General features: G+C 38.1%; 4 protein-coding genes across 6 annotated transcripts; all 4 read right to left on the minus strand.

Moving 5' to 3' along the window:
- Positions 1-6,288: 6,288 nt before the first annotated feature.
- LOC141601287 (putative disease resistance protein RGA4) lies at positions 6,289-12,549 on the minus strand. Its single transcript, XM_074421558.1, has 2 exons — positions 9,656-12,549; positions 6,289-9,243 (listed from the first exon to the last, which is right to left on the minus strand). Exons 1-2 carry the CDS (start codon positions 10,296-10,298, stop codon positions 6,725-6,727), a joined length of 3,162 nt encoding a protein of 1,053 aa, XP_074277659.1. The 5' UTR covers positions 10,299-12,549; the 3' UTR covers positions 6,289-6,724.
- A 707-nt stretch (positions 12,550-13,256) lies between these two features.
- On the minus strand, positions 13,257-17,259 carry LOC141601291 (large ribosomal subunit protein bL17c-like). The gene is made up of 4 exons (XM_074421562.1): positions 17,140-17,259; positions 16,209-16,473; positions 13,964-14,370; positions 13,257-13,452 (listed from the first exon to the last, which is right to left on the minus strand). Exons 2-3 carry the CDS (start codon positions 16,435-16,437, stop codon positions 13,964-13,966), a joined length of 636 nt encoding a protein of 211 aa, XP_074277663.1. The 5' UTR covers positions 16,438-16,473; positions 17,140-17,259; the 3' UTR covers positions 13,257-13,452.
- A 6,454-nt stretch (positions 17,260-23,713) lies between these two features.
- Positions 23,714-42,699, minus strand: LOC141601295 (putative disease resistance protein RGA4). Of its 3 annotated transcripts, none has more exons than XM_074421565.1 (5): positions 42,459-42,699; positions 41,704-41,783; positions 40,210-40,511; positions 37,152-37,812; positions 23,714-26,594 (listed from the first exon to the last, which is right to left on the minus strand). In XM_074421565.1, exons 4-5 carry the CDS (start codon positions 37,786-37,788, stop codon positions 24,121-24,123), a joined length of 3,111 nt encoding a protein of 1,036 aa, XP_074277666.1. In that variant the 5' UTR covers positions 37,789-37,812; positions 40,210-40,511; positions 41,704-41,783; positions 42,459-42,699; the 3' UTR covers positions 23,714-24,120. The 3 variants fall into 3 exon arrangements, 2 of the variants coding, with proteins under 2 accessions (XP_074277666.1, XP_074277668.1); XM_074421567.1 differs by having other exon boundaries at positions 37,152-37,644; positions 42,459-42,698; XR_012524351.1 differs by lacking the exons at positions 23,714-26,594; positions 37,152-37,812 and adding an exon at positions 38,442-39,234 and having other exon boundaries at positions 42,459-42,671.
- A 4,476-nt stretch (positions 42,700-47,175) lies between these two features.
- On the minus strand, positions 47,176-48,333 carry LOC141641925 (uncharacterized). The gene is made up of 2 exons (XM_074450569.1): positions 47,441-48,333; positions 47,176-47,380 (listed from the first exon to the last, which is right to left on the minus strand). Exons 1-2 carry the CDS (start codon positions 48,331-48,333, stop codon positions 47,176-47,178), a joined length of 1,098 nt encoding a protein of 365 aa, XP_074306670.1.
- Between the last annotated feature and the right edge of the window lie 23,756 nt (positions 48,334-72,089).

Below are 72,089 nucleotides of genomic sequence, written 5' to 3' on the forward strand. Positions count from 1 at the left end.
CCCTCCACAACGATCTTTCATTACATAAATTCTTAACCAACATAATCTAACCATCTTTCTCCATAATTCCTTATACATCTCAAGTCGCTACTATGCACATCCTTCCTTCCAATCTTTTCATTCTCACGTTCCTTAGACTCATACTATTCCTTGCCCATATTCCCTTGCTTTTACATTACTCAAACACAATCATATCACTCATCCCGTCTCACAAAACGTGCGCCATGCCTCAATAAACTATACCAATCTTCCTTTTCTTTTTCCACCATCTATCACAATCACATATAACTCATGACCTCCCCACCGAACTCATACTCATCATAGGTGCCACTCTTTACATCATAAGATTGGGTAACTTACGCATCAGGATCAACACATACGTAAAACAATGCATAAAGAAGTAATATAACACCTTTGAATTAAACATAATATGCAATGAATGTCAAAAGATAAGCATATGACCCAAAACACGCATATGACCTGCACAGACCCCACTCGATCGAATACCAGAACCTACTCGATCGAGTACCCAACCTACTCGATCGAGTGCCTCGACTCCAGAACCTAATCAGACCTCTACTCATACACATACTCGACCGGGCTGACACGCCACTCGATCGAGCGGCCATTACTCGATCGAGTGCCCCTATGTACTCGATCGAGTACCCAAAACATGATTCTGCCCAGAAAAACACTAAACTACCTATTCGATCGAGTCACACCCACTCGATCGAGCACCTCACCTACTCGATCGAGTGCCCCCCACTCGATCGAGTCATGCAGACTTGTATATACTATCCGCATGTTCATCTTACTCTCCCCCAACATGATATACATTACTATACTTTCAATAAAATGACAACAACTACGCATGCATATATACGCAGCTCGTTATAAAATCAACAAAACAATTTATTCATACCACTAATGTGCCACATTATAAACAACCAACATGCTTTTCATCCAATTCGATATACAAAACACATATCTTTGAATCCCTATTCTACATGTTACTACATACCAAAAGCCAAACATTAACATCTATCATGCTCATATAACATTCAACTTATCAATCATGTACTACCTGCATGTTTTAATTTTATAACTTTTCGTAACACAAAACATACTCATACATTACAAATCCTATTTCCATGTTACTAATGCAACAATATTACAAACCCACTTCGTCACCTAAACATATTCATAATCACAAAATTCATATTCTCATGCAATTGACACTCCATCTTTTCCAATCGATTCTTCCCATTCCACCCACATTCTTCATCTAACAAGTGCATATGATACAACGGTAGACAAGTATATAAACTTATTATTTAAGTTTACGCAAACAAAATTATGTAAAATCATGTCACATCCTCTAATCACATGTTACTAGTATAGACACATTATAAATCATCCATCCTGCAACATCATTATTCATCACATACGAACTACTTCCTTTTTCCACCACATCATTCGTCATTCTCATATACTTTTCCAACGACTCCAATCAACATTGTAAACCAACTATCATTCAACATGTTTTCAACCAACAACATACAAAATCACACCAATTCATGCCACATATCACCATATAGGTACACGATTCAGAAAACAAACACATAGCGATCCCGACTCATATCCTATGGTGACCGGTTCAAAATTGTAGGGTAAGTTCGCGACTTTAGGACGTCTCCCAAGTCTTTGCATTAACTCCTACAACTTCTACCCTGAGTTCATTTTTATTGACTCCCTATATTCATTAGATTCATTAGTTACAGGTTTCAGGATCGTCGCTCTGATACCACTTTGTGACACCCCCATACTCCAAGTGCCTTACCAGGACCACTCAGGTATAGGAACGTCACCATCTCGGTTACCCAAGGCAATGATAATCATAAAACAATAAAGAAACATACTTTAAAAGTAACTATAATTTAAGTGATTACATGTCTCAAACAAAACTGTTAAATGAAATACAAAGTACTCAAACGGTCTACTGATAAAACTATCAAAGCTACTAGACATCATCGACACACAAATGGAAGACTTCTAACCGCAACGTGATGACTCATCCCGGCTATCCCAGTGCGCATCAATCATACCTGCTCAATAATCGCTACCCCCCGAATGGATCGCCACGCTTTTAAAACATTTAAACGGGGTCGATTTAATTACACAAAAACAATGCCACAATGAAACAAGTACACAAACAAACAAAAAACAACCAACACAACCATCTCCATCTCCAATCTCCACACAACTGACTACACACTAAAGTGTGTAGCCCTGCCAGAGTACCCATCGCAACAGGTTACTCCTCGCCGCTAGTGGGGGACCGCATCCGTTCCCACCTAAGCCCCCCTCATCTCCATCGAGCGATAACCCATGTTCATTAATGTGCACATCCCTTCTGTGGCGGGTTCCACAGAAGGCGAATCAAGGGCGTGAAGCCACTCCCGCAAGTGACTGCACTCAGCCAGGGACGCACCCCGAAGAACACAGACAGATAAACAATAACCATAACACCAAAATCAACAACCGTCTGAATCAATCAACAATATACAATCACAGCTGTCTTAATCAATCAACAATCACTAACTACAGCACAATTCACCACACATATCATGTAACTAATATTGAGTAGGGAAAACCCTACCTGAAATAAGCCATCACCAAGATCGTCACAATCAGCTAATCATAATCATTCTTCAACGAAATCACCTCCTATCAAACATGCAATCATACAATCACCATCTAATAAACACGATACTCCCCTAACCCCCAATTTACCCAATTAGGGTTTTAACCAAACTCAATGAAACAACATAAAAACTATACAAAGATCTTACCCTCGACACGACGAACTCAACGGTGTAAAGAACGTGACGATCCGACAACCTTAGCCTTTGGGATTTGATAATAACGCGACGACGGAGACAGCGTAACTTCTTTTCTCTTTGAAGGGTTTTTAGAAGAAGTAAAAGTGACCACTAAAGTGACGGAAACCTTTAAATATGAATCACGCGTTATTAACAAATCCCGTAAAAAACAACCCGTAAAAGTAACTTACTCGATCGAGTAAGTAACTTACTCGATCGAGTGCCACACATACTCGATCGAGTACCCATCAGACAGACTACTGTTTCGTATAAAAACATACTTACTCGACAGAGTAAGTCCCACTAGATGGAGTACCCATAGACATAGAAAACTGTAGTATTACATGTAACTTCTCCATAATCTTGGGGGTCAACCCCTTCTCAAACCTCAATGCCAAGTTCTCTTGGCTTAGCCCCATGTCCTCAGCATACCTAGATTTCTCATTAAACTTGTGGTAGTACTCAGCAACTATCATCTCAGAAGTCATCTTAAAATCATCAAACTCCTCTCTCAGCTTACTACGCACATGCTCTAGCACAAACTCTCGCCTCATCGCCCTCTTAAACTCATCCCAAGGTATTGCAGGTAACCCCTGTTTCAGATATATCTCCAAAGCACTCACCTTAACTTTGTCCCACCACTCACCAGCTCCTTCCCTCAAGTAGAACGCAACTTGTTCCACTCGAAGCTCATCTGGGCAATGAACCAGGTTGAGTATATTTTCCATCTCTCTATGCCAATTATCCAGCAAAATTGGCGCCCACGTCCCCATATACTCCTTAGGGTTGAACCTCACTATGTGTATGCTGATCTTTGAGTGATCAGGCCCCACATCCTTATCCTTTCCCACCTTTTTCAAAGCCTCTGTGAGAGCATCCTGGTGCTCCAACATCTTTACGATCTCATCAATGCTCATATTCTCTGCCCTGACATACAACGCGTTTCTCTTTGGCGACATCTTGAAACTATATAAGAAAAGGATAAACATAAACACACATTCCACATCTCAAACACGCATAAGACCTGTACTGAACTTACTCGATCGAGCCCCATAACCCACTCGATCGAGTTGAGGTCACTCGATCGAGTTGCCCACTTACTCGATCGAGTGCCTCGACTCCAGAACCTGACCAAAAAGCTCCCAAAAACATACTCGATTGAGCCAACTATCCACTCGATCGAGCTGACCCTACTCGATCGAGTGCCACCATCTACTCGATCGAGTGCCCAAAAACTGACTTCTGCCCAGAAACGAAAAACTACCTACTCGATCGAGTGCCACCACCTACTCGATCGAGTGCCCAAAACCTGACTTCTGCCCAGAAATGAAAAACTACCTACTCGATCGAGTCACACCCACTCGATCGAGTCTCTCACCTACTCGATCGAGTGCCCCCCACTCGATCGAGTCATGCAGACTCGTACACTACCCGCATGTTCAAACTCACACTCCCAACTTTCTATACCTTATGCAAAACGACAAACAACAACATATATACATACGTATCGATTTATATATATTTAAACAAAACACTTTTCCTTTCGTAATTCTAACATGCCACATTATAAATCAAACATCATGCTTTTCAATCAATCAACATACAATTCACATCATCATCATCTTCCAATTCATATCTCTCATCCTCCACATATATACATCCACCGATTCATACCACGCATTACTATATAGATACACAAAGCACAAGATAAACACATAACGATCCCGATACACACCCCCATGTGACCGGTTCAAAATTGTAGGGCGAGTTCGCGACTTTAGGACGTCTCCCAAGTCTTTGCATTAGCTCCTACAATTCCTACCCGGGTTCATTTTAATTTGACTCCCTATATACATTAGGTTCATTGGTTACAGGTTTCAAGTTCGTCTCTCTGATACCACTTTGTGACACCCCCATACTCCAAGTGCCTTACCAGGACCACTTAAAGTATGAGAACGTCACCATCTCGGTTGCCCGAGGCAATGGTAATCAAATGACAATAAGGAAACGTACTTAAATAGTAATAAAGGTTAAGTGTTACATGTCCAACTCTAAAACTGATAAAAGTAAATACAAATGTTCTCCAAAAACCATGGTACTCAAAAACTACTAAGTGAAACACAGCGGAAGACTCTACGACCGGCGGTGACTCCTTCCCTGCTATCCCTCGCATAAGCCATCATACCTGCTTAGCAACTGCTCACAATCCCCGAATGGCTCACCACAGTTTTTAAAACATTTAACAGGGTCAGTACTAATCACATAAAACAATGCCACAATGAAACAAGAACCCAAACAGCTCAAACAGCTCAACAAATCCCCAGTCTCCATCTCAAATCTCCACTCAACTGACTACACACTAAAGTGTGTAACCCTGCCAGAGTACCCATCGCAACAAGTACTCTACGCCGCCAGTGGGGGGACCACAACCGTACCCACCAAATCCCCGCTCATCTCCATCGAGCGAAAAACCCAAGTTCATTAATGTGCACATCCCTTCTGTGGCTGGTTCCACAGAAGGCGAATCAAGGGCGTGAAGCCACTCTCGCAAGTGACTCCACTCAGCCAGGGACGCGCCCCGAAGATCACAGACAGATACAAACCAATCAACAGTATACAGCCAACAACCGTCAAAATCAACCAACAATATAATTAACCAATAATCACAATAACAATCACCACACATTATGTAGCCAATATTGAGTAGTTACACCCTACCTGAAAAGCAAACACCAACAGACGATCAAGCAGCTAACTCAGGATCTCTCCTCAACGAAATCTCCTCCTATACATACATTCATACAATTACAACCATATTCATATAAATCACCCAAAACCCCCAAATCACCCAATTAGGGTTTAACCAAACTTAACGAAACATTATAAAATTTATATGAAAAACTTACCCTTGACACAAGGATCACAACGGCGTAAAGAACAATGAAATCCGACACTCCTAGCTTTGGGATTTGTTAATAATGCGGCGAGAACAAAGCAACGTAACTTCTAATCTTCTCCTTGAAAGGTTTTAGGGTGTAAAAGTGTTTTAAGAAAAGTGACGAAAGCCTTAAATACCAATCCCGCATTATTAACAAAACCCGTCAAATATCACCCGCAAACTCACTTACTCGATCAAGTAAGTCATTTACTCGATCGAGTGCCAAGTTTACTCGATCGAGTACCCTACATGCAGTCTACTGTTTTGCGTCAAAAACTACTTGCTCGACAGAGTAAGCCCCAGTCGATAGATTACCCTTAGACACATAAAACCGTAGTATTACAAATACACATCTCATAACATTAATCAACCCACCTTCAGACCAAAAAAAAAAAATAACATTAATCAACCCACCTAATTAGTTTTCAGTTTTATTTTTCTTTATCAAAATACAAGAATAAAAAAATATGAAAAATTAAAAATCTATTAATAATATAAAATTAAGAATTCATACATACCTTACAATAATAGCACGAGATTTATCCTAGTTTATGATTAGATTGAAAAGACACAAGTGCACCGTTAACAAATTGATCCGTAATATAATTAACAAATTGAAAAGAGGAACAAAGCGAAGCCAACAAAATGCTCTAATCCAAATAACCTCTCCGCCATTGTACGACGACCAATCGCAGAGTTCACCAATGAGCCCCTAAAACTGGCTAAGCCGGGGAAGTCAGAGAGTATTTCAATATTCCCGAGCACTCTGCTGTACCAATATAGCCGAGGAATTCACTTGTGCAAAACTGCAAATGTGCTGAGATTTAAACGATAAAAAACAATAAGCATTGCCAAAAATAATTGAAGCATCTACAGGAAATGAGACCTGGTAAACCCGGATTGATCAATCACATTCAATGTAGGGAACATGAGCAATTTTAAGCCATTCAGCTCCCTTTTTACTCAACTGTTCCTTCAGCAAGGGACAGTTTATGATGTCAAGAAATTTTAAATTGGACAGACATTGCATGGCACGTTTAGAAGCTAGGCGCTTCAGCAGGAGCAAAGATCTGAGCGTCAGCCAACGCAGCACTGTCAAATGCTCTAGCCAGTCCGGCAACCTCTCCAACTTATAGAAAAATGATATCTCTAGAACTCGTAGCAACGTGAAAATCTGAACTTGTATAGGAAGGCCTACCATCTCCCTTCCATTTAAGAATAGCTTTTGAAGGGAGTCACAAACAGACAAATAGACATGCGGCATATAAGCGTCCATGTCTGTAGGCATTGATACACCAGTGTGTACTACTCTCAGATTTGGGAGATCCCTCCAATCGACTACTTTGTCAGTAATCTTTGGACAATTTAGGAGCACAAGCTTATGAAGTTTGGTTAATGGAGACATATCTGGAAGATATTCAACAGCATAACAATATCTTATCTCAAGTTCCTCAAGAAATTTGCAGCATTCAAATCCATGACTTGGAAACGAGATGGTTAACTTATTACAGTAGATTAATGCCAAGAAACGAAGGGATGTAAAGTCCTCTAGGTGCAGATCTCCTTTAGCATATGGACAATAGAACAACTTCAGTGAGACAATGTTGTTATGTAGAGAACCGGCAATGGATGTTAACAACCATCGTGGACATCTCGTGCCACCATAGGAGTTAATCTCTAGCTCAGACAATTTCTCACGGGGTTTCATGGCTTCCAGTATCTCATTCTGACCTTCATTCTGACTAAAATTCTCTATATCACCGAACTCTTCCAAGATAAACCCAAAGTTCTTTATAACACCCAACTCTTTCCAAATTAAGACTAAACTCTCGACGTTTGGCTTGCTTTCCAAATGTAGGTTTTCAGCTTCTTCAACCTTCATAAGATCAACACGAATGATTTTCAAAAGGCCACTCAGGTTGTTTAAAGATCCAAGCTCACTTACACTCCCACCCCAATTATTTTGCACATAGATTGGAGGCAACGTCCTGAGAGCGGTCATTTCCCCCAACCCTTTTTGTATAATCATTCCATTGCTGCCAACACCACAAAAAATATGCCGTAGATTTACCAAGGCGGTCACTCCTTCCCATAGAAAAGGAGATCCATTTCTTCCACGATTATTTTCAATCCTCAATGTTTGTAAATGGTATAGTTTTGTGATCACAATTGGAAGTGACCGAAACTCGTTCTCAGATATATCGAGATATCTCAAATGCTTCAAGCTGCTAACTGACTCCGGTAAATCATTCAGGGCCAGCCTTTGTAAACATAACGACCTTAACTGTCGACAATGCACCAGAAAGGGTTCATAAGATTTTATATTGAACGTCAGTCCTATTACTGAGGAATACCATGTGCGTAACTTGTTACAAAACTCGGGTCTCAGATCGAGCTCACTAGTATCACGTAAAGTGGATAAGTGTCTAGCCTCGGAAGTTTCATCAACATTACTCTTTTCCACCAAATTCAAGCACTCCCCTCCCGAAACAGCACGAGCAAGAGATAACACAAGATCATGTATCTTACATGTCTTCACATTCCCAAGGAGATCTTGCTCTTCATCTTGGAGCAAGGAACTATCCAATAAGATATCAAAGTATCGATCTCCTGTGGCCTCCATCTCACCATAAGGTAGCAAAAATCCCTGAGCCATCCATAGTTGGATTAAATTGTCCTTACTAATCTCCTCATCTTCCTTGAAAATGGCACAATATGAGAAGCATCTTTTCAAATACACGTCCGGCAAATAAAGGTAACTTAATTCTAGGGAAGGCAGAATCCCATACTTATCTTCCTTCTCCCATATTTCACTTCTCTCAATGTCTTTCCATTTTAAGAGGCTTTGGTTCCTCAACATATCTCCTAATGCTCTTATGGCCAGAGGAACGCCTCCGCATCTTAGCATCATTCTTTTCCCTATCAATTGCTTCTCTTTGGTTGCCAAATGCTCATGACCCACTCTTTTCTCGAAAAGAGACCAGCTTTCCTCTTCTCCTAGACCTTGTAGTTGATAAATAAAGGGCTCTTGAATGGACATTCTATCATCTTCAGCATAACAATATGACTCCATCTTCGCCACAGCATTTCTGGTACGAGAAGTTGTTAGGATGCAAGTACCCTTGCTTCCACCTACTTCTTGTAAGGCACATCTCAGAGGCTCCCAATCAAGTGTACTATTCCAGACGTCATCTAGTACAAGCAAATACATCTTGCCCTTTAACCTTTCCTTTATCTTTTCGACTACTGATAAATTGTCTGACATGTTTGATGCACTGCCAAAAAGGTTTTCAGCCATTTTATTCAGAATGTCTGTAAGATTAAAGTCGTGAGAGACGACCAGCCAGATTATTTGGGAGTTGAAGTACTCTTTCACTTCATCCGCCTTGGAGATTCGTTTGCTAAGACTCGTCTTTCCAAGGCCTAACAAAGAACATACATATATGTTGCAAGTCACATACATTGCATGAAGAACATATAGTAAGAAGCAATGTAAAATACTCATTTCTGCAGTAAATTGAATTCAGACACTTATATATAACAGTCAGAGCATTGAGACTCAATTTCAAAAGATTATCGAGCCTGTTATGTAAGTTCACCTTTACATCTTAAACAGACGTATAACAGTCAGCTACTGTTTCATATAAATTGGTACGAACCACTGTATAAAATTAAAACAGACGTGAAACGAAAATCCTTGCCTCCCTAATCTCGTTCAGGGCTACCAGCAAGTCAGCAACTAATGATGGTAAGCCCCAAATTCCATTTATTTAAGTTTGACTTCGATTTAGACTAATTCCTTCAAAAAAAGGAGAGATGAGAGAAGATAGATTACCTGCCAACCCCACGATTCCAATGACAGTTAAATCTCTAATCATGTTATTTGGATTGCGTACCAAGTAGGTAATCTCAGCTATGTCCGTATCCCTTCCAGTAAGTCCCTGTTCATCGACCCATTGACGTCTGTTTCGAAGCTGCCTCTCTTCTGACTCATGGCTCTTGGCTGGGGCTGGATTGTCATAGGAATAGCCAGAAGCGACTTTAATTAGTTTTATGCCAAGATCCTTGGCATCTGTATAGATCTCATCAACAGAAGTCATCAAGTCACTCAATCTGTGAGACATCTTGATGCGGAACACAGCAGGATTAGAGGATGAGATGAAGAATCTGATCTTCTTTCTCATCCCAGTTCGGAATCTCAGCGCAAGTCTCCGCCTTACAGCTTCATATGCATAATCATCAAGCAAATCATCAGCCTCATAGACTACATTATTCACCTTCTTTAACCACTTATTCATCAAAACATTGTCACTTGACTCATCAGCACCCTGCAGTAGTCCTTCTAATCTTGTGAGCTCGTGTTTCAGTTTCTCTAAATCTTTCTTGAATCCCCAAGCAAGTTTTATCTCTTCGCTGATTCGAGATAAAACCATATGCATTATTCCCTGAGCTACCTTCATACCCAGAGTTTCCGCCATTTTGGCAAATAACACAGGAATTGGAATTTCTTATACTTTCTGTAAACTTTTGACAACCAAAAAATCACCTAATATGTCGGTTAACTTTATGACAAGTTAGAAGCCATTGTGAGTTCATTGATATAATTGCAAATGCAATACTTTAAGATATGAAGCAGCATGACTCATTCCAACCAACTACTAGTCTGAGAAGTAGTTGGCACCTGAAAATGTTCCAGCCTGTGCAATTTGAATAACGAATGAGTCAGATAGATAATGCATGACATGTTAATAGGTGTGGAGTCCTTAATTCAAAATGCACAACTATAAAAGTCAAAGTGTTCAGTTGTTATCTTACTTTGGGAAGCTGGAGGCAGTGAGTGATTCTGCTAAATTGAATAAATAAATCTAATGCTTGTCATGTTAAGTTGTTATCTCGTTGAAAGGTGGAGTAATTATATTGTAAAACCGCTTAATAATGTCACGCCATCATTAAAATCCTTCCCCTTAAAAATTTTATCCTTAGCTTTTACCTTCTCGAATCTGACCATTTACCAATGTGCTACCCATACTCTTTTCTGGCCCCTTTCTAACAGCTACACCCATCTCCGATCTCCATCTGACAGCCTTTAGCATAAAGCTAGTGAAGGTTGGGCTTGGTGAACCCTGTTGGTAAGATATGATCTTCGATCTCAACTCAGTTTGGTATCTCTGCAGAAGTCTGTGGTTTAATGCTTCATATGCATACTCACCAAGTAAATTGATCGCCTCATAGACCACGTTCTTCACCTTTTTGAGCCACTAATTCATCAGAACACTGTCACCTATCTCAGTCACACTCTGTAATAGCTCTTTCAATCTGATGAGCTGGCCTGAGTTTCTCAATATCTTCCTTGAATCCCCAAGCACGCTTCATCTCTTCGCTGATTCGATCTAAAGCCATTTGTAGAATTCCCTGATCAGCCCCATGAGCTACCTGAATACTCAGAGTTTCCGCCATTTCGGCAAAGAACAAAGGAACCTGAACTTTGTTATACTTTCTGTGCCAACCAAAGATCACTTAAAATGTTAGTTTTACAGTAGCTTGAAAGCTGAGAATCTGGATGTTTATAAGTTTATTTGATCAAAAGAGACATTTCATAGAAAGTGGATTATCTACAAGGCTTGAAGTCAACTACTTAACATTTGTAGCAAGATGACTCATTTGAACCAACTATTAGTCCGACTCTCTGATATGTAGTTGTACCTGAAATTCCTCCCACATTAAAATTTATGAAAATATTAAAATATACACCACAAAACTTTTTTTTGTAACCAAAAGAACGACAGGCTTAGAATGTAGGAAATCAGATCTGAAATACTGCTACAATGTGCAATGGGAATCCAGAGGCGGTGACTTCAACTGAAAAATATATATAAAAAAAAAAAGTGACCTGGTTTAGTCAATCATCTTCACATCTCTGACTCTGGAAAAATGTTACTTAATCCGACATCCTATACGTTTAAAGGAGGGAGCCTTTTAAGTCACAACAATAATGTTGTTATTCTGGGAAGGAAAATCAATCAGAGTTGCAAACCAATCCAAAATATCCTAATTTCTAACTAATGCCCTGAGAATTTATCAATTGAAACCTGGTTTTAGTTCACTAAAAAACTTAAAAGCATCAACGAAGTTATATGCTAAAATGAAGAGACATGGTACAAACAATTTTGTATCACAAGTCACAACACAAGAAGGCCAGAAGACAAGATAATTGATGACAAGGCAGAAAACACGATCCAAATCGTACATATGACAAAAAGAAAGCCTATAAAACACAGGAAAAACAGAACATGACGGGGACAGGCCTCTGCTCAAGGGCCACCCACATCCGGAGGGACATAATGCTTTTTCGCTGAATAAACAAAATAGGCAATGGAGGGCTAGATGCCTTTGCTCCAAGATCATCTATATCTGAAGGGATCTAGCCTTTCCTCAGTGGGGATGTAGCCTCTCCCGGTGAGATCGATCCATCTCCTAGGAAATCAAGACTGTGCATGGGCCTGGACCAGGATACCCTCAAAACTTTAAAATGTATCCCCCTCGGTTTAGGCAGAGGTCAAGCCTTCCTAGTTCCTACTTAGGGCAGGACAGTCTCTTAGACTTTAACGACTTTTTTCATCGGCTTACGAGAAAATCACACCTAGGCTGATACCACATTTTTAGCACAGGTGAGGTCTCCCGGCACTGCTTGTATCGATCCCAAACGAACCGCTCACTAGCTAGCCTCCCTAGCCACATTAGTGAGGGGTCCCAGTCCCCAATCCCCATTGCCTCTTTTGCGTCACAAAGTATAACAATTTGGGGTCTAGGAGATATCTACTCCTCGTCGACCACGAAATTGTCTAGCAGATTTGCTAGACTTAGCTTACTTTGTGACTCATTGTTGTGAGAACTTATGTCTCTGTTTTGGGCTAATAATAGTGGGGTTAGGCTCCCATCTTCTGCACTATTTTTGCAATGCTCCTGGGCCTTTTCCCGGAGAGGTGTGTTTGGCACCTCAGTTAAGGAGGTGCTTTATGTTTGATAGCCGACTCTGGCACTAGGCATGTCTTAGTAAGAAACTAAGAACCAACTTCAGGCCTCCAGGTCGCACTTTTACAAGGTCTTGACAAATTATCATGGGATATATCCCTCCGTCTCATTCATTTGTTTACCTTTTTATATTCTTTGTGAGGGGTATTTTTAATCAAAGGTAAGCAAATGATTGGTACGGAGGGAGTATCATATAGCCAACTAATTAACATGATATAATATTTTTCGTAGTACATTCCTTAACAATAATAGACAAATAAGAAACATGGATGCCTGCTGATTTGAGTAGATATAAAAGTATAAAACACCCTACTTCAAATTCAATCAGGTTCAGGAAAAAAAAAAGTTGAAACCCGTATATATGACGTGCTTCTGGAACTAGACTTGCTTAACCTTAGAAAGAATAGACAAAAGCAAGGCCAATTATCATTATATAACATAAAGACATACAAATTTTGCCAATGTAGCTGGTCCATCAAAATAGTTGGAATGATAACAATCCTAATCAATGATGAAAATACGTCTGAAAATTGAGAACCCGGCGTAACACCAATCAGCTTCCTGCAAGGCATTAACCGTTGATCTGACTGCATTAATAGCCTGAGAAGGACAAAAAAGGGAAGATTTCAGCAACTAAAATAGGGTTTTCTTCAATTAAGATCAAACATTTTGTGGAATGCTTAGTTCCTTAAAAACAGCATGACTGGAAAACCAACGTACTGTAACCATATATCAAGTAGACAAGTAATGACAGGAAATCCAAGTTTGTAGAAAAGAATGAATTAACATACTCAAAACAAACTATGTGATGAGGTAATCAAGATATATAACTCTGAAGCATTATAAATTAGATTATCACATCAATCAGACGAGTTAAATCCGATGAAGATCCTAGACTACCAGTCAAACATTTTTACTTTTTACTCATTACAAGCTTACACACAAAACAAGGAAAAATGTTTAGCAAATGTAGATACCAGCAAAATGTTGTGAGTCATGGGCCCTCGAGCGAGCTAAAATTAAGCAGGCTCATAATGAAATAACTAAAGTACTGTCCCGAACAACGACCAACCTAACGCTGGAGAAAGAGGGCAAGCAGTCAGATAAGTACCTAAACGAGCTCAATGTATGCCATAGGGGCATTGTCCCCTCTCCTCGGCAGAGTCCTTATAATCCTTGTATATCCTCCGTTTCGTTCTCCATATCTATCTGGCACTTCGGCAAATAACGCATGAACAATTTGCTTCTCATAGATAAATCCAAGTGCTTGTCTTCTTTTGTGAAGTGAACCCTCTTTCGCCAATGTAATCATTTTATCAGCATATTTCCTCACGGCACTTGCCCGCGCTCTTGTAGTCTTGATGCGTCCATGTTTCAGAAGCTGGGTTGTTAGGCCTCGGAGAAGTGCACGGCGCTGATCTGGTGGTCTGTTAAGTTTGGGCACTCGCCTACCATGTCGCATAGCGTAAATACGGCCTCCATTATCAATGATTTTAAACAGACTGTCAAAGCCATTCTCTGCAAGAGTTATCGATTAGCACAACTGTAACGACAAATTTTGTATTGCGATAACTGAAATACAAAACAAGGAAACAAAACGAGTTTTTATTAATATCAGAAAAGTTCGTGTACAATCTCTAATAATCCTCTGATTCTAACTAAACAAACCGGGTGCGCGTGCACGATCCACGTAGGGGGTGTGCATGCGTTTTGCAGGGGGTGCGCGTGTAGAGGGTGTATGCACTCTACGCGCGACGTTGACTTGTATTCTTGAGAGGGTCGAACGACTTGAGTCTCTCTTGAATGTTTGAATATTCGAGTTTGAATGTTTGAGTGCGGCACGAATTTGTTGTGCTTGTTGACTGCGACTGCTTACGTTGAATTTCACGAGATTTCCAGAGAGAATTCCAGAGCTTTTCTTTTCTTCCAGTTTTTCTTCTTTGAATGAAATGAATTTCGCCTCTATTTATAGAGAATAGTTGGGCTTTCACGGGCTTTGGCCCATTAGGCCCATTTTTGGCTTGTTTGCAAAGTTGGCCCAAATTGACTTTTGTTTGGACCAGAATAACTCAGAATGACCCAAATTTGATTTAAAAGGGACAAAAAATAATTAAATTGAGTAATTTACTTATTATTAACTCAAATTAATTAATTTCTGTATTTTCGACATTTAAATAAAATTTTAATGCCTACAACAACGATGAAACATTTACACAGCATTGACAAGGACCGATCATTAGATTAAAAACTGACATCATCTCCCGTCTAATTCTTTATAAGCCAACACATTTAACCAACTTTTGTCCCTTCAAGGTGGCCATTCAATGCACCTGGATGGGTTATCCGCTGACGATATTATCATCCGTTACTATATTTATGACTTTCTAAGCGCTACTCGCACACTAAGACCATCCCCAAGCAAGGTCACGAGGGAGGTCACGACCTTGTTGGGTCGCCTTAACCAACAATTAAGCATGAGATTAGCGTGACCTTTTGGTTGCTCTTGACCTTATAAGGTCAATTTGTGACCTCTTTGGTTGCTCTTGACCTTATTAGGTCAATTGGTGACCCAATAGGTGTCAAATTTTCATTGGTCGTAAACAAAACAAAAAGGGTTGGAAGGTGAAAAATGATTGGGTTGATGACCTAGGTCGCGACCTTCTGCTTAGGAGGTGAAAATGGGTCAAGGTTAATAAGGTGGGATTAAGAGTAAAATCGAGTCGCGACCTAATTAGCGCGACCACTGCTTGGGGATGGTCTAACTACGGAGTATTTATCATGTTTTCCTTTTTTTTCTATTTCTCTTTTTTCACTTATTATTTTAACCCATCATCAACGGTTTCAAAGGATGATACATATTAGCCGACCCCGAATCAACCTTGGATGAAGGCTCTTTTATCGTAGTACTAAATGTGACCAACCTTGGCTTTCTATTAAACAAATGCCTACATAAACACTATCTTTTTTATCAACCAGTTAAATTTGTAAACTCTATTTCACCTTATTTGGTTTACAGAACCAGAAATTCATGAATACCTGAACGGCTAAACACTACAAATTTCTTTGTCTATATTCAAATTCTATTTTCATGGTAAAGAAGGACAATCAACCGCAAGAAAATCAACTATGAGATTTTAACATTGCAGAAAGCTTTTGGCAACTTTCAGTTTACTAATATATTTTTACCAGATAAGTCAACCGTGGCCACAAGATAAATTCATATCTCCAGGCGTATACTCGGAAAAACTATACGACTATACCTAATCGTGATTTTTAAATAAAGAAACAAAACACAATAAGATTACCACCAAGAAATGTCCAATTGATATCCATTTTCTAAGGATAAGAGCTGATACCCAATCCAGTGGGAAACGATGAGAGAACAGGGCACAGAGCACTGAGACCGCTATATTGTGGCAGAAGAGGCTTAGAACTGCGTAGTGATAGACCCAGTCTACGAGGCTTTGATGCACATATATAGGAAGCGGAAACAGGCAACTGGTTAAATGCACGATGAGAAGGAACTGAAGGCAACGCTGACGTGAGAGTTGCCATGCTCCATGTTGCTGATGTGGAACAAGCCATACTACCACTTACAACACTTTGGCCTCACACCTTCAACTGAAATCAAGAAACAAATTGGAAGATGGGTTAGAAATGTAACTAAACTGAATCAATATACAAAATTTTCTGAAGGAGTATGAAAATTAACTGAAGTTCCCAACATGTTCAGCAGAAACTGAGTATTCAGTATTCCGAGAATGAACAGCCAAATCTAACCCAATAGATGATTTTCTCATATCCTAAAGTAAGCAGAAGCTAGAAATTACAACACTCAAGTACCAAAAGTCGCTGCAACAAACAATTGATCATATTACCAAATAAACCATAGTTTCAATGTTGTGCAAGGATACAGCCTCAAGGGATCCCACGAATTGCGAGGTGTGAGGGGTCGGATACTCGGACGTACACAACCTTAATGGGTATGCAGTTAATCATAACAACCACCAAATTTATAGCCAAAGTTTCAAACTTTCCACTTAAAAAGTAACTAACTCTACACCAACTGATTTCACACAGGCAATTCATCAAACACATAGTAGGCCTTATGTAGAACAACTTGAATATACCATTTTACATAATAATTTGGAAATGGGTATGCAAATTTGAATGCAAAAACGAGGAGTAACAATTATTTACAGCTGTTATTTCATCAAGTGAGTGAAAATTGGCAACTACAATTAACCTAAAAGAGCAGCAATTTGAAGATGAAATTAGAGAGATTACCCAACAGGTTATATTTGCAGAAAAAACTGAGAACTGCAAAAGGAGTCGTGTAAGAGAGAGATAAAACACAGAGTTGGATAAGGAGGGAGAGAGGCTTGGATACGCTAATTCACTATAGTGATTTTATATTTTCTTTTTCATTGAAAAGTACTACAAAATAAACTGAAATAGAGGGAGTATCACTCATTTTGATATGATTTTTTTTGGAGTAAATTATCAATTACACCCACGTCAAATACACATTTTTACATTTACTCCCACGTTAAATTTTTTTATTAAATTACACCCAAGTTTAATAGGCTCGGTTCTGATTGCACCCAATATCGGAATCCGCCACTTTTCCGTTCAAATTCAATTTTTTTAAAAAAAAATTGATTTTAGACGATTTTTCCCCTTCCTTCCTCCTTCTTCTTCTATGAACCCACCTTGTTTTTTCTCCTCATTCTCATCCATTCTTCTATATCTTTCTCCCTCATCTTCCCCAATTTAATTTAAAGACCTCCCCCTCCTCAAGGTAAGTCTCCCATTGTTTAATGCCAAGCAATTTATAAACATTACAAATAATGTCGGTTAATGCCGACCATTATAAAACCCGAAAATTAGCAATCAATTCGAAAGTGCAATTGACCGGCCTAAATTGGCCTAAGTGCAATTGAAGTCAGACTTTTGTCTACGTATAACAACTAAAGATGGAGGTGTGGACCGATTACTCCAAAATCAATTATAATCAATATGTCCGTCATTTTCATTACGAGAAGAGCGGATGGGGAAGTTTTTGGAATCAGATTGGTGTTTTGGGTCTATCAAAACCAAAGAAGAGAATAAGTCATGTCTTGTCCCTTGTCGATGGATGTTGATGAAGATGCGATCGCATGCCCGACAACCCACACCCATCAACGTCGTCGCTTTTTGTTGCCCTCCTTCCTCCCCTCTGCTCGAATCGACCCTCCTACAGAACTCACTCACCCGTCGGTTTTCTAGCGATTGCCCCGCTTTCTATGAATAGTATGTCCTGTCCAAGAGAGGCTCACATTTTTACGATTGGTCCATATGCGCACGAGACACAGCTAGTCTCTCCTCCCGTCTTTTCTGCATTCACGACTGAACCATCTACCGCTGCTATTACCCCACCTCCAGAACCAGTGCAGTTTACCACGCCTTCCTCGCCTGAAGTAATGTTTATAAATTACTGAGAAAATGAAAGGGAAGCATAAAGAAGATAGAATAGATGCAGGGGCAAAATCGTCATTTTATTAATTTTTTCACCTGAAAATGGCCTTGGGTGCAAATTATAACCGGAGCTATTAATTTGGGTGTAATTTAAAAAAAAAAATTGACGTGGGAGTAAATGTAAAAATGTGTATTTGGCGTGGGTGTAATTGATAATTTACTCTTTTTTTTATGTTGTTGTTAACACAATGGTAAGATTGCATGCTTGCATATAAGATAGAAAAATGAAACGGTGGCATTAGGTGACACTCAATTTGGGCGTCACACTCTTACATAGGGTGGGTGGGGTCCCTTTAATTAAGAAAGCATGTGAAAGGCTGACACCTAATTTAGGCGCCACCCGGTGACGCTCTATCACTATCCTATCAAATATACTCCGTACTTGCTTGTATTTCCCTCTTCGGCTGGTTGGATCATGATTGGATTCAAGATTCATTGTCATCCATACTCACTACCCCTATCCCGGCAAATAGTTTATATATTCAATTTTAGTTCGTTCTAGTCAATAGTTTACATTTGCGTTATGCAGTCAGGGGCGGATTTACACTAGGGGCTTTATGGGCTGAAGCCCAATGTAAAATTCTGATAATTAATTTTTAGTTGTAACTAGAGTCATTGTTCTATAGTAACTCAGGTGGATTGATAGTGTTGTTAGGTTTAGGAAGTCCAGGGATCAAATCCCCATATAAGCATTCTTTTTCCCCCAAACTTTCTTTTGTTGTTTAATACCAATTATCTAAGTAGCCCTTGCTTTATACTCGTACTCCATTTGTCTCAATTATTTGTTTATTGTTTACGACAACTACCATTTAAGGTACTTCATATTTTTCTCCCTCCGTCTCGATCATCTATTTACTCTTTTATTTATTGTATAAGATGTTATTTTATCAAAGATGAGATGGAGGGAGTATTCGAAATAGGTGTCGGAGTTGGTTGGATAGATTCTAATAGAATGGTTCACGATATATCTACCAAAACAATAAAACGGTTCATAATTTTATAGGTTTTGATTCAATACTTATTATTTGCTCTTTTGGCAAAAGTTCTAATTTTTTTTCCCTTTTTACTCTTCCTACGATTGTCCGGTTTTGGCAACAGTATGTGTATTTTTTTCTAGCCCACCCTATATTTGATTCCTGGATCCGCCCCTGTATGCAGTGCGTCTTCCTTCAGACCATTGCTTTTGGTCTGAAATAAGACGGACAATATGTTATCATTTGACAGTAAAATGTTTGTATTTTTCTGATAACATGTTACCATTATTTTTTCCACTATTTTCAGGGTAAAAAGTGACACCTTTAATGATAACATTTTGTAGATTCACTGCTTACATTTTATCAAAAAATGACAACATTTTATCGGTCTTATTTCAGACGGGAAAAGTGCTCGTCTGAAATAAGATTTTGCGTTATGTTTTATATGGTGGACAACGAATGAGACTCTATGATATCCACTTACATGTACTTTATGACAACTTGTGCTTATATATTCTCGGCGACCACAAGCATAAAAAGGATATTCTTCTCATGGAGTAGTAGCTGATGTAGGATCGGAGTGTTTGTTATAAAATTAGTTTTAGAATTATTAAAATCAGTTAGAAGTTTGTTAGTTGTTGATGAGCTGGCAATTAATTGTTAATTAGCTGGAGTTTCTTATAAATACCAAAGAAACTATAACGAACAATTCATTCAATCAAATATACATTTCAGTTTTACATTTCTGTTCTCTCCCTACAATCTCTTTCTACAAACTCTCTCAAACAACTCTACATTATCTCCAAGGTCGAGTTCGGCTCCATTGTTTGTGTTTGTTGAAGTTGCGGGTTTGTTGTAACACCCCCTTCTTACCCGGCCAAGGTAATTGGTAGATGTTACTTTCTCAGTTTCTCGAGGCGATGAAATCTGAGTCGCAATTGAGAAACAATTAACATAAACAAATATTTAGTGGATTACATAGACTTTCTCAGTTTAGTGGATTACATAGACAACTAAACTAATCTAATCAACTATGCTCGACTCGAATGTCATCACGGCTCGTCCTCTTCTCCCGCATGCTACCAAAGTTAACCTGTAAACAACTGCTCCCCATATGATCGGAAATATCATATGGATCGACAAAGGCCACCCCGGAAATAGGTGACATTTACACGGATACAACAAACGTCAGTTTCAATACACAACATAAGACATGACTCGATAAGTGTAGACACAACATAATTATGCGAATGAGAATCGATCATGCCATCATTATACCAGTACCGGGACACGCCCAGACGTACCGGGTCTGAAAGCCAACCGGATCCCCTGCCAGAGGTCGTGCCTCAACCACACGAGTCCCTCCGTGATTGAAGTCATTAATGTGCACATTCCCCTTGGAGTGGGAAGCTCCAAGGGGCAACCCGAGCGCAAGACGGTTTTCCAACCGTCTTACGTGTCCTCGACAATAAGTACCACCACCAAAGACCCCCAACACAACACAATCACAACCATACATGACAAATGGAAGAACAACATTTAACATATGACTAATTCATGAATCCAATCCCACATGTTATGACTAACAACCCTTCGACTATTCACATGACATACCAACCGACTCATGAACACACTAACAAGAAAAGACATCCAAACATACAAACACAATATTGAAATCGAGTAGGATAACCTACCTTTTAGCATAATCCATAAGCTAATCGAAATCACCAAGTATCCATCTCATGAAACCGTCTCATCCTACATAAATCACATAATAACTATCACAAACCACTCTATACTATAATACAACCTAAAATCCCTTATTATTAGTCACTAATTACTCATTTTACATAGCCAAATACTAATTAATCTCTCTTAGTAAACCCTAACTCGAGATTAACCATAAGACAAAGAGGAAAATGTGAGATTTCGACTTACAAAGGTAGATCGGGAATTAGGAGAGGTGTTCCACCATTAATCCAAGCTTGAAGGCCAAGGGAAAGACATAAGGAGCATTTGAGAGAGAGAGAGAGAGAGAGAGAGAGAGAGAGAGAGAGAGGGGGGGGGGGAGGGGGTTTAGAGTAAGAAAGAAGAGGAAGAAGAATAAAGGGGATAGGGTTTGGATAGGATGAAATTCTGAAATATCCTTTCTCGGGTACAACTCAGCACCACTCGACCGAGTGGCACTCACTCGGTCGAGTATACCCTTACTCGACCGAGTGCCAACTCACTTGGTCCACTTAAGGTTCTACTCAGTCCACTGGGAGTCTACTAGGTCTAGTTTAGGTCTTACTTGGTCTCGTAGGAGGGGTCATCCTTTACTTACGAGTGTAGTGGGTTCCCTCGTCTCTAGGTCCTTTGTGGGTCCCAAATTATCATCTTCCCTCCTTAAAAATGAACTTCGTCCCCGAAGTTCGCCACTCACTCTCTTTCCCAATTATTCCTCGGTCTACTCTCAAGCCTCATTCTCGGTTCTCGTGTGTTCTCTTACCATCATCACTCTTATTGTTACATACGTATATCCTATTTATCCTAAGTTTCTTGTTCGCTTTCATGTTTAACTTTGTCAATTATAAATCTTTTAATAAACAAAATCACTAATTAATTTTCACGCATATTCATATAAATTCATTAAAAGATGTTAATCTTCATAAAAAAAATCTCCTTTCATTTTATTTCTCGGCTTTTACTCAGTCTCTCGATTACTATGTTAAGTAGGTATTCATACTTTAACTATCAAGAGGACAAATCATAATTTAGTCAGTACTCGGACAATAAACCTAAGATATCATGTATTTTACGTCCTCTTTGATAATTACAAATGTAATTTATAATTCAAATCTACATAGAAAATGTAATTATGTTTTTTTATAAATCTTGCTAATCTACAATATTAAATTACATACCCGTGCAATTTTACACGGGTTAAAAACTAGTACTACTCCTAAAAGCCAACCTTCAATTAATTAACAGGACAAAAGTACAATTCAATAAGTTTAACAAACACATCTTGTCGACAGGGGCGATTCTAGAAATTGGATAAAGGGGGTGCGAAATTTCAGTAAGGATCCTCTGTCCCATTTTTGTGTCCCATTGTGTGTGCCACTCCATTCACCTTTTGACACATTACTTGTTGCAAAATAAAATATTGCAATAATTATATTAATTTGTTGATGTGTTAGAATGTGATTGGAGTGACACACACATTGGGACACCAAATGGGACAGAGGATATCCACTCGCGAAATTTTGCTTAGCGTGCTCGAGTTTAAACCAAAAAAATTGAGGCCAAAAGCATAATTTATTATAAATACTCCCTCCAATTTCCTATTATCTTCCCTCTTTCCTTTTTCACACAAGTTTGATTATCTTCCCTCTTTCCTTTTTTGGTAAGTTTCATTCATTTTTTATTAATTTCTCTCTCCTAAAAAATCAACAACTCTCATTACTTTATCTATTATTTATTCATCATTCATTATTTATTATTTTTTCTCACCTATAAATTTCACAACTTACAATACTTTATTCTACTTTATTCCTTCTTTCTTCCATTTTCTTAATTTTTGTGCCCAAAAGAAAGGGGAAGATATAAGGAAATAGGAGGGAGTATATAACAAAATTAATATTTTTCTCGTGTTTTTTTTGTGAGACTCTATATTATGAAACTATTAGACGAGTCCAAAAAAAATGTAGAGTAATTCACAAATATACTCTTAAAATTTATTCAAAAGTTAAATGGTGCTTGTAATTTTGCTAAGGTATTATTTTACAAAACTCACAAAAACTTGAATAGGGTGGTTATGTATATACTTTATTGAAAAAATGCCTTCAATGTTACTCGAGTATACATACCCACAAAGATACTTACCAAACTTTGGTTGTACGTGTCTTGATAAATAAAGGATGATTATACAATAAATATTTGTACAACAATCTTACATGAGACCTGTTGTACAATTAATAATAGATAAATTCATTATATCAAAAAAGTTCAAAAAAAAAAAGAAAAATCCCAATAAGTCCCAAGTTAAATCTCAATTCACATGCTTATATCTCGTGTACAAAGGGACAAGCTTAGAAAATTTAATTAAAAAAGCAGCAGACAATGGGACTTGAACCTGCTACCTCATAGATAAACAGTTGACGCTCAAACCACTACACCACTGAAGCTATATTATTTCTCTACTACAGAACTTTTAGTTATCTTTGGGGGTGCAGATGAACCCCCTGCACCCCCTCTAGAATCACCTCTGCTTGTCGACCTTTCTGCCTCCATTACATGGAGACCAATTTCAATTTTTTTTTACAAAGTCAATTAACCGTCTATAAGATGGCTCTGGTTAGATTGAACGGCAAAGCTTGGAAATATCACCTAGTCCTCTGATAAACCTCCCATATGTCCAAATGCACGTACCGCTCAAGTTTACAGGAATCACAAGAGAACAGCTACTTACAGGCAATACTGACCTCACCTGAGAGCCAAATTTACCCATATGACCCATACCAGACTCAGACCATATAGTACTGGACCCGATATGGTCCCGACCTGAAACCACATGGCCTGACTAATTGACAATATACCAAGTATACATAGCAAATGATAAATACCTCATAGACAACCTATTCTAAAATGACTCCATAACCACCCCAAAACTAGACCCGAAACCAAACTTACAGCACCCGGCCTGAGAATGTGCATATTATTACCCAGAGCAATTAGACCTAACTAACCAACTCGAATGGGCCGTTTGCCAAGTGTACGAAAAGATTTGCTGAAATCACATTCGAACTTTTGTAACATGGGCAATTTTAAGCCATTCAGCTCCCCTTTTATTTAATTGTTCCACCAGCACAGGACAGCGTACGATGTCAATAAATTCTAAGTTGGACAGACCTTCCATGGCAGATTCAGAAGGTAGGCAGTTCAACAGTGGCAAAGATTTGAGTGTAAGTGTACACAGCAATGTCAGCTTATCTAGACAATCCGGTAATGTCTTCAACTTATTGAAAAAACTTATTTCCAGATGTTTTAGCACTCTGAATCTCCAAATTTGTTCAGGAAGAGTTTCCATTCTCCTTCCGTTTATGACCAATCTTTGAAGGGATTTATAAACAGGACTTTCTATGCGGTTTGTAGGCATTGGTGTATCCGTGCTCACCTCTCTCAGATTGAAAAGATTTGTCCAATCAAATACGTCCTGGGTCATAATTGGACAGTATAAGATCTCTAGCTTACGAAGATGGTTTAAGGGAGACATATCTGGAAGATAACTGACAGCATCACAGAATGTTATCTTTAGTTCCTCGAGAAATTTGCAGTATTCGAACCCACGATATGTAAACGAGATAGTTAACTTACTGCAGCAGATTAAGGTCAAGAAACGAAGGGATGTAAGGTTCTCTAGGTTCAGATTTCCCTCAGCATATGTGCAGAAAGACAGTTTGAGGGAGACAATGTTCCGTAGAGAACCAGCAACTGGGGTGGTCAGCCATTGTGGAAATTTCGTACCGCAATAGTAGTTAATCTCCACCTCGGCCAAGTTCTCATGGGGTTTCATGACTTTGATTATCTTATTCTGACTTTTACTCTCAACAAGATTGGTTACTGAAATTCCGTAATTTTGCCAATTTAGGACTAATTGTTCGATATTTAGCTTGCTTTCTAGATGTAGGCTTCTAGCTTCTTCAACTTTCATAAAATCAACACGATTGATCTCCAAACGACCACGAAGGCTGTTTAAAAATTCGAGCTCAGTTACACTACCACCCCATTTCTTTTCCATATATATTGGAGGCAAACTCCTTAGAGCAGTCAATTTGCCCAACCCCTTTGGTACACCGATTCCAGTCCAACCAGCACTGCAAATAATGTGTCGTAGACTTACCAAGGTGGTTACTTCTTCCGAAAGAACAGGAAAACCACCGTAGTTATTTTCAATCCTCAATGTTTGCAATTGATATAGTTTCGTGACCCTGATTGGAAGTTTTTTGAACTTGTTCCCTGAGATATCGAGGTATCTCAAATGCTTCAAGCTGCCAAACGACTCTGGTAAATCCTCCAGGGCAAGCCTTTGCAAACATAAGGACCTTAATTGTTGACAATGAACTAGAATGCATTCAGAAAATGTGCGACCCAACTCAAATCCTCTTACCGCGTAATAACATGTACGCAACTTGTTCAAGAATTCAGGATTGAAATTGTTTTCACTAGTATTGCGCATAGTAGATAAGTGTGTGACATCAGAAAGCTCAGTGTTTTGCTTCACTTCAAGAATATGATCATCATTTGTTTCCACCAAATTCAAGCACTCCCCTCCTGAAACATTACGAGCGAGAGATAACACAAGATCATGTATCTTAAATGACTTCACATTCCCAATGATATCTAGTTTTGCATCTTGAAATAAGGAACTATCCAACAAGATATCAAAGTATTGATCCCCAATGGCCTCCATCTCACTGTAGGGGAGTAAAAATCCCTGTGCCATCCAGAGTTGGATCAGATTGTCCTTACTAATCTCCTCATCTTCCTTGAAAATGGCACAATATGAAAAGCATCTTTTCAAATACATGTCTGGCAAATAATGGTAACTTAGCTCTAAAGAAGGCATAATCCCATACCTATCTTCCTTCTCCCATAATTCACTTATCTCAATTTCTTTCCATTTTTTGAGGCTTTGGTTCCTCAACATATCTCCTAATGCTCTTATGGCCAGAGGAACACCTTTGCAACATAGCATCATTCTTCTCCCTATCAATTGCTTCTCTTTGGATTCCAAATGGCCATGACCCACTCTTTTCTCGAAAAGAGACCAACTTTCCTTTTTTTCTAGACCTTGTAGTTCATAAATAAAGGGCTCTTGAATGGTCATTCTATCATCTTCACCATAACAATATGTCTCCATCTTCGCCACAACATTTTTGTTACGAGAAGTCGTAAGAATGCAAGTGCCATTGGTTCCACCTACTTCTTTTAAAGCACATCTTAGAGGCTCCCAATCAGTAGTATTCCAGACGTCATCAAGTATAAGCAAGTACCTCTTACCCTTCAACCTCTCCCTTACCTTGTTTACTAGCGCGGAACTGTCTGACATGGTGGATGCACTGCCATAAAGGTTTTCAACCAGTTTATTAAGAATGTCTACAAGATCAAACTTGTGAGAAACGACAAGCCAAATAATTTGACAGTTGAAGTACTCGGTCACTTGTTCTGTCTTGGAGATCCGTTTGCTCAGTGCCGTCTTTCCAAGGCCTAACAAGAACATATATTTGTAGAATGTCATATACATTGTCATGACTCATGAACGCACATTGCGTACGAAATACAAGTCAGGAGTGATGTAAACTGCTCATTTCAGTCAGTAGAGATCAACTGTCCCACTTTTATGTCCCATCCCCTTAAGATCTTGAGACATCACACTTGAAATAATAAAAATGGTAATATTACATCTTAAAGTGCTAATGTGTCATTAGGAGAAGTAATGAGATACAAGATGGGACATGAAATGGGAAAAAGGATCTGTGTGCATTTCAGTAGCTAAACATAATTTAGGCACTTATCTATGACAATAGTCAACATATTGCGACTTATTACGCAGATTTACTAACCGTGATGTAAGTTTTCCCTTACATCTTACGCGTGCAATAGTCAAAATACTGACTTTTAAGTTTTACCCCGTTAAAAAAAAGGTAAAAAAAGAATTATTTGGAACATTAGTTGAGACTTGAGAACTTATATCATACGAAGTGCATATTTATGGAGTTGATTAGTCGGTTTCAGATTTTAAATTTTTTTTAAGTTTTTCATTTTTCTGAATTCTTTTTATCATCAAACAAATTACTAACCTTTTTTTTTTAATGTTCTACATGTTGCTTTAAGATTTTTAAAAGTTTTGAATGTAAATTTTTGGATTCAGAATAAAAGAATTCATCTCAATCACCTGAATATTTTTATAATAATTTGAGTAAGATGACAAGGATGATGAATTGATTTTTCTTCTGATTTTATTTTTGATATGCTCCAAAATTCTATATTTTTGCAGAATAATTCATACGACCTTGTTTTTGTAAAGAAATATTATGTTATGAAATCGATCATTTGTTGTCCTTAGGTTTTGGCAGAAAGACCAAGGAAAGAGGAGAGGGCCAATTACTAAATGACATATGAACCAAATTGAGTGTGAATGATCAAATTGTTCAACAAATTCCTAAAATAGAAAGGACAACAATTGACTTAGACACCCCAAAATAGAAAATGACAACAAATGACCGGGACAAAGGGAGTATAATTTATCATCTCTTTGAAGGGATGATTGCTACTTCTTCATGGACTTTCTTGTTCGTGTGGAAGTCTAGTTTCATTTTCGAGTAGTACTTTTCTATAAGATGATATAATACGATATAATGAGGTGATTTTATTAATGAAATAGTCACGGTATCTATTACTTGTCGTGATGATTTCTTCACTGTTTTTGTGCGTACGCGTCCCATTTTTTAGGCAAGACGGTTGAATTTCCTCCTTCGTAAAGAGGTGATTAGTTTTATTTTTCCATTTTGAAATTTTTGTCAAAATGGTAATTTTTTAACCTAAAAAAAAGTGAATTTCTTTTTTTTACATTTTGTAATTTTGTTGGATTGAAAATTTTAAAAAATAAAATCTTCCATGTGATTCTTTTTTGAGTAAGTGGATTATACATCCGATGTACTACGACCAGTTGTATAGTTTTTGAGCATTATAATAAAGTTTTTGAGTTTTGTTTTCAAAATTATGAGTTTTACTATAAAGTTTTTGAGTTCATTCACTAAAACATTAAGCTCAAAAAATTACATTATAACTCAAAAACATTACATATAAGCTTAATTAAATTTGAGTTTTGACGAAAAAAAATTAAAATCTAACTTATACACTTTAATAAGCTCAGAAAAAATACACAAAAACTCAAAAACAAATAAGTCTGAGGTAATACATACGATGTATGTTTCATTTTTCTCTTCTTTTTTCCTTAGTAAAATATTACACTTGTGTTTGTCTAACTAACATGGAAAAAAAATCAAGAAAAGCTAAATGGCCCATAGTTATGTCTAAATGACCTCAGCAATATCAATTGAAAAAGAAGACGTGCAGGATTGAATAAATGATCTTGTATTTATAAAGATAAGATTTGACTGATGCTATACCATTTTTAAGAACTTTTTATTAAAAGATTTGGCCGCTACAAGTTATAACTCATTCCTCTCGTATAACAGTTTTGATCGATATTTTCCTATTTTTTAATTCACCATCTTGGGATGTTTCGTAACCACCGCGTCCAATACTGATACATTTCAGGCGATACATTACTTAAATAATCTTATATGTGACGTTATTTAACTTATACTTATTTCTTGGAATGGATACGTGTAAAACCGGTTATATTTCCTCTTGAACTCTTTTATTTTAATGATAAACAAAGGGACCTCCTATTTCCAACACGAAAATTTACTTAATCCTACACAAATTTGAGACTTGTTCCGACATTACCCCTCATTTTTTTCAGCCAACTCTAAACCCATCTCCCCTTTCTCTACTCTTCTCCTGATAAACCAAAAAAAAAATGCCAACCCCCCAAACCACCCCTACCAGCCAGCCTTCACCCACCACCGGGCCGCCTGCATCGCCCCACCCTCGCCCGTTCACAACCCCATCACGCCATACGACCGCCGCTCCATCCCACATCCCCTCCCTTGCCTATCCACTTTCGACACATGTAGTTGCCCAACCAACCACCCTTCACCCACAACGTACTGCACCGCGTTTCCCACCCTCGCCGGCGCCCAACCGCGCGACATCTCCGCCTTGTCGGCGCCCCACCACGGTGGCCCACCTCTGAACAAACTTAGATTGCAATACAATGTTGATAAATTCAGTCGATGGAGGAGTTCATCAATTATATTTGACCCAAAAAGTTAATAAATCCAATTCACATAACATTTGATCGAAATTTATGTAAATTTAATCTACAAAATGAAGTAATTGTCTGTTTAATTGCCTTCTACAATTCATAATTGAAAATTTGGGATAATTTTAATTAGGTTTTGGAAAGAGGAAAAGAGAGTTTTTTTTTAGAGAAAGGGTAATTGTGGAAAAAGTTGACAAAATGTGTAGGATTAAGTAAAAGGATGTGTAGGATTTAGCAATTACGTAAACAAAAACATCACTGAACATCTTTACTCCGTTAATCAATCAAAAACCCTAAGGGGGTGTTTGGTTCAAACACAAAAGGTATGAGGTATGGGTTTGGAATGAGTCAAACCCATACCAAGTGTTTGTTTGGCAAATTTGGAGGTTTCATACCAATACCTCAAACCCATGAGGTATGGGTTTCTCATACCCAAGGAGGGGGGTGGGTATGAGATTGATACCCATGGGTATCAAACTATATTAAACAAAAATGTGAAAAAAAATACTATTACATTATTGTAAACGAAACATTTTACATAATTATTTGATTAAATCTTTATTTTCATGATTTTATATGTTAAAAATATTATTTAAAGTATTGGATTTTACCTATTTCAACTTTAGCTTAGTTTCAAATCCATACAGCCTACAATTGAAACAAACGCAAGGTATGAGGAATGGAGTTCCAACCCCATACCATCCAGGTATGATTCCTGATTCCAAACCCATACCCATGCGCGAAACAAACGCCCCCTAAATTATTTTTCCCCAAATTGATTTCCTCGCCTCTAAATTATATCCCCCCAATTGATTTCTTTACAAATCTAAATATTTCACCTATCCTCTAAAAACTTCAATCTTAATCACTAGAAATCTCTAAAAACGGCATCCTTATCTTCATCTTCATCTTCATCCCTACCACAAACATTCATCATCAAATCTCGTCAAATCTGATATGATGGATTCTTGATGCGCCCAGATTACTTGATGAAATTGATTAAGGAGGAAGTGAGGAAAAGAATCAAAGGGAGAGTTCAATACCCGAAACGGAAAGATCTGAATTGGTGGGAGAAATTGATGAGTTGAGATAGATGAAATTGAGGAAGGAGGAAACCTAAGAAGGAGGAAGCCTATCCGGCCCACTACTTCGCGGACTTGGTCACGAAAAATATTAAAATAAATGGTTAATGGTTAAGGAAAACTCGCTCTGCTAAATTAATGGAGGGTATGGACTAAACAAAAATGTTCGTGAATAACCGGCTAAGCCCATTTGAGCTTCTAATGTAATTTTACTTTCTTAAAATCATATCCAAACTAATTAACTGACCAAAGCCAATGTAACAATCAAACAGCCAAATTAATTGAAATGAAACATTGAAATCCCAAAACATCACCCACGCACACTTACTGGTTATAATACCCTTAATTTGCCATGCGTCTATGTCACAAACCAATCGTTATCAGTTGTCGCACAAAGCTAAAGCTATACTATACTGTTGAATTTTTTGTACACATATACACCATTTTTAACTCAGTGTCTAATAAGTTTCAAAGCCCGGCAGCCCATGGGCAAGCCCACCAACTTATACTAGGTGGGCTTGGGCATCTTTAATAAGCCCGTTATAGCGGATACGGACATAAAATTAGGCCCGTTGGACACTTTTTAATAGGGCAGGCTTGCTACGGGTCAGCCCAAGCCCGCAAATGATCAGCTCTAGTTCTAGATATTGTTCTAGATAAAGAGTGACGGTAATGAATGGTTGGTAGTAGAGAATGGTTGGAGTATGTCTTAGGTGTACATGTAATTATCCTTTGGATTTTAAGATTCATACGAGGAAAGAACAAAAACCCAGAAAATTGATGAAATATGGACGTGGATGCTGATTTGAAGCGAGATTTCAAAACTCAATTACTCCACCACCATTCACCACCACGGCCATCGACAACCCTCCCCTCCCATTACAGAATAATTAAGAAGAAACGAAAAATGAAAGATGAAAAAATAATAGAGGAAAGAAAGGATGAAGGAGGAACTAGAAAAGAAAATAAACAAATAAATAATGACCTGTTGGGAAACCGGCATTAAGAGGTCAATTATGGCCAATTAAATGACGTCAAAAATGAGATTTTTCTCGTTTGGTTAGAGAAAGGGAAAGGGAAAGGAAATTAGAAAGGGTAAGAGGGGGAAAGGTAAGGAATTACCTAAAACTTAACTAGTTGTTTGGTTACATCAAGAAAATCAAGTATGGTGGGTTGTGGTTTGTTTTGGTGTGCGGGTGGTGGTTTAGGTGGGGTGGTTGTGGTGGTGGTGATGGTGGTGGTGGCGTCATGGTGGTTGTGGCGGTGGTGGTTTATGTGGGGTGGCTGTGGTGGTGGTTTTGGTGGTGATGGTGGTGGTGGCGATGGCGTCGTGGTGGTGGTGGTGCTAGTGGGGTGGCTTTGGTGGTGGTGATAGTGGTGGTGGCGGCATCATGGTGGTTGTGATGGTGGTGGCGTCATGGTGGTTGTGGCGGTGGTGGCGTCATGGTGGTTGTGGTGGTGATGACGTATTGATGGTAACTGGTGTGGTGGGAGTCGCAAGTGTGGTAACAGATAAATAAGATGGTTGAAGGGTAACAAGGGTAATGAAATCTCATACCTTAGGGGGGTGGGGGGTAAGGAATTAGATGAATTGAGGGGTAAGGAAGAGAGTTTCATTCTCTTTGTTTGTGTCAAACAAACACCAAGAAAGGAAATCAATAACTTTGTTTCCCTTTCCCTTTCTTATAGACCCCCAACCAAACGCCCCCTAAGATTGATTTATATGAGAAGAGGGGGCTTAGGTTGCATTTTTCCCATAAAATAACCTTTTTTTTCGCAATTTATTTTCGTAATACACATTTACTTACTAGAGTACTTTTTACCTAATACTTTCCATTTGATTACCCTTGAACTTGACAAAGGAAAAACCTAATTCTCTCAAATTCAAATCTAACAACCTCTCAAATTTATCAAATAACATCTAATTTCTAGAGAATACTGATTATTAAAGTATTGATGGACAACATTTGATTATTATGGCCGTATATTGAACCCAGATGTTAATGATGATTTATTAGGGTTGATACAACAAGTGTTGGAACTATTGCGTACTTGAGATATTCATTTGGTACACACAATAACGTAATGTTTTGATGGATTTTAAGCTTCCTTGCCAATTCGCCATGGAATTAAATATTGCTCACATACTTTCGGTCGCCGATGGGGGCGAGGGATGCAGGACAGGGAAATTGGGAAATTGGTCTGACAAAGAGAGAAAATGGCAGCCTGTCGACCGGCGGATAATCGACGGTGGTGGTAGGGTGGATGGTGTATTGGTGTGTACTCTACAAGTTTGGGGTGTTTTTTTTTTTTTTTTCATGTAGCACACAAGATGGGGAAATGAGAGGGGTAGAATGGTCAAATGTGTACTCCAATGAGTAAAATGTGTAAGTTAAGTCACTGGCTTTCAAACCACCTCGAAAGAGTTGGACATAAATGTCCAATAGAAGCCATAAAGTCAGCAACCTTGTTGAAAGTTGCTTCACGAAAGCAATGTTTAATTATCATTTCATCGAAGAAATGAAGGTCTAATTTGACATCCTTGATAATATTAGAAATTTCCCAATGAATCTATCAGATACTATGAATTGAGTTAATAAAGCATAAATTATCACCTTCCACAATTAACTTTGAGATTCCTAAGTATTTAGCCGCTAAAATGTCTTCTTTTAAAACGAGAGAATACTATTAGATCCGCACTTTTTTGCTCCTAACAAAACGATTTTACTATTATGATCTCTTATAGAATATCCTAAAGCAGCTTTATTCCATTTATTTTCAATCCGTCAAAATTTAGTTTTAGAAAACCGTTTCTAGGTTTTCGGACCAGATTTCTTCCTTACTAATAATACTCATTTTTTCGGGATTGTTGAGATCTATATGTCCAGTCTCATTCCAAATCTTGATGCTATTACCGTATAAAAGAATTAAGTTTGTTGATATTGAAATAAACATTATTAAAGAAAGATAATGTCATCCCCCTATATTAAGAGAATAAAACTGTCTACAATTTTCCCTCCAAAAGGCATCCCCCTATATACTAAGAGAATAAAACTCTCTAAGTTTTCCCTCCAAAATGCATGAAACTAAATAAGAAAACAAACACACTTATTTTTTTAACTTATTAGCATTTCATCAAAATATAATCTTTTAATCAAATAATAATATTTTCTTCAAAATCTAAATTATAATATTTTAATTAAAATAAGATAAATTCACTATAATTTATAAACTGTAAATTTCTAAATTTTTGTTATGTATTATTATATACTCCATTAGAGAATGACTTGACACATTTTGTATAAAACAAAAAATTAAACTGATATTATTAGTTTTGTCAAAAAAAATATCATTAAAATAATTTGAGAAAAAATATTACTTGTAATCAATAGTTTTATGTTAAAGAAAAAAATTCATCAAGCGCGTTTTATAACTTTACTAAATTCTCTTGATTAGTTCATAGTTCATTTTTTTTTTTTTTTTCATATCGAAATATGTAGTGGGTCTTAGGTCAGCCGTAAACGGCTTTTGCAAGGTCTAGCGTCGGCCGATTATCACCAAGAGCATAATGAATAGTTGAACTTATGTGGGCGGGTTTGGTATTGAATTGGCGGGTGTGTGCGATTGAGTCCCGTTCGGCCCAATACTCAATAACCCTTCCTTCAACTAACCCAAATCCTTCCTTGGCTTTGTTTAATTCCACGTCTTCCATCCATCCTCATTCCTCGGCCACTCAATTCTCCTCCTTCCTACTCTCTCTTACCTTCGATTTTCTCAATTATTTCCCCCTTCGTTCATTTTATTCATATGAGTGCTCTCACACCCTCATCGTCTTTACCCACATACCATCATTTTTTGGGTTTTGATTGTTGTACGTTGTTCCTTACTTAGTTAGGCTGTTTGGTTCACCATTTCTAGAATAGGGGAGCATGACGAGGACTCAAGTTATGACAAAGGCTAACAGACAATGACAAAGGCTAACACACAAGGGCTAACAGCGAATAGGTCACTTCGGAGGATAAGTGCGATGGGGAAATTGGAAGAACCCCTAGCCAAGAGATCCACGGGATTAATGTACATGGACGTGACGGTGAATGCGAAGCACGCACGAGCTCGGGCGCCACCCACAACTTCGTGACTAAAGAAGACGTCGATCGGCTCGGTAGTGATGTGAGTGATGTTATGATGTTCCTAGTAAAATGAGACGTATCCAAGGAGTGGCTAAGAAGAATGCGGTCCACGTGGGTGAATAGTAGGGGAGCTTGATGTAACAGTTGAGGGAGTGGGCAGCTCGACTTCACCACCATTCTGTTAGATGACTTCAATTTAGTACTCACGATGGTTTTGGTGGTGTTGGTGTTGTAGCCAAGTTCATGATGATAATGGGGTCTTTCATAGTGAAGACCGTAGATGTGGACAAGGACAAGGGGAACCCTCAAATATCCGCAATGAGGGTGATACAAACGCCGTGACGAGGGGTACTAACTTGAAGAATGCCCAAAGGTTCAGCACACCCAAGGGCGAACAAGACACACCGAGGGCGAACAAGACCCGAACCGTGGGAGACATAAGCCGTGGGAGACATAATGAGAGTGTACCACCTCATACTACCTCTCAGGGGTAGACAATGAGGGTCGAGAGACCCAAGGAAGAAGGCCTTATGACATTAAGGGGTCGCGTCGATTCGACGTCCTGGTTTGCCCAAATGAGAAGGCCTCCTACCATGAGCTCCACACGGGAGACCACACATGTCCTTGAATGCCGAAGCCGAAGCACATAGAAAGCCAAACCCGAGATGTGGGGCCACAACTCACTGCTGATGTCTCACAAAAGCGTCATTCGAGATTTTTGTGTTACCGAGGGCGGCAACAATATTAGGTGGGGGAGAGTGTAAGGAGCCGCAATTTCACCGCACAATCCCTGGAAATTGCGCGCGCGGTTCGTTCACTTCCGACACTTTAGATTTCAATTATGCACTTATGTATTTTCATTTCTGTTTTTAGTTCTACTAGTACTCCAATAGTACTCCAAGATTACTCCCTCTGTGCGTGGGCGTGTCGAATCTTGGAGCTAGCTTTTTAGTTTACGATATGTTTTTAGGCGTTTAGAAAACATATCGCTATTCTGCACATTACCAAAACTATCAAATAAGCCTCTTTGAGGAGTGTGAGTCAATAAAAACCACTTCTCACCTTTAAGCTTAAGCTTGCTTGTCTCTTGCTTTCAATAATCGTATTGCTTACTTTTATTGCTTTCGTGTGTTGGCCGTTGATAATCCTGACTAAGATTTCTGACACACACCTCGAGTCCCGAGAAACGTGCTAGTGGGCGACCCTTCACTAGCACGAGATTCCATGTTGCTTGCATTTTTGCCCTAGAGCCGGCCAAGGGTGCGCACCACGATCCGACAAAAGTAAGTACCGGATCGTGGGACCGTGCCACGCGGGTTGGACTTCTAAAATACTTTCATTTTCATCAATATCTTCCACATTTATTTATTGGATAATTTCTTTGATTTCTTCCAGTTTCTCATTTTGGTAAATTGGTCATTTACTTTTCTCTCATGCATATGGCCATCTACTTTTTTTCATATCTATTTTTGCATTGTTTATAATATTTCTTAAAAAAATTGCCCTTTTTAAGTGGAAGATATCAATGAAATGAGGGAGTAGTAATTATTGCGTGAGACATTTTGAGTGTGTAAAAAGACAATTTATTTATCAACAATAAACGAATAGTTATTTATTTATTTATTTATTTTACAATGGAGAGTCTCATGGTGTGAGACCGCTTTACTCTAGGGTGATGCTCATTCATGGACATGATTTACTCAATCATGGACATGAATGACCATTTTACCCTCACATTTTAGCATATTCATCAATTTTACCATTATTTTAATTTTACATTCAACTTCCCCCTTACACCACTAACCACCACCCCAACCACCGGCCAAATCAGCCCCTATCGCCGGCAAGACCTCCCACCACCGCCCTATCCCCCGCCTGCAAGACCACCCATGTCACTCTCCTCTTCCACCCACACCTTCTGCCACCCACCATCCCACCACCTTAAAACATAAAAAAAAAATAATGCCATCGTCCCAGCCTTTCCAACCACCGTCCCCACCTCTACCACCCCTTCCCCACCTTTGTTCGCATACTGCGACCTCCGCCAGTACCGCCACCTTCCTCGCTCGCTGGCCTCCCCCACCTCACTCGCCTTCCCTAAACCTCCTCCCGACGCCCTTCACACAAACACGAGGCCTCCGCCGTCCTACCTATCTAACTCCACCGCCCCTCCCTTGACCATCGGTCACATCCACCCCAGCCGGCCATCCCCGCCAACGCAGCCACCCCTCCCCCTTCCAAACCCTAATATGTATAAAATATTACTAAATTAATTTTTAAACCCCAATAATTAGATTAATTCAAAAAATTGATGTGTAATGATTGAAAATAGAGTTATTAAACTTGATTAATGTATGTATTTGGATGTACAATCGTTGAGTTGATTAAATTTGAAAGGCATAAGAAGAGAGAGATTTTTTTGTGTTGTTTTCTTAGAAGAAGGGTAGGGGTGGAAAAATTATGAAAAATTGCCCATGAAAGAGTAAAACTTGTACATGAAAGAGCAACTACGTTACTCTATTGTGCTTGTGAAATGCTTATGAATGGATACGAGACAAATGGCCATAAGTAGTCAGAGAGACTTCCGAGTTTAAAGTTCAGTCTATCACCTTAATTAGTCTACTTCTTTTAAAAATGGAGATAAGAAAATAATGATTACCTGCAAATCCCACAATTCCAATGATAGTTAAAGCTCTTTCCATGTTGCTTAGATCGCATACCAACTTGGTAATGGCAGATATGTCAGTATCCCTTCCAATTAGCCCCTCTTCATCGACCCATTGTCGTCTGTTCCGAAGCCGCCGCTCTTCCGACTCATGGCTTCTGTCAGATCCTGAATTGCAATAGGTGTAGCCAGAAGCTACTTGGATGGGTTTTATGCCAAGATCATTAGCTTCTTTATAGATCTCATCTACAGAGTTCATCAAATCACTCACTCTGTGAGAAATCTTCATGCGGAACACAGCAGGATTGGAGGATGAGAAGAAGAGTATAATCTTCGCTCTCAACCCAGTTCGGAATCTCTGCTCAATTCTGCGCTTCAAAACTTCATATGAATACTCATCAAGCAAATTGTCGGCTTCATAAGCCACATTTTTCACCTTCTTGAGCCACTGATTCATCATATCATTGCCGCTCAACTCTGCAACGCCCTGCAATAGGACTTCTAATTTGGTGAGATGGCCTTTGAGTTTCCCTAAATCTTTCTTGAATCCCCAAGTAAGTTTTATCTCTTCGCTGATTCGAGATACAACCATTTGTACAATTCCCTGAGCAGGCCCCTCAACACCCATCATACCCAAAGTTTCTGCAGTTTCAGACTGAAACAAGGAATTTAAACTTCTTAAAATTACCGCCGCTATCAAACAACTATTGTATGTTAATTTTTTACAATGCCGATAAGCTAAGAAAGATGGATATTTGTGAGTTCATTGTGATCAAAGATATAATCTGCCAGGCTTGAAGTCAACTACTTAACAATTGTAACAGATGGACTCTTTCTTACCAACTCCTAGCCTGACAAGTAGTTTAAACCTGAAAATATTCCCACTTGTGAAATTTGTATTACAAATGAGTCTATTAGTGCCGATCATGTTAAAAGGAGTGGAATCCTTAATGCGGAATTGTACAAAATAGAAGCTAAAATGTGAATATAAAATGTACAAAAATATTCTGTGACCAAACTGGATGACGCGCTTAGAATGTACAGCAGTCCATATATTATACAACACTACAACTAGTTGAGTAGTTTCCAAGTTTTATTAAAAAAAAAATCAAGTTTTGTTTTAAAGATTATGAGCTTTACTATAAAGTTTCTTAGCTCTTTCACTTAAATATTAAGCTAAAAAGGTTACAAGATAGCTAAAAAACTATACATATAAATTCAGTTAATTTTAAGTTTTGACTCGAAAAATTAAAATGTAACTTATAAACTTTAAAAACTCAGAAAAATACACGTAAAAATCAGTTGCAAAAAAGTCGGATGTAATACATCACATCAAAGGTATGTTCCTTTTCTCCAATGTACGGGAATATGGATGCTTAGTTGTCATAGTTGTCATCTTCCAATCGAAAGCTGGAAAAAGTAATTATGATCAATAATGAAAAAAAATAGAGGCAATGAATTGGTTTAGGAAATTGCATGTACTTTTTCAAAATGCAAGGAATTCATGTTTTCAACACAAGGGAAATGCCAAATCGTGTGCATGTTCGACTCCCTTATCCAACCAAAAGCAGAAACCATCCGTATAACTTGACTCATTCTTAACCAACTACTAGTCAGAAATAGTTCCCACTTCAGCAATTTGTATAAACAAAGAGGTGCTTAGGGCTTGTCATGTTAAAAGGGGTTGAATCATTCGAAAATGCACAAATTAAGACTTACCAGTGTCAAATCTTCTAGTCACAACACAAATTGTATTTCCCAAAAGAATGGCACATTGTCAAGTGTCAGAGTGTCGAGTATTAACAAACATCAAATACACAAATTACTTCTGGTAAAAAAAATGGCACTCTAAGAATGTAAGGAGTCAGAATGTAGGGAGTATTTTCCAATAGACAATGGGAAATACAGAGTCAGTGACTTTGTGTATCTGCCACCAGAGAAATGTTACTTAATCCAACATTCCAACCTATAGGCGGGAGCCTTCGTGTCACAGCAGCAATGTTTGTTTTGGAAGGAAGTTTGACCTGACACAAGAGAGCCGGACCAACAAACTGTACCAAAATGTCCAACTCAATACCTGATTCAAATTCGGAAAAGATGTATTGATTGCAACCCAAGTTTAGTCCACAATATCACTTAAAACCATTCATAGAATTATGGAGTACAATGCTAAAATGAAGAGAGTCACGCAGCACTAAAAAATTTGTATTACATCAGCAGCAGGCCAGAAGAACGCGGTAATCAATAACACATCAAAAAACACAGAGATCTACACTGTAAAAAAGAACAAAAAACATGTAAAACACAGGGGAAATAGACATGAAGCACGAATGCAACAAATGGGGTATTGGATGACTAATTTCACAAAGATTCAAGAGGAGCAAAATTGAATTGGAAATGGAAAACCTATAACATCTGTAACTCATATTCCAAACACTGAATTGCAAATGGTCACATTTTTTTAATAGAATGTAACCATTTAATGATAAAATGTTATAACTAAAGTTGTCACTTTTTACCCTAAAAACGATGGTAACATTTTATCAGAAAATAGTAACATTTTATCGTAAAATGGCTACATTTGGTCCATCTTATTTCAGACGGGAAATAGCCCACCTAAAATAAGAATTTGCATTGATTTTATGTTTTTACCAAATAAAAAACTATATTTAGTTAGTTTGTAGAATCTTACGATCCTACGATCTGATTCTAAAGATTCGATTCTACCTACTCCATCGATCCAAAGTAGAATCCTGGTCTGACACATTAGTTGGAATGACAACTATACTAACGTGGTTGAAGGCCCCAGAGTTCCTGTAAGGCCTTTTCACTAATTACAGAAGCACAAAAAGCAAGGGAGAAGTGGAGAACACTAAATATGAATTGACAGGACAACGATAATAAACTAGGTTACTAGGGGATTCGTGATTGTAAGCCATGAGCCATAAACCGATCTGAAATTAAGCAGGCACTGAATGAAATAACTTACAGAACTGTCCCAAACAACTATTTACAGAACGTTTGAGAAAGTGGCAAATAGTCAGAAAAGTACCTAAAGGAGCTCAATGTATGCCACAACGGAATAGTCCCCTCTCGTTGGCAGAGTCCTCATGATCCTTGTATATCCTCCGTATCTTTCCTCATATCCATCTCGAAAACAAAGCATGGACAATTTGCTAGAGTCCTCATTAAAAACAAGTGCTCGTCTTCTTTTGTGAAGTGAACCCTCTTTAGCCAACGTATTCATTTTCTCAGCATACTTCACAGCACTTGCCCTTGCTCTAATAGTCTTGAACTCTTGATGCGTCCATGCTTCAGAAGCTGAGGTGTTAGGCCTTGGAGAAGTGCACGACGCTGATGAAACATTCGCACAAAAGTTGGCAAGATATCAATAGACAAAAACTGACATTATCTGCTATCTTACTCCTTATTAGCCAAGACATGTTACACCTCCCCCACCTCCCCACAAGGCGGCTATTGATGGCCCGTGTGAGTTCACTGCTGAAGATATTGTACTGCATATTATCATCCATTACTAAGTTTCACAAAATCTCATTGAAGACAGGCGATATTCGTCACAAGCTAGTGACGGATACCGTTTCCTCTCACAAAATGCTCATTGAGAGGTGAGTGGGAAGCACATGGGGGTGCCCCACCTTGTCCCCTCTCCCTTTTTGTGAGAGGTCACAAGCTTGTGACGGGATTAGCCCGTCACAAGCAAGACTAGCTGACTAAGTTTTGACTTTCTTAGCTTATTGGTATACTAATTATTTATCATTTTATCCTTTCTTTCCGTTTCTCTCTTTTCTCTCATTATTTTACCCATTGTCAACCATTTCAAATGATAATTCATATTAGTTGATCCCAAATAAATCTCGGATGAAGGCTCTTTTGTTGTATTACACAATGAGATTAGCCTAGGCTTTCTATTAAACGGAAAAGTAAAGGCCTAGATAAAAGTTTCCTTTTCTCTTTCATCCCCTAATTAATATTCCAACCCCATTTAACATTATTTGGTTTTCTGAACAAGGCATCCATGAACACCTAAGCATTACAATATTGTTTGTCCATTCAAATCCCTATTTTCATGGTGATGAGGATTGAGGGATACTCAACAGCGAGATCTTTAGAATATTACAGCATCAGAAATTAACATTGCAGAAAGTTTTTGTCAACTTTCAGTTTATTAATATTCTTTGTCCAGATGACTCTACCGTGGTCGCAATATAAATTCATATTTCTCCAGGCATACTCAGAAAATCTATACCTAATCATGATGTATAGATAAAGAAAATAACATTAGAGATTTGCCACAAATAAATGCCTGTTTAAAACCATTCTCTAAGGGTAAGTGATGATAACAAGCGCAGTGGGAAATTAAGAGAGAACAGGGCATAGAGCACTGAGGCCACTATATTGTGACAGAAGAGGCTTAGAACTGCGTCGTGATAGACCCAGCCTATGAGGCTTTGATGCACTCTTACAGGAAGCAGAAACGGGCAACTGGTTAAATGGACGATGAGAAGGAACTGAAGGCAACGCTGACCTGAGAGTTGCCATGCTCCATGTTGCTGGTGTGGAACAAGCCGTACTACCACTTACAACACTTTGGCCTCACACTTTCAACTGAAATCATGAAACAAATTGGAAGATGGGTTAAAAACGCAACTAAACTGAATTAATATACAACATTTTCTTATGGAGTAAGAAAAATAACGCGAACTGAAGTTCCTAACATGTTCAGCAGAAACTGAGTATTCAGTATTCCGAGAATGAACAGCCAAATCTGACCCAATAGATGATTTTCTCATATCCTAAAGTAAGCAGAAGCTAGAAATTACAACACTCAAATACCAAAAGTCGCTCCAACAAACAATTGATCATATTACCAAATAAACCATAGTTTCAATGTTGTGCAAGAAGGATACAGCCTCAAAGGATCCCGCAAATTGCGAGGTGTGAGGGGTCGGATACTCGGACGTACACAACCTTAATGGGTATGCAGTTAATCATAACAACCACCAAATTTATAGCCAAAGTTTCAAACTTTCCACTTAAAAAGTAACTAACTCTACACCAACTGATTTCACACAGGCAATTCATCAAACACATAGCAGGCCTTATGTAGAACATCTTGAATATACCATTTTACATAATAATTTGGAAATGGGTATGCAAATTTGAATGCAAAAACGAGGAGTAACAATTATTTACAGCTGTTATTTCATCAAGTGAGTAAAAATTGGCAACTACAATTAACCTAAAAGAGCAGCAATTTGAAGATGAAATTAGAGAGATTACCCAACAGGTTATATTTGCAGAAAAAACTGAGAACTGCAAAAGGAGTCGTGTAAGAGAGAGATGAAACACAGAGTTGGATAAGGAGGGAGAGAGGAGGGTGGACACACTGTAGTAGGGGTTTTGTGATTTACCATGGTCTGGCTTGGATATGTTTCCACGTGTGGATGGCGAGTTTTGGTTTACGATGGAATAAAGTTAAATACGCTAATTCACTATATTGATTTTATATTTTCTTTTTAATCGGAAAGTATCACTCATTTTGATATGATTTTTGACGCGAATTTCATCTTGCTTGTTCAAAAAAGAAATTGGTAACACAACGGTAAAGCTACATGCCTGCATATATGCTATACTTGCTCGTATTTCCCTTTTCTGCTAGTTGGATCAGGATTGGGTTCAAGATTCATTGTTCTCAATACTCACTAGTACTACCCCTATCCCGGCAAATAGTTTAAATATTCAATTTTTGGTCGTCCTAGTCAATAGTTTAAGCGTAAAAAGGATATTCTTCTCATGAAGTATGTGAAGTGTAAGTAGCGAGACAGATGAACTCTATAATGATTGTTGTGTAATGAACATGGATGGTCGTCGAATAATAGTTTTTGATTTTTTGCTTAGATGACATTTCGTTGTCATTATGTTAGTATGTAACGATGACAATGAAGTTTACGTATAAATTTCTGTGACATACAGTACATACCCTTTTTCGCATTTTAAAGAGGGCTAACATGTAAAAAAAAACGATAATGGGCAAAGGAAAAGGAAAAGTAATAGAATTACTCCCTCCGTTTTGATCAATAGTTATCTATTATTTTTGGCACAAAGATTAAGGAAACAAGTATGAATAAAATTTGGATCACACAAATCACTTAACCCCACATGCACATGGAAAATGGTCCACTAAATGATACCTAAAATGAAAATAGATAACTATTCAATGATACACTCAAAAATGGAAATAGATAACTATTGATCAGGACGGAGGGAGTATAATGGTAATTAGAATTACGATATTTAGTCGCAGTAAGTCGGTCGCAGTGTGTCTCGTGATTGTACGTACATCTTCTCTAACTCGCTCCACCGGACGATGATGTTTCTTTTTTCAGCTTTCTAGCTGACCACCAGGAAAACTCATTAGGCTTTCTTTGCTATTAGAAGAGTATATTGAGATATTTGCATAATGTATATTATTATTTTCCAGAACTTGAATGTTACAAATGAATATCCTAGCCTATATATACGTTTGACGATATTGTGTATTTACGGAAATGAATAAAATAAATATGCTATTTACCAAAACAGGGGAAGGGAAGATATATTGTTGCCGTGAGTCATGGTGATTGTCAACGGCTCTTTTGGTGATGTGCAACGGTCTCTAGGAACCTTGTAATACCCCCCCGCAAGTTGGAGTGTGGAGTGTCGAGACACCCAACTTGGAGAGTAGTTCATTAAATGGAGCGCGGCCTAGAGCTTTGGTAAAAATGTCCGCGAGTTGAGCTTTAGTATGGACATAACTGGGGGTAATAACGCCCTTTGTTATTTCGTCGCGGATGAAATGACAGTCAACTTCGATATGCTTGGTGCGTTCGTGAAATACCGGATTCCGGGCAATATAGAGTGCGGACTTGTTATCGCATCGAAGTTAAATGGGTTGAGGATGATGTATGCCGAGAGATTCAAGTAAGCCCTTTAGCCATTTTAGTTCACAAACTGTGAAGGCCATTGCCCTGTATTCGGATTCGGCGGACGAGCGTGATACTGTGGCTTGTTTCTTTGTTTTCCACGAGATTGGTGAAGAGCCCAAAAACACGAGGTAGGCAGAGAGGGAGCGACGTCTGGTTGGGTCACTTGCGTAGTCGGCATCGCAGTATGCATTGAGGCGTAAGTCACTATCCGACCGGAGGAGAATGCCTTGTCCTGGAGAATTCTTCAAATAACGAACAACATTCAAGGTTGTCTGCCAGTGGTCGCTGTTTGGAGTGTTCATAAATTGGGCGAGAGTATGGACCGAGTAGGTCAACTCGGGGCGAGTAATGGTGAGATAAACGAGGCGGCCCACGAGGCGACGATACGGTTGTGGATTGGACAGAGGCTCGGCTTTAGAGAGGGCAAGACGATGATTTTGTTCCATTGGAGTAGATGCGGGCTTTGTTCCAAGAAGGCCCGTTTCGCTTAATATGTCAAGCGCATATTTCCGTTGGGAGATAAAAATTCCAGATTTGTGCCGAGCAATTTCGAGACCGAGAAAATATTTAAGCGGCCCAAGGTCTTTCATATGGAAGCATTCGCTCAAGTAGTTCTTGAATTTTGTAATAAAGCTTGAATCATTCCCACAAATGACTAAATCATCAACATAGACTAGGACGTGTACCTCGGTATTGGGTCGAGAAATAGAGAACAATGAATGATCATACGGGCATTGGTGAAACCCATATTTAAGAAGAGCGGAAGCGAGCTTGGCGTACCAACATCGAGGAGCCTGACGAAGTCCGTATAGAGATTTCCTCAAGCGACATACTTTCCCGTCATTGGAAGGGAGAAAACCCGGTGGTGGTTTCATGTATACTTCTTCAGTGAGATCACCATGGAGGAAAGCGTTGTGGACGTCCATTTGATGGGTGACCCATTGTTTGGCAGCGGCGATGGCGAGTAATGTGCGGACGGTCACCAACTTAATAGTAGGAGCAAAAGTTTCATTATAGTCAACACCTTCAATTTGTCGATTACCCATGACAACTAAACGAGCTTTGTATCGTTCGACGGAGCCATCGGCGTTGTATTTAATCTTGTAAACCCATTTGGACCCAATGGCTTTCTTGTTGGGAGGTAGAGATTCGAGAGTCCACGTTTTATTTTTTTCAAGAGCTTCAAGTTCAAGTTTCATCGTGTCTCGCCATTCCGGGACCTGCACGACATCTTTGTAAAAACTAGGCTCGTGGTGTTTAGTCACGGCCGACAAAAAAACTTTATGATTAGTAGAAAACTTGTTGTAATTAAGATAATGTGAAATAGGAAAAGCGGTACCTGAAGACGATGGTGTGGCAATGAGTGAGTTCAACGAGGGACGGGGGTTTGAGAGAACAAAGTCCTTAAGATTAGAGTTGGGAATTTTTATTCGTTGCCCTCGTCCCAAAGTATGCGAGTCGTTTGTTTGGGTTGGTTCGTTTGGTGAAGGGTCGGGATTTGTAGTAGGGGTCGTAGTGGAGCCGGTGGAGGGAGTTTGAGTAGTGGGAGAGACGGTTGTGTCTTGTGGTGGTGTCGATTGAGATGTGGAGACGGGAATGTCTTGTGTTGGTGTCGATGTAGAAGATGTCTGAGATAAGACCAAAATGTGATCATCAGTTGGTGATGAAGTGTCGTGGAGAAAGGTAGAGGGGTCACTATCAAGATCATGGATGTTAAGATTTTTATAAGGGAACTCAGTTTCAACAAAGATGACATCTCGAGACTCAAAATAGGATCCGGTGTCCAAATCAAAAAGACGCCACCCCTTCTTTCCAAATGGGTAACCAATAAACACACACTTGCGGCTTCGAGATGCGAATTTATCGCGTGATCGATTTAGCGTGCGAGCGTAGGCGAGGCAACCAAAAATTCGAATATTTTCAAAAGGAGGTGGTTTATTAAAAATCATTTCGTAGGGTGTCCTGCCATTTAGAAGAGGTGTCGGGGTACGATTTATTAAATAGACCGCACTTAGGACGCATTCTCCCCAAAAATATAAAGGTAAACTAGCCTGAAAAAGAAGGGCTCGTGCGACATTTAATATGTGTCGATGTTTTCGTTCCACCCGACCATTTTGTTGGGGGGTGTCAACGTTGGAAGTTTGAAATAAAATTCCATTTTCTGTAAAGAAAGGTATAAGCGGCTTAAACTCTGTGCCGTTGTCGGTCCGTAAAATTTTTATTTTCTTTTCAAATTGACGCTCTATCATAGCGAAAAAATTTAATAAGGTTTGTTTTGTATCGCTTTTGTGACGTAAAAGGTAGACCCACGTGGAACGTGAAAAATCGTCGACAATTGTTAAAAAATGTTGAGACCCGCAAGAAGCATTTTTGGAGTAAGGCCCCCATAAATCACAATGTATAAGTTCAAATAAAGAAGTAGCATGACTAGTACTTGAAGAAAATTGTTCGCGAGTTTGCTTCGCGCGTAAACAAATGTCACAAGTTTTGCTATGAAAAGCATCCGAAGTACGAGAAAGTTTATTAAAAAATGGTAAAAAACGGGAAATATTGGAAGAGGGGTGCCCCAACCTACGGTGCCACAGCTCGGTTGGATTAGGAGACTCGGTAAGACAGACATGGGCTTTCTCGTGGCGGACGCTTTTGAGGTAGTAAAGTCCCTCGTATTGCTCACTCGCCCCAATCACCGTCTTCGAGATACGGTCCTGAATTAAACATAAATTATGAGAAAATTGAATTGTTAACGTAGTATCAATTAAAAGACTTGAGACGGAAATTAAATTGCACTGTAAATTAGCTGCAAAAAGGACATTTCTTAGAATTAAACGTGAAGAAAGTTTTACATCACCACTTTGAGTGGCGATCGTAAGATCGCCATTCGGGAGACCCACCGAGATAGGAGTAATTGGTTTCAAATTCGAAAAATACGATAGACAACCCGACATATGGTGGGATGCTCCGGTATCAATTATCCAAGTAAAAGGAGAAAAGTTACCATTTAGACGGTCTGTGGACTGCTCTGTTTTACGCGCCTAGAGCAGAGTACCCAATTCCTCTAACTGACTTGGTGTTAACGAGTTAAGATCAATTTTGTCAAACTGAGATAGAGACTGCTGAGACGACGCACCTGGGTTGCCAGTCGAGGACGCCATGTGTGCTTTAGGAGGCGGACCAGAGAAGTTCTTTTGGGTACGTTCTGCCCCTGTTTTACCGCGAGTATCCGGTACAAAAACTGCACTGCTCAAATCAGTAGCATTGGGGTCGATGTATATGCGATGACGGGGACGATCGCCTCACCAGTCGGGGAAATTTCCGGTGACTTGGTAGCAAAACTTAAGACTGTGACCCGACATTTTACACGCTATACAATAATATTTGGATGGTGCAGATGGGTTACGACGGTTAATTCTAGAATCACTACGCCCTTCCCCCGACTGCCGTGACCCGTTGTTGAGTCGAGCAGCGAAGGCCATGGCCGTAGGGACAGACTCGGGGATGGCAGATGAGATATTACGGACCCCCTCATCTTGCAAAAGACGATTGTAAATAAGATCTAGAGATGGAAGAGGAGTAATACCAATAATTTGCGAGCGAGTATTAGCGAAACGGTCATCAAGACCCATTAAAAAATCACGAACCTTTTTCTTTTCTCGCCTGGTAATGATAATAGACAGCCAATCACACGCGCATGGATTGCACGAGCAGGATGGCAGAGCATCGAGTTCCGAGATGGCATTCCAAATTGCTGTCATTCGGCCATAGTATGTGACGAGAGATTCCGTTGGACCTTGACGGCATGCCAATAAATCAGCCTGCAATTGATAAATTCTAGCCTCGTTAATTTGACAAAAACGAGTCTTTATATCTGACCATACTTGTTTTGCCTCGGGACGAAGCGAGATTTGAGAACGAATGGTGGAATCAATGGTATTGAAGATCCACATGGTGACCAAGGCATTGGTCGATTGCCATGTGTCGAATGTGGCAGCAGTAGCGGAGGGTTTGACGATGGTACCATCAATGTACCCGAGTTTACCCTTAGCCATAAGAGCGAGTTGAAATGAGCGAGACCATTCGTCGTAGTTGTTCCCATTGAAAACCACGGGAGTTATGCTATGACCCGTATTCTCAACGTGAACATACGAAACAGACGGAGGTTTTGTAGTATCAATAATTTCAGAATTAGTCATGATTTTAGAGATGTAAGAGATGTGTGAGAGATAGACGTAGGAAAGACGAAGACGGCAGAGATGGAAAAAAAATTAATTAGGTCACTGATACCATATTAGAAGAGTATATTGAGATATTTGCATAATGTATATTATTATTTTCCAGAACTTGAATGTTACAAATGAATATCCTAGCCTATATATACGTTTGACGATATTGTGTATTTACGGAAATGAATAAAATAAATATGCTATTTACCAAAACAGGGGAAGGGAAGATATATTGTTGCCGTGAGTCGTGGTGATTGTCAACGGCTCTTTTGGTGATGTGCAACGGTCTCTAGGAACCTTGTAATATTTGCAAATATGATCGAAAAAGTATTCATTATATCGACGGAAATCTTCAGAAAATCCTTTGAAAACGACACTGGTAATTTCGTTATCTTTAACGTTGTACCAAAACAGTTGAGCGTCACAAATCCGTCTACATAATATCTCGTGTTGTGATCCTTTACGGTACGCTATAGGACGGAAATCACGGTACCTTATATGGTTAGAAACAATCGTCATCAATTCCACCCAAGAATAATCTTTCATAATCCACGCACTCCATATGTCATCATCTTCCTTGTAATTCTTGCCAACCCCTAAAGCACATAGAAACCCTTCAAATACGCACAAGTCAGAAATAAACAGACTATTAGGAGGCGAAGGAATATCATTAGTCCACTGTTCAGTTCGAATGTCGAAACACCCGATTCTCATTTTCCACAAATCAGCAGTATCGCGAAAAATTGTGTAGAATAAATTTTTGTTTACACAAAGAAATCGATGATCCATACTATAAGGTGGATAATACAGTAGTTTAGTCTCAATTAATGTCCATAAATTGGTCTTTACGCTGAAAATCGCAATTTCCCAACCAGTTTCAAGGATATTCTTAGAACAACCAGCTACCCTAACAACTTTGAGATCATCATTGGCCTCGTCAACGTATAATACGTAGTGCGGAAAGCTAGACGGTATTGTCTCTCGTGGCACAATGTCATCAGGGATTTTACGGTAGATACGTGTAAATGGGTTAAGCAAGATGAGGCCATAGGAACGAAAGTTCCAACGGGCTATCAAGATGAAGAATTCGCAAGAGGCGAGGAACGTCTGTTTTGGAAAAGCGGAAGGGTAAGGGCATAATGAAAGGGGAGCGAGGGGAGAGTCAAGGTAGTGGAGGTGCAGGGTAGATGCGTCCCCAGGGAATATGTGGACACGGTTTTGGTCCGAGGTGATGGTGCGGTGGAGTTGGATGAAATCATTGGAAGAGATTAGAGTTCGCCAGAATTTGGATACACACTTGAGACGTAGTAAGGATTTTACTGGCAGTTTAGGGAGGATGCATGATTCTATTATGTCCATTGGAATCCTTTCCATTCTGTTCTTTGTGTTGTTTCTGAGTAATCTGTGGTGCTTAGGGTTTATGTAATTATTACTCTCTCCCGTCTCAATCACGAGTGATAACCTAGGGTAGAAGTATTTAAAGATAACGATGATATTATACTTTCATTATTTATAAAGATTCCAAATTTGTAAGAGAGGATCGATATATACAAAAAGGCTACACATATACGAGGTGTATGGAAAACTCATACACGACTAATAACATCGCGACACGTGGCAAATTAGAGTGTAGGGTTAAGTTAGTAGTTTTAAATGCGTGGTTAACTTTTCAAGTTAATCTAATTAACTATATTTAGATAAAAAAATGTTGCTGATGAGGCTTGAACTCATGACCTCTTGGTGAACTTATCATTGTGATACATCAATCTCTTTGTTAAATATGTATCTCTATTGTTATTTGTATGTTAAAAGCCGAGTTAAAATAATATTTACTTATAATAATTATTAAATATATACTTCTAACTTTATTTAATGCAATGTATTTACTGAGTTAGTTAAGTATACTTGAAAAAAATTGAACAAAATATTTTATTTACTTATAGTAATTATCATCTGTACTTTTAATTTACCTTTAACTAGGTTTAGTGTCCAGCTCCACCGGGCTACCTCTATTTACCATTTAAATTTTATTTTTTTATGAAATATAATTGCGTTAGTATTTTTTAACACATACATTTACGATTTATAATATATTGTTCTATGATATATCTTGAAATTATGATGAGATTAAAATTTATCAACAAATTATATGAAACACATTCACTTATTCGCCCGCCGTTGATATTATTACGTCCATAACATACTCATGTTAATACCATTACGTTTACTACTCCTTCGGTTACTGTTATTTCTTTGACTATTCCCGCTATTTTTATAGTTAAATTCACTATTCCCGTTAATTTTATCAAATTTGTATATTTAAATAAATAAAATATTTTCCTTAAACCTAATTGTTAGCTACCTTTCTCCATTGTTCATACTGTTACTTTTATAACATTTGTTGTCACTGCTGTTACTTTCACTACTCCCGCCATATTTTTTTTACTACTCCCGTCATATTATTTTTTTCACTACTCCCGCATTTAATACTTTTAATTTCACTATTCTCATTCTTGCTACTATGACTTCACTACTCTAGCTGCTATTATTGTCACTTTTACCACTCAAATTGGTGATTACTATCATATTTATTACATCAAATATTGCTACAATTATTTTCACTATTAATATAGAGTTACCTTTGCTACTTACACATTATCAGGCTTATATATTTAAATTAGAGGTGGTCAAATACGGACTTAGGTCGGACGTGAGCCGACCTAGCTTGATGTTTTGGCCCACAAACATGTTAGCAGGTTTTGAGCGGGTTAGTGGACCGGGCCTTTGTAAAATTTGGAAAATACGTTGTCCAAACCCTCTTTGTTAGCGGGAATAGGCCCGTCCTGTCCATGAACAGTTCTAATTTAAATAAATATATCAAATCTTTGTTAAATCTTTCATTCTCTTGCTTAATTTTATCAAATCAAATTTTATATTAGTTTATTATATGAATTTATTAGAGTTATATATTTAAATAAATATGAAATATTTTACTAAAATATTATTTAAGGGCGCTCATTATTATTCACTAACTAAAGTACAAATCTAATCTATTATGAAATACTCCATCTATTGGGAATTTTTATTTTATTTATCTCTTTATAGTTTTCATAACCCGTTTCATTTACCATTAATTTAGTTCATTCAAATATAATATTGGGTGTAATCAAACTTTATTTATTTATTATAATTTATTATATTAAAAAATATATACTTAGTGTATAAAAATACAATTGCACACTAAAACAAACTTTAGAGTCTAGATGCATGAAAAAGAGTACTAGATTCATGAAAAGTGTTACATACATGAAAATGATTAGTAGGCTCATGAAAATTAGTAAAATGTATTTCGCCTCAATTTCCTTCTATAACTTAACCAAGAAATATATTATCTAGACATTAAATTGTACGTCGAATCCAAATATGTCGTTATTTTAAAAATAAAATTTTGTAAAGGGGAGTTCTCACGGTTCTCATTATCTTAGTGATTCTCACCGGATCCGAAATCTATATATGTACCCCTTATATATACATATACACTTGATAATTAATTGGAATATACATGACATGTCATATAGGTATATAAGATGTACCTTTGACATAAATATATTTTACGTACATACATTTTTCGTTATAATAATATGTTATAGAATGTAAATTTTATATTAATTATGTAAATCATAATTACAAATAATAATTACCATATGTACATAAAATATTTAGTTTAATTTTTATCAAATACATTTAACTAATCAAGCATGTACATTGATTTAATATTGAGGGTACATTGAATATAAGTTAGAAGTAGAATCAATAATTATTATATGTACATATTGTTTTAACTCGGGTTTTAACAAAGATATATATCAAAATATATGCAAAAATAACAACAAGATGGATGTGTCATAGTGGTAATATTAAGGGGTTTTAAACCAAGAGGTTGTGGGATCGAACCTCATTGGTGGCTTTTTTTTAGGTTTGACTTAATAATAAATCTAATGTATAAAATAAAGAAATAAAAAATTTCCATAAATATAGTTAACTAGATTTAGTTAACAATTTAACTACAAATGCTAAATTATTAACCTAGTCTTAAACTAACTAATGGAGGTTAACTCTAGTTTGCCATGTGTCACAAAGTAATTGGTTGTGTATGGAAAAACTCATACACCTCGTGTATGTGTATCATCTTCCCGATATATAGGAGTATATGTTAATTGTTATCAAAATTCCCTAAAAAGAGGCATATTATTGTTATTAGGAAACTGTCTGTTTTAACTTTTATCAATCTTTGATTTACGCATAAATCTCTTGGAAAATATTATAATATATTCATAAGAAAATCAAACATAATTATCTCTTGGACAAATATTCGCAATAATTAACTGTTTTACAAGAGTCTTACTATAATCCAAACTAGTTTTGAAACCCGTAAAAAATTATGGGTCCTATACAAATTTCCTTTTTTTGTTAATATTACTTGTATAAAACAGATTTTGATTTGGAACCATTATAGACGATAAAATAAGATGGAAATTATGAGATTGAACATAATAACATGGTAATATAAACAAGGGCTCAATTGCAAAATACTACCTATTATAGTCAAAAATTTTCAAAATACTACATATTATATTTGTTTTTTCAAATTACTACCTCCAAAGCTACAATTTTTCCTAAATTGCTACCTAATACCTGAATTTAGGACTTTATTAACCTTAATTAATCATTATTAGGTGACTTTCATTGGTTTACCTTCAACAATCATCACCATTATTAGTCACCACCTTCAACTCCCGTCCACCACTATTTATCTCACTCAAGGTCACTTGAGTGCGGTGGTGGTAGTGGGATAAAGGTGTGACTTGGGTGGCATTGTGGTGGTGGATACGGTTTAGGGTGTGTCTGGATTAGGGTCGAGACAGTGTTCGGTTGTGCGCGTAGTTAGGTTGTGTTGACGCTATGGTGGTGGTGGTGGTGGTGGTGGCGGCGGGGGTTGATTCTTGTGGTGCTAGAAATGGTGAGATTGTGTTAAGGGAGTCATTAAAGAGGAGCAAAATGGGTAATAGCATACTAAAATCCGAGTTTTTGATCATTTTACCTCAATTAAGATCTAATTTAGGTATAAGGTAGCAATTTGAGAAGATTGGTAGCTTTATAGGTAATAATTTGAACAAAAAAGTATAATATGTAGTATTTTGAAAAATCTTGACTATAATAGGTAGTATTTTGCCATTTTTCCAATAAAGAATAATAATAATATGAGATTAGTGGGGAACAGAGACAATGTATTTGTCATTAAAATGTGGGTTCTTAATAATAATAATATGAGATTAGTGGGGAACAGAGACACTGTATTTGTCATTAAAATGTGGGTTTTTGTAAGAGATACAAAAAAAATCTAATCATGAGTAACTCTTCTTCTCCTCCTCTATTAACAACCTTGTAAATTAATGGGATTTAGGCATTTAATAAGAGTTTTTTTTGAATGTATACGGTAAACGGATGACGTTGCTCATGCTCTGATAATTCATGATTTATGCTAACTCGTAAATTCAGTAATGATTTGCATTCTCATTTCATCATACTCAAATTAAATAGTCTAATTACATGTATATAGACATAAGTTGTTTATATAGAAATCAATGATTAATACTTATACATGGTTATGCATGTATTATGTAACTTCAAGATATTGGTGCTCCGGAGGTTAAGGACTTTCTTAACCGCCAATTTACCAAAGGCGGTCTAGTTTTTCTCCTTCAATAGATAAAAAAAAATAGCCTAACAAAGTGAATGAAGTAAGACTAATATAGTAATTGAATACATTGAATACGCGTCTCTTCATTTCAAATTTAATTATCATTTGATAGTTTTTGTTTTCTCTTGTAAGAATTATCCGTCAATGTTTTGTCGATACTATCACTACAACTAAAAGGCCAAGAATAACTAATAGGCTAAAACCTGTAGCATAATTATTGGAACAAAAATAGATAGGCTAATATCAATTAAAATGATCAACATCATAAAAATACATCCTCAATATGGTAATTACTCCATTCAAGAGCTTCAAATTTGATCATCCATATCAACACATCCTCCAACATCAAATATCGCGTTAACTGATATTGAACTAATATATGAAATAAAAAATTAATAATTCTTAAATTGTATTTTGTACTCACCGATTGTCATGTATTAATAATTAAAATAGAAAATATCCCCCCAAAAAAAGAAATTCTAAGAAACAACCTCTTAAAAAAATCCACATTCTTGTCCATTGGCATTTGCACGTATTGCTCCAAGTAAGCAGGAAGTGGATTATACATCTGATGTAGTACATCAGATGATATAGTTTTTGAGAATTAAGATAATGTTTTTGAGTATTAATCTAAAGTTTTTGAGTTTTATTATAAAGTTTTTGAGTTTATTTACTTAAACTTTAATCTCAAAAAGTTACATTATAACTCAAAAAAATTACATATAAGCTCAAAAAAAAATGATTTTTGACATCATAAAACTAAAATGTAATCTATAAACTCTATAGTACTCGAAAAAAATACATAAAAACTCAAAAAGTCATTAAATATAATGTAGTACATCTGATGTACAATCCTTTTTCCCCCAAGTATGACATGCTCCTAAAAATTCAATCAATTTGTAAAAATTAGTATTATGCCAAAATCAATTGTGTAATACTAAGGATTTTATAGGCTGCTACTCGACCGAGTATGGCCTACTCGGTCGAGTAGTGTGTCGTGTAGTCTGTTTGGCTACTGCCGAGGAACACTCGGCCGAGTATAATGAATACTCGACCGAGTAGAGGATATGTAATACCCCGTATTTTATTTGAGCGAGATATTATTATTTAGTAGTATCGTAAAAGTAATTAATTGATTCATATTGTAAGACGAGTCGGGTTTATAGTTTTAGGTGGCATTTTTGGGTCAAGAGGTCATAACCCATTTACCCATTTACCAAATGTTATAACCCATTTACCCATTTACCAAATGTTATAACCCATTTACCCATTTACCATATAACCTAATTTTTAACCTAAGATTAACTTAATCACTACCCTAATCCCTCCCTCATTTCCGCCTCCCTCTTCCCTCACGCCTCCCTCCTTTCCTCAACTGAGATCTCAACCATTCACGCATAAAGAGAGAGAGAGGGTAGCCATGGTTGTTGACGGCATAGCAAGGAGCAGCTAGGAGTGTTTGGCGGCGTTCTTAGGCGGCCCTAGGTGGCGGTAGTGGCGGCAGAAAGGTAAGAACAAACCCCCCCTTTTCTCTGTTTTTGTGTTTACGTCGGGGTTTAATGTTGTTTCGTGACTAAGGAAGTTGTTCCTGGTGGTTGTGGATGGAGTATACGGGTAGTGTGGTGTGAGATGAGTGTCGTGGTGGTTGTTGGGGTGGTTGTAAGTGGTGGTAGTGACAGAGAGAGACGACGGCGATAAGGGGTAACAAACGGGTTTAAAATGCGGGTTTCAGGCGAGTTAGAGAGGCTGGGTTGGGGTGGCTCCACCGTGGACTAGGGGGAGGTCGAAACGGTGGATTCACCATGTCTTGGTTCGTGGGTTGACGGCGAGTGGGGCTGTGGTGGTTGACAGGGTTATGGGTGTAGAGTGCGGTGGTGGTAAAGGAGAGAACATGGCTGTTTGGGGAGGCACGGCAGTGAACCGGCCAGATTGCCAGCCCTGGTTCGACTCGCCGGCGGCAGTCGACCAGGCTGGTGGTGGTCGTGGGTGGTGAGGTCAGAGTGGGTGTTGGGTCAGGTGGTTGTCGCGGTGGTGAGGTGGCTTGTGGTGGTGTGTGTGCGCGTGTGAAGGGGTGCGGGCTGTTTTGGTTTTTAAACGGTTTTTTTTCATCATTTAATCGTTATATTTCGTATCGGGTCGTATTCTAAATTAATTAACTTAATTCCCGAGTTAAGTAAATAATTAAAGACGGGTTGTTTGAATTGTTTGTGTGACTCGGGTTTTTCCTTAAATCATTTAATTCATTAAAATGGTTATTTAATTTAATTCCGAGTCATCTAAATTAGTTATTTAATTTGACTCCTGAGTTATTTAAAATGTTCAGAGACGGTTTTGAGTCGGGATTGTTGAGTTGTCCAATAGTTGATTCGGGTTTTCTTAATCGAATAATTCGTTTAATCTTTTAAATTATCATATCGGTTATTTAAATTAATTCCCGAACCAGTTAAATAATTCAAGTCGGGTTTTGAGTCGAGACTGATTAAAGTGGAAAGTTACTATATCGGGAAAGGTTCTATTTTGAGAGATGTCTATATTTAGTAGTTAGTAATTATAAATATTATAATTGTTTTAGGTGACGGATTCGTGAAGGATCGATAATCAAATGCATTGCTTTGTTTTCTGGACTGCTTTAACTGCTTAATTGGATTTGCTGGCACTTTGAGGTAGGGAAATACACTTGTCCTATTATCGTCATAGTTGAATTGTGTTGACTTGATTCCTGGTTATTGATTTACGTTATCATTTATATTTGGGAAGTGATTGACTGAATTTATCGTATTGAGTATGATATCACAACATCGGGTATCCGGCATGACTTTATGATTTATCGATTCGATGAATTATATACATATTGCATTGCATTAATTACTGTTGAGCATTTCATATGCATTGGAGTTGGAGGATGATGTGGTGGTGATGATGTGGAGATACGATGTGATGTTGTGATAAGGCCCAGGCGGGTTCTGCAGACTTGCCCTGGTGTCCTCACCGTTGAGTGGCGGATCGGCTTGGTCGATATATAGTCTACCGGGGATCGGTATGGTGGGCGTTCGGGGTATGAGATGTGTGTGATGAGTTGAGATGGAGATGGAGGTGTCGGAGTATCATGCATATCATATTTATTGTTTTATTGTTTTCCCTACTCAACCTCGTGGTTGACCCCGTGTATTCGTGAACACCGTGATGAACCGTTTTATGGGGAGCGGACTTGACGTTTTAAGAGATAGGATGGGAGCTGGATGGGCGTGAGACATTGGATCAGACGGCTTAGTAGCTAGCTCATCATTTAGAAGACTTTCACTTTTATTTATGTCAATTCTTGTAATTTGAGTTGAAAAGAGAATTTGTAATAGTTAAGTTAAAATACTATATAAATTGCCTTGGAGTTTAATTTGTTATTCACTACCTCGGGAAACCGAGATGGTAACAGTCCGGTTTATTAGGGAATGTCTTGCTAAAGGCTCCTTCATAAACCGGGGTGTTACAAAGTGGTATCAGAGCGAACGATCCTCAGGCCTAAACCAATGAGCCCAATGAACATAGGAAGTGTCTAATTAAAATGAACCCCGGGATAGAACTGTTAGGAGCACACCAAGGTAAGGTATGAGTTAGGGGCCCCCTCACACCGAACCAGCGGCCCTCTCAGTTTGACCCGGAAACCCTGAGTGTATATGAGAGAAAGGGTAGAAAAGTTGCTTGAGGTTGAACATGAAATTCCTATATCGTTGCCTAAGTGTTAACTGATTGATACATTGATTATTGCATAACCGAGTGATGTATACCTTGCGACCCATATATTCTAACCATTCTGCAGGACAACGCTACGGTAAGTATTTTGTATGAATGATGACGTGAGCATATGATGTTGTAGAAATGAGAAATAAAATTTCCTAGTTCAGGTTAATAATCAATGAAGTGTTGTGGTAGCCGGGAGTATGAAAATAATTGCGAGTCGATGATAGTTACCTAGTTGGATGTTGAATGATGTGTTGATTGTACTATTATGCCTAGTAATATGCGGTTATGTGATCCCGAAGCCATGCTAGTATAGTATCGTGATAGTAATTAGAAACACTGTTGAATTGCATGTTTAGTCATAGCAATCGTGATTTAGATGTAAGGAGTAGATCGAGATGCGAAGGGATTCTACGGGATAGATGTTTACAAAAGTACAGTGTGAGATTTAAGTTAGGATGAGTTAGTATCGATAGTATGGTTGTAAGAGTTTGAAACATAGAAAATGAATGACCTAGTGCTGAAACACGTTGTATGATTTTACTCTCGAATTGATCTTACTGCCATTTCTTTTCTGCTTATTGCCTAGGGATGAAAATTTTATGAGAGATAGCCTCGTGAGTTAGTGTTCATTTGACGTTGGTTTCATGCTTATATGATATACGGATTAGGAGTAATAAATATTTTAGTGGGCTGTGGTCAGGAAGTTCCTGTGCAGTGATGTTTTGACCAACGATTTTGTAAAAATCCTCATTTAAATTGTATTAATAATTTTTGCATAATTCCAACTCCATCGATCAGAAGATTCGCATATGTTTTCAAATTAACAAACCACGAAAATTCTTGATGTCTCTATATTAAACGGTAGGTTTTACAAACTGACCCAAGTTTTGGACCAATTCTTTGTCACATGTTTGTTTGGACCAACTGAGTTGTAAAATTCTTTAAAAATGAAATTTTTGTGCTTTGGACCTAATTATTTTCCCCTGTGTCTTTTAACTCTCCGTGTTTTATAAAAATAATATGAATCAAGTTTTAATCGGACGGTTATTTATTCGTGATCTTTGAAAGTTACAATGTGAAACATGACTTGTAAAAATGTGCGTTCTAGGTTGAGTTTCATGCGGTTGTTTGAATAATTCATGAGCCTTAGTAATGTGAATTTATAATGCTTTATATGACGATAGTAGCACGCATGTTCAGTAGTTATGTATCTTAACAAGTGTTAAAATTAAAACTTAGTTGATAACGTTGTTGGCATGATAGCGTGAGTAAAATGGGATAGCTTAAATTGATTCTTAATCAAGAGTGAAATATTTTATACGAATCCAGTTGTTGCATATTTTATGTATGTTTGGCACGTTGTAATATCTCTAGTATGTTCATCATATTTGCATAGTGGTCAGATATATATAAAAATAAAACTATATTGTCATAGCTTGGTAAAGTTGATGGCGTTAAAAGTTAATTTAGTTGTGCTAATCTACTTGCATGAATAAGTATAATAATTGTGTTTAAATGTTTACACATGGAGGGTAGTAATGAATATGTCTAAATGTTCACACATGTAGAATGACATATGAGTTCTAATGTCTTTTATGTGAGTCGGTGTGCCTATAGTTATACTTATAACTTTCATTGCATTAAATTGTTTCAGTCGAATCTAAAACCTATAACATGATAATAAACAGTGTTGTTATTCCTTATTGAATATGTTCGTTACTATATTGTCATAAAGTGCCAAAGTGATTCTGCAATTGTAGCACGACATTTGACATATCTATATTCTCGAGTCGTTACTATCAATTATCTTATAATAAAGATTGTTTATGATAACTACGTTGGCAATTATAATGGGATAACCCTTTGATGATTCACATGATATGCATTGGTTTAAATGATAGTCATTATAGTTACATTTAATTGAGCCTACTAGTTGCCTAATTATTCAATCATGCAAATCAGGGAAGTTGTTCAAGTTGCTAACCTTTTATCATAGCTAGTGTTCTACAAAGTATATGATGGCAAATGTATATGTTTAAACTATTTATACAATATCTCTGTTTTCTTTGAAAATGAATTATACTAAGTTCTTTGGACACAATAGAATGATATGGTTGCTAAAATGTGAAACATAGGGTGATATGGAAGTAATGTTGTCGTTGTCATAGATCATATGTAGTTACCTTTATTGGGAAACATGTTTTGAAATTGATATCGTGCAAACAATTTTTATAATTTAAGATATGAATTATGAGTATGTTGTTGATTGCTTAAATTCATCGACCTAATTCGTGACCTAAACCAGTGAGTGAATAAAGGGTTGTATGGACATGTCAATAAGATCCTGTGATTGTGATAGATAGCAGTGGTAGATCTATTTCTGTGATATGTTTACAAATGTGAGAAGTTCTTAAATTGTTTTGTTGATTTTGCTCTCGCTCGTTCTTCGTCTATAATCGATCATCAAATTTATTAGTTGTGAAACCGGGTAAACCATGATTCCTTTCGTGTTGTTCTTTTAGTTGATGTTGTGTTTTTTAAGTTACGCATGAGCTAGTAATAAATGTTACGTGTTGACAATCAGTTAATTCCTTAATAAAACCTTGTTTCGACCTTAATGTTGATGCGCAACCTCTTATCATGTATTCTTTCCTGTCACGTGTGGTTGATAATGATCTTGTTGCATAGGTATATGAAAATTTGAAAAGAGAGTACGAGGACGTAACCATGTTTTTAGTCGGGTAGGATTGTAAAATCTTAATGTTTGTATTGCACTTATTTGTGGATGGTGGTTTTGATCAAGTAAGTGTTCGTTGTGGGGTACCTATGCAAATGAGTTCTATATGTTTGTTCCTACTTCTGTTAGTTGGTTGAGGTGTAAAAGAAGAGTATAGTTAAACTACTGGTAATGAGTTATGAGTTGGCCTATGAGCCGAGTGATGATTACGGGAGTTATGTTTACGGTCCGGTGCGACCATGGTTATTGAGTTACTTGAGTTTGAGATCGGAATTTAGATGGAAGATGACGGTGTTCTCAGATGATTATATAGTTGTTATATATCTGTGTTCCCAGGTAATTATTAGTCGTAGTTAGTTGGGTTAAGTAAAGATGAGTTAAACTTCGGGACGAAGTTTATTTTTAGGAGGGCAGAATGTAACATTCCGTGTTTGTTATGTTAATTGTTGTGTTAAAAGTGTGTGTTAACCAAGTTGGAAATGCGTGACGTCCGTATGTACGATATACAATACCCTGCTGATGTTTGAGTACGGGAGCGAACTTCGGGACGAAGTTCATTTTAAGGGGGGAAGACTGTAATACCCCGTATTTTATTTGAGCGAGATATTATTATTTAGTAGTATCGTAAAAGTAATTAATTGATTCATATTGTAAGACGAGTCGGGTTTATAGTTTTAGGTGGCATTTTTGGGTCAAGAGGTCATAACCCATTTACCCATTTACCAAATGTTATAACCCATTTACCCATTTACCAAATGTTATAACCCATTTACCCATTTACCATATAACCTAATTTTTAACCTAAGATTAACCTAATCACTACCCTAATCCCTCCCTCATTTCCGCCTCCCTCTTCCCTCACGCCTCCCTCCTTTCCTCAACTGAGATCTCAACCATTCACGCATAAAGAGAGAGAGAGGGTAGCCATGGTTGTTGACGGCATAGCAAGGAGCAGCTAGGAGTGTTTGGCGGCGTTCTTAGGCGGCCCTAGGTGGCGGTAGTGGCGGCGAAAGGTAAGAACAAACCCCCCTTTTCTCTGTTTTTGTGTTTACGTCGGGGTTTAATGTTGTTTCGTGACTAAGGAAGTTGTTCCTGGTGGTTGTGGATGGAGTATACGGGTAGTGTGGTGTGAGATGAGTGTCGTGGTGGTTGTTGGGGTGGTTGTAAGTGGTGGTAGTGACAGAGAGAGACGACGGCGATAAGGGGTAACAAACGGGTTTAAAATGCGGGTTTCAAAGAGTTAGAGAGGTTGGGTTGGGGTGGCTCCACCGTGGACTAGGGGGAGGTCGAAACGGTGGATTCACCATGTCTTGGTTCGTGGGTTGACGGCGAGTGGGGCTGTGGTGGTTGACAGGGTTATGGGTGTAGAGTGCGGTGGTGGTAAAGGAGAGAACATGGTCATTTGGGGAGGCACGGCGATGAACCGGCGGATTACCGGCCCTGTTCGACTCGCCGGCGGCGATCGACCAGGCTGGTGGTGGTCGTGGGTGGTGAGGTCAGAGTGGGTGTTGGGTCAGGTGGTTGTCGCGGTGGTGAGGTGGCTTGTGGTGGTGTGTGTGCGCGTGTGAAGGGGTGCGGGTTTGTTTTGGTTTTTAAACGGTTTTTTTCATCATTTAATCGTTATATTTCGTATCGGGTCGTATTCTAAATTAATTAACTTAATTCCCGAGTTAAGTAAATAATTAAAGACGGGTTGTTTGAATTGTTTGTGTGACTCGGGTTTTTCCTTAAATCATTTAATTCATTAAAATGGTTATTTAATTTAATTAAGTCATCTAAATTAGTTATTTAATTTGACTCCCGAGTTATTTAAAATGTTCAGAGACGGTTTTGAGTCGGGATTGTTGAGTTGTCCAATAGTTGATTCGGGTTTTCTTAATCGAATAATTCGTTTAATCTTTTAAATTATCATATCGGTTATTTAAATTAATTCCCGAACCAGTTAAATAATTCAAGTCGGGTTTTGAGTCGAGACTGATTAAAGTGGAAAGTTACTATATCGGGAAAGGTTCTATTTTGAGAGATGTCTATATTTAGTAGTTAGTAATTATAAATATTATAATTGTTTTAGGTGACGGATTCGTGAAGGATCGATAATCAAATGCATTGCTTTGTTTTCTGGATCGCTTTAATCGCTTAATTGGATTTGTTGGCACTTTGAGGTAGGGAAATACACTTGTCCTATTATCGTCATAGTTGAATTGTGTTGACTTGATTCCTGGTTATTGATTTACGTTATCATTTATATTTGGGAAGTGATTGACTGAATTTATCGTATTGAGTATGATATCACAACATCGGGTATCGGCATGACTTTATGATTTATCGATTCGATGAATTATATACATATTGCATTGCATTAATTACTGTTGAGCATTTCATATGCATTGGAGTTGGAGGATGATGTGGTGGTGATGATGTGGAGATACGATGTGATGTTGTGATAAGGCCCGGGCGGGTTCTGCGCAGGACTTGCCCTGGTGTCCTCACCGTTGAGTGGCGGATCGGCTTCGGTCGATATATAGTCTACCGGGATCGGTATGGGTGGGGCGTTCCGGGTATGAGATGTGTGTGATGAGTTGAGATGGAGATGGAGGTGTCGGAGTATCATGCATATCATATTTTCTTGTTTTATTGTTTTCCCTACTCAACCTCGTGGTTGACCACTGTGTATTCGTGAACACCGTGATGAACCGTTTTATGGGGAGCAGAGACTTGACGGGTTTAAGAGATAGGATGGGAGCTGGATGGGCGTGAGACATTGGATCAGACGGCTTAGTAGCTAGCTCATCATTTAGAAGACTTTCACTTTTATTTATGTCAATTCTTGTAATTTGAGTTGAAAAGAGAATTTGTAATAGTTAAGTTAAAATACTATATAAATTGCCTTGGAGTTTAATTTGTTATTCACTACCTCGGGAAACCGAGATGGTAACAGTCCGGTTTATTAGGGAATGTCTTGCTAAAGGCTCCTTCATAAACTGGGGTGTTACAGGATACTCGGCCGAGTATACTCTATACTCGACCGAGTATCCGCTCTGGCGAATAATATTTCAGCGGTTTGATTCGAAAGTAATTAGAGCGTTATATATTTTGTTAAGCAGTTTCTAAACACAAATTACAAAACCCAAATAATCGTGCGACGCTCTAATCACTCCGAATCTCTCCTCTCTGTGTGTGGAAATCATAGCAATCACTTTCAATCCTTTAATTCTTTGTCGGTAAGCCTCTAATTTCGTAAGTTCCATTAATTTGTCTTTTAGGGTTTTGCCCTAATTTGTGATTTGGGGAAAAGAGGTTTTGGCATGTGGTAATTGGAATTATGTGATTTTTGTTGTAGGTGACGATGTGGTGTTTGTTATGCATTTGTGTGGTTGATTGCAACGTAAGCGGATTGCGAAAAGGTAGGGTTTCCCTACTCAGTACTGTTAATCATTGTGTTTGTTTCATAATTTTTGTTATCTGCTGATCATCGGAGGATGGGTGTTGTGGTGACGGTGTTGATGTGGTGGTGTTGTGACGATTGTGGTGTTGTGACAGCTGTGATGCTGTGGTGTGTATGATTGTGGTGGAGTCACTTGTGGGAGTGGCTTCACACCCTAGTTCGCCCTCCGTGGAACCCGTCACGGGAGGGGATGTGCACATTAAGGGACAATGATTGTTAGTCGCTCGTTGATGAGCTGGACTTGGTGGGGATGGGCTGCGGTCACCCACTGGCGGAGTGGATTACCTGTTGCGATGGGTAATCTGGCAGGGCTACACATTTCGGTGTGTAGTCAGTTACTACGGAGGATGATCAGCCGGTTACATTTTTTGTTTGTCTTACATTGATTGAACGGTACTGACCCCGTTGTTGTTGCTTTGTAAAACCTGCGGTGATTCATTCGGGGATGGTGAGTACATTGTGACAGGTAATGCAGATGTTTAGCTATGGGACAGTCATGGGGAGTCATCACTCGAGTCTAGCTTCCGCTGTCAAGAGACTTGGCTTGCATTCTTTATAGTTGTTAGACCTTTCACATTTATACTTTGGTTTGGTTTTGGAAACATGTAATCACTAACTCTTTATACGTTAATAAAGGTTGTTTGGAATTGATAACTTTGATATACTAACTTCGGGAAACCGAGATGGTAACAGTCATTCATGCTAGGGTAGTCCTTGGTAAGGTACCTTGGTATGAGAGGGTGTTACAAAGTGGTATCAGAGCCGACGATTCCGACAGTTGAAACAAATGAACCCAATGAACTTAGGGAGTCTAAATAAAATGAACCCGGGGAGAGTTGTTTGGAGCTACCGCAAAGACTTGGGAAACGTCCCGAAGTCGCATTAAGGCACTTACGATCTCAAGCCGGTCACGGGGAGAACTGTGTTTTGTGTTTATTTGATTCATGCGTGTGGTGTGTCGATATTGAATGCTTGGAACATGTGGTAGAAGGTGTAATGTGTGAAAATCTGTGAAGGACATTGTGAAAGTGGTAGAAAGGCATGATAGAATTGATGTGTGAAATCAGTTGAAATGGTTTTGGCATGAAAAGTATTGGCATGTTACGTGTTTACTATGTGGCTTTCAGATTTATGACGTAATCTGCTTAACTTTGGGTAGCGATGGAAGTATATAAAATTGTATGCTTAAGTATGTTATCATAAGTTTATGTCGTGTTTAATTTTCACGTGAGTATGATAAAAGTGCATCTATGTACTGGTTTCTTGAAGTATTGAGTTGTTGTTGTTGTTGCCTTATGCATGTTCAAATTGTTTTGGTTGAGAAAAATTTGATTTCTATGAAAACCGATTATGGAAGGGTTGTCTTAAAACTGTCATAAGTTGAGTTCTAGAAATGATATTGTTGTAATTCCAATTGGAGGTGATAGCTTGTCTTCTTACGATTCTACCAATAGGCCACAAGCCCAAAATGACCAAGTAACGAGTGAGATATGACTATTTTACGAAAACTAGATGGTGCTGAGAACTGCGCTGATACTCGACCGAGTAGTCCCTACTCGGCCGAGTATCTTTCATACTCGACCGAGTATTCCATATTCGGCCGAGTAATCTCTCTGTGATAATTTTGTTTAGCTTCTGGAGTCGTGAACTCGGCCGAGTAGTCTCATTACTCGACCGAGTATCCTTTACTCGGCCTAGTACGCCATGTACTCGACCGAGTACCTCAGTGGGCGGCCGTTTTGAGTCGGTGGCTATGTTCTCACCTTTATTTTGAGTCGGTGGCTATATTCTTACATTGTTTTGAGTCGTAGCGTATGTACACATGTATGTTTTGGGTCTTAAAACGTTCTTTTATATATGTGACGGTCTGGATACGTAAGTTACCAAAGGCTATGACAAGAAGAATTCCGGCTTGTGAAGGACATGTGTTGGGTAAGGAAGACATGTGTTAATATGGTTGTGAGGGATAGTGGAAAAAGGAAAGGGAGGAATGATGAGCTAATCAAGGTAAGGAACATGTTGGTGAGATATGGTGAGTGATATAGTAGTGTGTTGAGTAATATAAAAGTCAGTGTTTATGGGTAAGAGTGATATAAGGGTAAAGAAATGTGAGGATGAAAGATCGAAATGAGGGATGCAAATAGTGGCAAATTGGGATGTGTAAGGATTTATGGAAGGGAGACGGTTAGGATTGTGTTGCTTAAGGATATATGTATTAAAAGGTTGCTTTAGAGGGATGAAGTAGAGGGGTATATAGTGAACGTAGATGGAGTTATGTCGCAACGTGGATTTGTAGATAGTGACTGAGTTTGGGAATTTGGAATATCAATGGGTGAGCCTAGTGTGTAATTCTTTGGAAAATTAACGGTATGAGGTAAATTTTTGGTTTTCTAGAGATACAAAAGGAAGATACGACTAATTGAAGAGTAACTGTTATTGTGTGGATTTGATGGTGACAAGGGGAGTGAGAAGCAAGATGAGAGAAAATAAATGATAAGAAGAATGATAAGATATTGATATGAATTAAGGGAATTAGAGTTGTGAACTATGGAAAAATAAACAAATTACTAAAGAGTTAGGTAGAAAGAGAAAGGAGATGAATTATTAATTGGTATTATTGAGTAAAAAGGGGGAAATAAGGATGGAAGTAAGTTGAGAGAATGTTGACCGGAGTTAGGGAGCATGAAGGTAGGAAATTATGGAAATGTACGATAGCCTCACTAGAGGGTGTGAGTTAGTGGTTATATAGGAGAGTAGGACGACATGTTAGCCGTGAGTTTCGAGGTATTTAATGGAATGAGAAGCTTGTAGAGTGTTTGCACGATCTGAGATTTTGATGGAGAGTTAGGTAACGATATGATAGAGGATAGAATTGGGAAAAATGTTGAGGTAGATTTTGTTGATGGATTGGATGTTTGTTATTTGGGATGATAACCAAAGAGATGAAACGGATTGTTATATTAAGAAGTGATAGTAAGAGAGTGGTCACATGGAGGATGTTGGTGTCATAGTATTGTCACTAGTGGTTGAGGATGATGTTACTTTAGGGAAGTTAGTTGTTCTAATGAGGTTGATTTTGTAGAGGTGATTAGTATGTTTGGTTGGGAGGGAGTATAAGATGTGGATATATAAGGTGTTCGCTCGAAGTTGGGTACTGATGTTATGGCTACATTTGTCGGAGAGGTAATAATTGTGTGTATGAGAGGATATGTTATGAAAGGCACTTGAGTTAAGTCCGGATGAGAGGTATTCTTTGTCAAGTGGTAACTTACGTGATCAGGATTGGCTAGTTAGATTCGATTATGGGTCCATGAGGTGTGTAAAACTTTGTGTGAGGTTCTGGCCTCACGAGTAATGGTGTGGCGTGATAGATACGAGTCATTATATGTGTGTTCCGCATCATACGTTATACTTATATGTGTATGATGATATCTGTAAGTAATGGTGTGAGGTTCCGGCCTCAAGAGTCATGGTATGGATAATATTCATAAGGTTGGTATTTGTGATCCCGTCTAATATGTTGCGTCGTGATCTAGTAGAGAAGTTTTAAGAAAGTCTTGTGGTTAAGGAAGTTGTGCTGAGTCAGTGTTATGAGATTGTAAAAGTTGTGATGGCTATCGGTGTGGTTGTTGTGCACTGTGCACGGTAATTCGTGTTGTGATACGAGTATTTTGGTGTTGTCATAGATTGTTGTTTGTTTACTGCTATCGCTTGTCAGTGTCGGTCGGGGCATATAGACCGTTGTGTTGTTTCCCGATGTTTCTTACCAGTGTCGATATGGGTATGGCCCTATTGGTTTTTATAGAGTATGATATGAAAGAGAGTTGGGTATGGTTCTTTTGTTGTCATGGTAAAGTAATATTCTGTTAATGGGACACCGTTGTGAGAGATTGTTGGAGTACTTTTAATCTTGTGTTAGATGAGGCATTGGTGGACATAGTTATGGAAAGAAATAGTGGAACATGTGTGGTATTGAACTTGAAACTACAGGTGGTTTAGCAGCTTTTCTTGGGACAGTGAGTACGGAGTTTTAGGATTTAGTATCATGTCAAGTCAAGGGTGAGTTTTGTGGTAATAGAAGAGATGAACTTGAAAAGCTAATGGGAGTATGTGTAACACTTGAGGATTGTGAGATAAGATTGTGGAGATGAGTGTATATGTATATAGAAGTATGTCATTTTGTGGTAATGTAGAAGAGATGGAGTAGTGGTTATACTGAGGATTTTATGATATATGTTATGGGAGTACAGAATAATTGGAGGGACGAGAACGGTTAGAGAAAGACAGCCCTGGATATAGGAATGGTTGTAGGTCTTAAGGTTGTAGTGGGTTATCGTTGACATGCGATGGTAATGAGGTTTATGAGAGGTATAGCAAAGGACCTAGTATTAGTGAGTTACGAGTACGTAACATTTATCTTAAGAGGAGTAGAAAGGGAAAAGGGAGTTTGATGGTTGTACATATTATAGCACATTTAGAAGTTTGAGTGTTGGTGTAGAGTAAAGGATGAATTCGTGTTATGGTTGGTTTTAATACAGGTAATGGCAGTGCTCGTAGTAGTATGATGTTTAGGAGTGTAAGTAAAATTCGATAGTAAACGGATTGTGTGAGGATGTTTATATGTGTGAGTAAACTTCGAGGACGAAGTTCGTTCTAAGGGTGGTAGAATGTAACATTCCGTCTTGATGGTTGAGTTGTCTGGTGGATTGTCTTGGTATTGAGTTACTAGTGAGTGTTATGGAAGTGAGACAAGGTTGGCAACATTATATTGTGGTTATTTGGTAATATTATGGAGTTAGTATTGAGAGTATATGATGTAGTTGGGACGATATCGCGAGTCATGTTGTGGAAGTAAGTGTGGTTGGTAGACCTAGTGTTAGGTGTCCAGGTTTCATAGGTTGGGTTGAAACTTCCGGGATGAAGTTATTTTTAAGGAGGGAAGACTGTAATACTACGGATTTTATAGGTTGGTACTCGACCGAGTATGACCTACTCGGTCGAGTAGTGTGTGTCGTGTAGTCTGTTTGGCTACTGCCGAGGAATACTCGGCCGAGTATAATGAATAGTCGACCGAGTAGAGGATACTCGGCCGAGTATACTCTATACTCGACCGAGTATCCGGTCTGGCGAATAATATTTCAGCGGTTTGATTCGGAAGTAATTAAAGCGTTATATATTTTGTTAAGCAGTTTCTAAACACAAATTACAAAACCCAAATAATCGTGTGACGCTCTAATCACTCCGAATCTCTCCTCTCTGTGTGTGTGGAAATCATAGCAATCACTTTCAATCCTTTAACTCTTTGTCGGTAAGTCTCTAATTTCGTAAGTTCCATTAATTGGTCTTTTAGGATTTTGCCCTAATTTGTGATTAGGGGAAAAGGGGTTTTGGCATGTGGTAATTGAAATTATGTGATTGTTGTTGTAGGTGACGATGTGGTATTTGTTATGCATTTGTATGGTTGATTGCAGCGTAAACGGATTGCGAAAAGGTAGGGTTTCCCTACTCAGTACTGTTAATCATTGTGTTTGTTTCATAATTGTTGTTATCTGCTGATCATCGGAGGATGGGTGTTGTGGTGACAGTATTGATGTGGTGGTGTTGTGACGATTGTGGTGTTGTGACAGCTGTGATGCTGTGGTGTGCGTGATTGTGGTGGAGTCACTTGCGGGAGTGGCTTCACACCCTAGTTCGCCCTCCGTGGAACCCGTCACGGGAGTGGATGTGCACATTAAGGGACAAGGATTGTTAGTCGCTCGTTGATGAGCTGGACCTGGTGGGGATGGGCTGCGGTCACCCATCATCGGCGGAGTGGATTACCCGTTGCGATGGGTAATCGGCGGGGGCTACACACTTCGGTGTGTAGTCGGTTACTACAGAGGATGATCAGCCGGTTACATTGTTTGTTTGTCTTACATTGATTGAACGGTACTGACCCTGTTGTTGTTGTTTTGTAAAACCTGCGGTGATCCATTCGGGGATGGTGAGCAGATTGTGACAGGTAATGCAGATGTTTAGCTATGGGACAGTCATGGAGAGTCATCACTCGAGTCTAGCTTCCGCCGTCAAGAGACTTAGGTTGCATTTTTTGTAGTTGTTAGACCTTTCACAGTTATACTTTGGTTTGGTTTTGGAAACATGTAATCACTAACTCTTTATACTTTAATAAAGTTTGTTTGGAATTGGTAACTTTGATATACTAACTTCGGGAAACCGAGATGGTAACAGTCTTTCATGCTAGGGTAGTCTTTGGTAAGGTACTTTGGTATGAGGAGGTGTTACAAATTGTACACGAAATATAAGATTGCATAAGATATACCAAGTATATGTAAAACATTATCAAATGAGTTTTGTATTAATAATTGAAATAGAAAAATCTCCCAAAAAAAAAAAAGAAATTCCTAGAAAAAAAATGAGAAACATCATACTACCTCTTAAAAAATCTACATACTTGTCGATTATCATTTGCACGTATTGATACCCAAGTATGTCATGCTCCTGAAAATTCAATCAATTGTACAAATTAGTATTATGCTAAAATCAAGTACACGAAATATAAAACTGCATAGATATACCGAATATATTTAAAATATTATCAAATGAGTTTGACCAATATAGTAAAATCTTATAATAGAAAAGAGAACATGAGAAAACCGAATGAACTGTAGGCTGATAAAAATTTATAATAAAAATGCATGTCTATTGTTGTGCTCATGAAATAAACATTATCATCTCAAGAAAAAAATAAGTGGTAATTAAGAAGTTATAATATCATCAAAAGTTTCAAGGTAAACTAAAAATATGAATAAAAATCACATAAATTGATCGAAAATCTCTCTCCCTCTTCTCTCTCTCTAAAAAACCCTCTCTAAAAAAACCTAGCCTCCATTATTATTCGGGGGCTTCCATCGATCATCCATCGATGGTAAGCCCCTCAAAAGCTTTCTTAAACAACTAATTTTATGCAGATCTATCTTATTTTCAATAATAGTCTCCCTTTTGGTGAGATCTGTTGTTCCGTCCCTTCTTTCGGGGTTTTTCCATTTTTTCGTGGGATTGTTATCAATAAAATAAGTTTTAATCGACGGGGAGATTATCAGATTTGTTTCGTGGATGAATACATCAAGACGGCTACACTGTTTCCCTCCATCAAGAAGGATGCAAAGACATCGATTATTCATAGATTCAAGAAATTTATGATTTTGGAGCGGCAGCGCCATTACCAGTATTTAGATAGTTATTTTGAATGTATTTTTTACGTTAGCAATCTTGATTTTCCTTTGTCTATTTGTTATCTCCATTGTAACCTACGCTTAGTTGATTATTAATGAGATGACAATTTCAAAAAAAAAAAAAAAATATGAATTATATAAAAGAACTTGAGAAATGAGATATGGAGAAAGAAGATGAAAAGTATGGTTACATGCTTGTGGTGAATTGAATAAAGTATTAAAGTGGAAGAAGATAAAAAGTTTATTGTCTTCTTTAATTTTTTTCTAATATTGTAATTGTAAGAATAAATATTAAGGGAGAAAAAGAAAATAATTATGATATAATGGGACTTGGCGGCAATCACTGACATGACCCGAAAACACGACATGAATCCGACACGAAGTTAGCAGGTTAGGGTCAAGACGTTGTGACCCATTTAAGTAATTGGGTTGACACGACACGACACGAAAGTTAATTAAATGGGTCGGGTTAGGGTTGATGTTTTTTGGCACGAACCCGACACGAATAACCCATTTATTTAAAATTGTCATAATATATTTGGCTTGAGGCAGTGATTCAACAAAACAACTTAAAATTAACATTTTTATTTATCATTTTTGGGATAATAGGGTTATAAAACGTAGTTTATTGTATTAGTTTATTGGGTTAAACGGGTTAAGTAAGTTAAAAATGACATACTTAAAGATAAATGGGTTAAACAGATCGGGTTGGGTTATAGAAAAATTAAATGGGTCGGGTTAGGGTTAAAACAAATGACTCGTTTATGTAATTGGATCAGGTTAGGGTTGGGGCAGTGGTGACCCGTTTAATAT

The sequence above is a fragment of the Silene latifolia genome, chromosome 1 (assembly GCF_048544455.1).
Source record: "Silene latifolia isolate original U9 population chromosome 1, ASM4854445v1, whole genome shotgun sequence".
Lineage (NCBI taxonomy): Eukaryota > Viridiplantae > Streptophyta > Magnoliopsida > Caryophyllales > Caryophyllaceae > Silene > Silene latifolia.

Bases quoted from the DNA above. Each gene is read 5' to 3' on its own strand.
- LOC141601287 (XM_074421558.1), bottom strand. From the start codon at position 10,298: ATGGCGGAAACTCTGGGTATGAAGGTAGCTCAGGGAATAATGCATATG. The intron at 9,244-9,655 runs GTAATCTATCTT...GTTCTTTGTTAG, and splicing joins TGGAATCGTGGGGTTGGCAG to GCCTTGGAAAGACGAGTCTT.
- LOC141601291 (XM_074421562.1), bottom strand. From the start codon at position 16,437: ATGGCTTGTTCCACATCAGCAACATGGAGCATGGCAACTCTCACGTCA. The intron at 14,371-16,208 runs GTATCAGCTCTT...TAACTCTTGCAG, and splicing joins ATCGTTTCCCACTGGATTGG to AGAATGGCTTTGACAGTCTG.
- LOC141601295 (XM_074421565.1), bottom strand. From the start codon at position 37,788: ATGATGGGTGTTGAGGGGCCTGCTCAGGGAATTGTACAAATGGTTGTA. The intron at 26,595-37,151 runs GTAATCATTATT...TGTTCTTGTTAG, and splicing joins TGGAATTGTGGGATTTGCAG to GCCTTGGAAAGACGGCACTG.
- LOC141641925 (XM_074450569.1), bottom strand. From the start codon at position 48,333: ATGACTAATTCTGAAATTATTGATACTACAAAACCTCCGTCTGTTTCG. The intron at 47,381-47,440 runs GTGAGGCGATCG...TGATTTGAGCAG, and splicing joins ACCGGAAATTTCCCCGACTG to TGCAGTTTTTGTACCGGATA.